General features: G+C 39.5%; 4 protein-coding genes across 8 annotated transcripts in view; 3 read left to right on the top strand and 1 right to left on the bottom strand.

Annotated features, from left to right (window-relative positions):
• Positions 1 to 4633, top strand: part of LOC103977551 (uncharacterized) — a 5441-nt gene extending 808 nt beyond the window's left edge. Inside the window, exons 3-7 of one of the 3 annotated variants that reach the window (XM_009393214.3) lie at positions 2407 to 2523; positions 2732 to 2766; positions 3301 to 3401; positions 3595 to 3709; positions 4384 to 4633. In XM_009393214.3, the coding sequence (XP_009391489.2) occupies positions 2407 to 2523; positions 2732 to 2766; positions 3301 to 3401; positions 3595 to 3681 (340 nt within the window). In that variant the 3' untranslated portion in view covers positions 3682 to 3709; positions 4384 to 4633. Of the gene's footprint in view, positions 1 to 2406; positions 2524 to 2731; positions 2767 to 3300; positions 3402 to 3594; positions 3911 to 3986; positions 4277 to 4383 lie in introns of those variants that run through there. The other 2 variants (XM_009393290.3, XM_009393137.3) reach the window with 2 other exon arrangements.
• Positions 4634 to 4936: 303 nt separating this feature from the next.
• LOC135635161 (F-box/kelch-repeat protein At1g23390-like) lies at positions 4937 to 6443 on the bottom strand. The gene has a single exon (XM_065146047.1). It carries the CDS (start codon positions 6316 to 6318, stop codon positions 5158 to 5160), a length of 1161 nt encoding a protein of 386 aa, XP_065002119.1. The 5' UTR covers positions 6319 to 6443; the 3' UTR covers positions 4937 to 5157.
• Positions 6444 to 23275: 16832 nt separating this feature from the next.
• Positions 23276 to 61347, top strand: LOC103977852 (mechanosensitive ion channel protein 1, mitochondrial). 2 transcript variants are annotated; one of them, XM_009393608.3, is made up of 9 exons: positions 23276 to 23436; positions 30588 to 30861; positions 30949 to 31498; positions 51109 to 51380; positions 52908 to 53008; positions 57183 to 57290; positions 59283 to 59501; positions 60251 to 60390; positions 61047 to 61347. In XM_009393608.3, exons 2-8 carry the CDS (start codon positions 30663 to 30665, stop codon positions 60362 to 60364), a joined length of 1563 nt encoding a protein of 520 aa, XP_009391883.2. In that variant the 5' UTR covers positions 23276 to 23436; positions 30588 to 30662; the 3' UTR covers positions 60365 to 60390; positions 61047 to 61347. The 2 variants fall into 2 exon arrangements, with proteins under 2 accessions (XP_009391883.2, XP_009391806.2); XM_009393531.3 differs by having other exon boundaries at positions 30588 to 31498.
• Positions 61348 to 61871: 524 nt separating this feature from the next.
• Positions 61872 to 69352, top strand: LOC135636698 (uncharacterized). 2 transcript variants are annotated; one of them, XM_065148607.1, is made up of 5 exons: positions 61872 to 62150; positions 64255 to 64335; positions 64440 to 64771; positions 64865 to 67500; positions 67614 to 69352. In XM_065148607.1, exons 3-5 carry the CDS (start codon positions 64550 to 64552, stop codon positions 68752 to 68754), a joined length of 3999 nt encoding a protein of 1332 aa, XP_065004679.1. In that variant the 5' UTR covers positions 61872 to 62150; positions 64255 to 64335; positions 64440 to 64549; the 3' UTR covers positions 68755 to 69352. The 2 variants fall into 2 exon arrangements, with proteins under 2 accessions (XP_065004679.1, XP_065004680.1); XM_065148608.1 differs by having other exon boundaries at positions 61872 to 63609.
• Positions 69353 to 72089: the final 2737 nt, after the last annotated feature.

Here is a 72089-nt window from a genome sequence, read left to right as displayed (position 1 = left end):
AAAAATCATTTTGCCTCTGTACCCTAGTTGCTTCTCTGCTTGTGCCTAGCAGCCTGGCCCGCCAACCCTCGCCTATCCGTCGGCCCTCGTGCAAAGAAGTAGGGGGAGGGGAGGGGGGCAATCAGCATTGCCAGCCTACACAGGGAGGCATAGGCGACCAGGAGAGGGGACGGGGGTAGCCGGCATTGCCTTCCAATCCGCGCACAAAGGCACAGGCAGCTAGGGGAGGGAGGGGGGCGGCCGGCGAGGGTCGTGGTCAACCACGATATGTGGGCAAGGGCCAGCGGATGAGGCTGCCAAGCGTGGGTGGAGGGAGGCGGCCGGCGGGGCGGAGGCATGGTGGAGGGCGGTGACTGATAGGGGCAAAGTGGTCATTTATGATAAAAGGGGTGCTCGGTGGGCAAACCCAAAGTTAGGGGTTTTTTTCGAAAATTCGCCCTTTGTTCTAAATTATTAAGTATTATTTGGTGAGAAATCATTGAACATTTGCTTTTTGAAAGGATTATTAAGATTGACTCAATTGCAGTGGATTCAGGGCGAATTTATGAAGTCGCATTGTGTTGTTATTTTTGGTACTCAATGGGACAAATATCTACAATATTGCTTCATTGTTAGATGACTGGGATGTTTCCATGGGTTCCCTTCTTAGGTGGGTAGAAAGCCAAATTCTTAAGAGTATGAAAAGTCCCACAGGTGGGCATAAATTTTAGTTAAGTCTGTTATGTTGTTGAATGCTTGGACTTGGTTATGGGTTATTACAAATGTTTCTACCTTTGATGTCCCAAATGCTATTAATAGATGCTATGGAGAAGTTTTCTCATAGTGTATATGTTCTTTTTTTATAATTTCCATGAAGATATGGCTACAGTTTACTAGTATTATTTTCTGAAAATATTATTTCATTATGTTTATCAATCTGTACAATGAACCTTAAAATGGATTAGATACCACCCAATGATGTCTCATCCAATGTAATTTAGAAAGAAAAGTTCTTTCATTTTGTATATGATTTCTTAGCTTCACTACAAGCTCTTGATGCTTGATGATATTTTGCTAAAAGGTTATCCATTGTAAGGGACATTAAACTTTGGAGCAAGATCTTCAATCAGTTGCCAACTCCTTGAAACCTTATCCCTATAGTTTTCAAACAAGAATCAATTTACTGAGCATGCCAGGTGCGTAAAGGACAAGCAAGGGCTTCCACACTTTGTTAGTCAGCAGAACTGTTGTGAAGCTGGGTAACACAAGCTTGATTGAGGTTTTGGAAAAGAGAGGTGTAATAAAAATCTGATAGTGGATTTAATTGTCATTGCTCAAGCGATATGTGGTGATAGTTTCATGTATGGTACAATGGGCATTTGTTTCTGAATTTGTACCACGATAGTTACACCAACTCACGCCATATATGCCTTACTTATGGGTATACTGGAGCTACCCACTTTGATCAAGCTAACCACATGTATGTTGTCAGATACTTAAAGGTCATTTAAATGCTAAGTTCTTATAGCTTAACATTTTGTCTTGAAAAGGGCTGAAGATTGTTCTTACATTTTGTCATGAAAAGTGATGAAGACAATAATGGGTTGTTTAAGCAAAAAAAGGTTGTATTGTTGTCACTGTCTTACTCAGCCTCCTTACAGAACTGTCGTCAACTTTTAGAATGACTAAAAGATTTTTTTTCATGAATGAGAACTTTCCTTTCTTATGGCTGATGAGAACTCATAAGCTGATTCTTAACCTTATTCACTGGTAATGTATTTCTTATATACCTTGTATATGCAAAGGTTTCTCCTCAAATAATTTGAAATGATCCAGTATGGCATGACATTGACATCCATACAACCAGTTTGTTTAGTATCAGTCTCACTATCTGAGCCTGGCCCCACCCAAAACAATCAGTTCTCTCACCTACGCAAGCAGAGCTGTCTAAAGTTAAATTTTGACGGACATGCCTTTTTTAAATACACATATTTAGCCATGGAATTTGCAAATGCTTGACTATATAAGCAAAAAATGAAATACTTTAATTTAGAAAGGTGTTCTACCCAATGCATTGTCAAATATTCTGTTTATGACTAATGCGAACAAAGACAATGTTACCTTCTAAAGATTAGTGAATCATGCCTTCCAGAGATGTTCATAGAAACAATGACTTGTGTTTTTCTGTTATGCTTTAAATTTGTAGCTTCTGTATCTGCTAGAATTCTCTTTGAAGTAAATGTATTAGAAAGTGATTCTTGTTTAGTCCCTTGCTTAAATATTTTTTGTGATTTTGATAGAATCGTGAGCATTGCCTTCTTTAGTTCCTAATCTAGGCATGTAGGTGAGCTGCAGCAGGGGCTATTTCTATAATTGATTGATCTGATTATTCGATTATGATATTATCATTTTAATTTTAATTTGTAGGTATGGCGATACAGGATTTACTGTCAATGGTGTCAAGTATGAAGGCAGCTTGCTTGTTGTGGAAAATAAGCTCATGACATGGGTTCCAAAAACATTTTCTGAGATAACCCCTGAAAGGTATGCACAAAATTTGCTTATAACTTGATCGTGTGCAGTTATTAATTGTGAAACTCTTGGGTTTTGAGTGAGAATGTATGATGGACTTATACACTTGTTAGTCGTGTGCTTTAGCTTTGTTTGTTTATGTATATGAACCTGCAAAGTTCTTACATGTGACGTCGCTTACTAACACAATTTTTTTTTTTTTTTTTTGTACCAAGTGCAGTTTATCTGTATTCAAGATTCTGAGGCCAGTTCCAGGTATATGTTTTACAGGCACTTTGTTGTGTTCTTCACTTCTTCTCACATATAGGCTTTCACAGTTGCAAAATTTATGTGAATCTTTTTTTATCTGCTGTATATCTGGCCTGGTATTGTTTTTTTTTTCTTTTTTCTTTTAAACCAAGAGACTGAGTGCAATTCTGTATTCTTATTCGATACACTTTAAGAGTTGAGCTAGATACATAGTTTTCTGTGTTGATGCAACTTTTGTTGAAGCATGTGTGTCTATAAGAAAAATCTGGACTTTGTATTTTTCCCATGATATCTTAACAATTGATGGAGCTATGTCTTATTATGAATGAACAGGTTGAGATTTTTAATTGATAAGTATTATTAAATCTCGATATATCTTATGGAACTTGTCAAAATTTAATACTTGTTTTCTGCATAATGTCTGACCTATCATCTTTGTTCTTGAGTTTTATTCTTTCCCTGCCAATTTTTACTTTTTTTGTTGCCTTATATTTTGATCTATTTTGATTGCTTATCATCTAAGTTTTATCTGCTTTTCAGAGATTCTGATTCTTGGCTGTGGAAGGCACATTCAGCCAGTAAGCCCTCAACTGCGACAATTCATTCGTTCTACTGGAATGAAACTGGAAGCAATTGACTCGGTATTCTTTGATACTCTATTTAGTTATTTTGTGTACTAATAGATTAAAAGATTGCTCTATTTTTCTTGTTGCACTAAAATAATCATCTGTACCCTTTATCTATATTAAATCCCTCTTATCTATATTTGAGTCTGCATCTGGTGCTTTAAGCAGGTGTGGTTCATCTATGTAATATCCCCTTTTTTTATGACAGAGGAATGCTGCTTCAACTTACAATATATTAAGCGAAGAAGGAAGGCCAGTGGCTGCTGCCCTTCTCCCATATGGAGTTGCTTCGTAAATATTCCATGAACTACATAATCATACATGTAAGTTCACTTCTCTTGTTGTCGATGCTAGTTATCTTTTCCTACCTTAGGCGAAGATAGTGGAGATATATTCAAACAACCAGATTGAAATTTTACTCTGCCATGTAATAAATCATGTAACCTGTTGCCTACTGCTTAAAATTCTATGCACTAATCACCTGTAACCTATCATGTGAAAAAACAACCCGATGGATTCATTCACTGGTTGCTGAGTCTCACAGTTCCTTCTTTTTTCAAATGTTAAAGACCATAATTCACATGGTGCTCTAAAAATCAGGCCAAGAAGCTCTCTGTAGGTAAGATAGCATTTGGGACAAGTCTCCTCAAATTGGTGATGCATCACTGTGCTTTATGAATTATGAAGAAATCCTCCTTCCAGAAGAATTTGAAATGGCCAGCTTTCCTGCTTTGACTTCGCTCTCTCTGGTTTTTTTTATTGCAGCACCTTACGTAGTGTCTTGCTAGCTTGTCCAAATAACACATACTCAAATATAGGATCATTTTGTAGCTTTAGACACACCAGCTCGATGAGTACCAATCTACAGTCAGCATGGACTTTTGGTTTCTCGCTACGTTCTTGGATTTTTTTATTCATTTTTTTTATTCCTGCCGACGCTTGGACAGTTCTTTTCCACGTTCTTCGATGCTAACTGTGTTGAACATACTTTTCCCAGCTGGAGGCGAGGAATTTGGAGTGTCAGAGAGTGTTTGGTCTTATTACTCGGACGATGGAAACTTAGTATCTTAGTATCTATTATTTTCTTGTTGTCGCTCGTCCATACAAAGATGTACTTGACGATAAGGACGATATCACGTAGGAGAACTATTCGGATTCATATATTTTGGTTTCCGGTGGGTTAAGAATGCCGTCTACCATTGCCTTCAACACCCCATTATTATTATTATCCCCCGTCATTTTGGCTCTCTCTCCTGTGTCTTCCGCATTCTGCTCTAAGAGTTGTTTCTTTAAATCCTCTGTCGGCTGATATTGATACGTGAGAATAGAGGTTAGAGTCGAATCAGCGGACTATTAACTACAACTCATCTTTTCGTTGATTTTTAGTTTTAATAACAATAGTGGACGGAAAGATTTGATTGCTAAGAATCTAACATCACTTACTTTTACTTTTCTTCGTTGATTCTCGTTCTTTTTATTTTTAGTGGTTTGTAATTATTGATCTCGTTTGACTCATCAGTTACACAACATTCACCCGCGTGAGGATTGGATTGGTTCAGACTTGGCCCAGATTCTCCATTACAGAAGAAGATAGAGAGAGCATATTCATCAAAGTTTCAAATGCACTGCACTGCACTGCACTGCACCCCACCTCCTGTAGCAGAGGAAAGGACGAGACAGCCTCTGGCTCTCAATCCATGCCTAACCTGCAGCGGTGCACACAACCCAGAAATTGGATGACCTCCGATCGCCAAACTTGGAGGCCGAACCATCAATTTGCAGCCGTCTTTAGATCATCCATGCTCACTTCCGAGCACCCAAACACCACCCTGTGCATCGGCCGCGCCTCCACGCACGTTGGCCGCAGAATCCTCTCCCACCTGCACCCTCCTCCCTCCTCGAACTCGCACAGGAAGAACTCCCCCAGGTACGACGGGTTGTAGACGTACGCATAGTCCCCCTCGCTCAAGAACCCTATCGACCATAAGCCCCATCCCGCGTCGTCCACCAGCCCCTCCACCATCTCCCTCGGCATCCTCCCCACCTCCTCCTCCACCTGCAGCGTCTCCTCATCCACCGCCCACAGCCGCACGCTCTCGGCCCTCCATCCCGCCCCCGTCCCGCTCCCGCCCGCCCCCGCCAGCAGTAGGCGCCCGTTCCCGAACCCCATGGCCGCGTGGCGCACGGTCGGATCCGGGATGCTCACCCGGCGCGTCGGCCCCCACCGCTTGGCGGCCGGGTCGAACCAGCTCGCGGTGAAGGGAAACCACTTGTCCATCACATACAACCTCTTCCCGTTCGCCGCCGCTGAGAACGCGGACGACCACCCGAAGGCCTCCGGCATCGGCTCGCTGGCCTCCCACCCGCCACTGCAGGCGTCGTGCACGTCGACGGAGTTCGCGTCGTCCTCGAACTCGCTCGTGCCGCCCGCCACCACGACGTGGGGCCCCACGAGGGCCACCACCGGGTCCGTCCGCCAGTAGCGCGGCGCCTCCAACTCGCGCCACACGGTGCTGAAGGGATCTCTGGCGAGGGCCAACCCGGATGGCGAGAGGGCGTAGAGGCGTGTGCCGCCGCGCTGGGAGCAGGCGTAGGTGGAGACCTGCGGCGCGGGGGAGTGGGGCCCCGCCGGAAAGCTGCACCAGGGCACGCGGGTTATGGAGCGCCACGCGCGGGAGAGGGGATCGAAGGCGTGGGTGGTGGCGGTCCCCCGGCGTCCCTGGAGGTAGAGGACGAGCCACGGCGGGGGACGGCGGGGGGAGTGGCGGACGGAGGAGACGACGGCGGCCCGCCACGCCTTGGAGACGCGGGAGGCGGGCAGGAGGTCGAGGGCGGAGACACGGGAGATGACGGCATCGAGAACGTCGCCATGGAGAGTGCCTTCCACCTCCTCCTCTCCTCCTTGTTGCTGATGTTTGCCGTGCATTCCCATTCCCAAATGACAACTCTCTCTCTCTCTCTCTCTCTCTCTCACTCTCACATGGAGACATTTATAGAATGCTCTGAAATCGAAGTCGACGCCGTGGCCAAAATGACAGTGAGGATGCGCGACCCGCAGTGCATTCTTTAGTGCTCGTTACGGGCTGCTTCTAGAACATTTCTGTACCCTTCTTTCGTACATGCCCCCTGATTGGCGAAACGGATGGGCCCCTTCTTGATTCCCCGGGAACACCTCAGGAACGTGGAAAGGCTCGATTCACGAGGACGAGAAGCACTGTTCCTCCAACTCCGTTGTCGTGGCTTGCACTTCGATCATACGAGGCGGCTAATGAACGGGCGAGAGAGAGAGAGAGAGAGAGTTCGGTGGCAATGGATCTACTAGCTGGCGTAGCGCTATGGAACAAGAGGGGGATAAGTCACGAGCGGCACACTGCGGAACATCATGGTACTCGTGCCGTCTATCGTGGGAAAAATCGTCGTCCGATGCATTGTTCCAGCGGGACCGTGAAAGAAGAGCCTCCCCTTAAAGTGGCGCCGCACGTCACTGATGACGTGACGCACACGGAGGAGGGGAGGCGGTGGCATTAAAGACTGTGCTCGTCGCTGATCGGCTGTGTTTGTGAACTTCGATGCCGTCGCAATTACTCATGTTTCATTCGGACGAAACCATCTTCATACAATGCCAACACGAAGGTCTCTAGATATTCACAAGTCAACGTATGATGTGGATTACCATACTTTTCCGCCATCCCTTCCATTATGCCATCGTGTGATTGGCTACCGTTGTCGGCCCTCCTTTTGTCAACGCGAGCCAAGGCTGAAAGGTACGCGTTGGTCCCATCAACCCTCATTGTAGGAGAAGTATTCGCGCGTGACTCGGTCCGATGGACTGAGACAATGCATGCGTGTCTCTGATTTCTCCATGGTTAAGCATGACCGCTGATGAGGAACATGCGGTCATAGACGACGACTGCAGAATCGGGTCCGATGTGGTCCGATCAAACCAAGTTCGACCCCCATTTTGACCGGTAGATGGAATTCCAGATAAAACCCTCACCTGGTAGGGATACGACACGCGCATCTGCACATGCAGAACAGTGTGTTGGGATTAGTTAAAGGGCGGAAATGTAAATTACTAGAATAAGGTGGGGGATGTTTCGGTTGGCGGGATATTGAATTGAGAAACCCACGTGCCGTGAACAGAATAAAGGTGCAACCATTACATAAAATTGACCCGCCGCGTGGCATGGGCGGTCAAGTGTCGAGTTGGTCATGTTATATAAATATATATATGTATATATATGTATATATATATATAGGTAATGGTTAATTTTATGTAATGGTTGCACCCTTTTTTCGGTTCATGAAAATATGGTAGTATAAGCATAATAGAGAAAATTTTACGTCAATACCACCGAGCAGTGCCATTTACATATTATAAATAGTATATTATTTGACCATTTGCTAGATATCCCTGTATAGCTTTAACCCATGAATTATTATGATCAATTATAGATAGATGGGATAAAAATGATAAGTTTATAGCGAATGAAGTGGAGATATTATTTTTGGTGTTAGATGTTTCTCTTATTCTAAATACGCTTAGTATCGAAGAAATAATTGATCAAAACGCATATTAATCTAAAGGATTTTTTATAAAGAAATAGTTTTCAATGGATTAACCAATCCATAGAGATTTGAAAAAGTGGATGATACTATTGCGTCTAGCTAAAAATAATTAATCAATTGATGGATTTTTATCAACTATACTTATTGTATGTGTTTACATATAGGTTTATTCGTTTTATTCATTTCAAAACATGTGAGTTTCAAAATGTATATTTAAAGGTAAGAGAGACATAGCAAACTTATATGTTCTTAGTTCTCATACTCCTCAACTAACGTCAGACTAAATAATTTTATCAAAATAAAAAATTATCCTAATAATTATTTTTTATTATTTATAGATCATTAAAGATTTAGTACTTTAGTCATGTGAGGAATGACTAAATTAATACAGTTCACTAACTTCTGAGTTACCAATTATGAAGGTACTTATGAGATACATGATGACGAGGCACCACTATGTGTTTTTGATCGTGCACACAATTTAGTCCTTTATTTTAGATAACTAGTTAATATTTTAGTTTTTAATTATGCAGTAAAAAAAGCAATTAAAGTATGTGAACCCCAATAACCAGAATACAAAAACTGTGATATATATGTTAAGATAATTAAGAATCTTATGGCCTCTATATTGGTTGTAGTAATGAACTACGTGGATCCGGTACCCAAGGAGTTTGGAAGCCTTCTAGGAGAAGATACAAATATATGATCTATGAACCAACAATCATACATAGTTCTTCGGAAATAAGGAGTTATAGGAAGAAAAGAAAGATGTTACGCTACTATCGTAACAATATGATAACGAAGACAAGGATGCATGTTATGAACTTCAAAAAAAAAAAAAAGGAGCCAGATGAGATTTTTATTATCGAAGGTAAGTCCAAAAGTTAAAGACGAAAATTGATTAAATTAAATTTATTTGATCTCGTAGAGTATTGAGAGAGACAATAATCATTTGCGAATATGTTGTGGTGAGTTATATGTGGTTGCAATTGAAAGTTTTTTTTTTTTTTAATTTCATAGCATTTGGATGCTCTGATTTTGATGTTCAACCAAAATTAGGGTATCAAATATTAAGAGTTGATTTTTTCGGGTCAACGTTTTATTATAGCTTAAGAACATATTTAAAAGCTCAAATGTCAAAATATATTACATAAAGGCATCAAGTGATAATGAGAAAAAAAAATGAAGAAAATAGAAAAATCATAAATCGTTTAGATTCTAAATATATAAGAAAAATATTGAAATTTTTTCTTTACATCGTAAAATTTATTATAGAGGTCTCTCTTATTACAATCGAAAGCTTTTCTGAAAATTTTATGACATTTGGATTATTTCTTGATATCAAAACTATGATTTTAAAGGCCAACCAAAATCATGATATCTTATTTTTTTGGACTAACTTTTTATTATAATTTTGGGACATACTTAGAGGTTCATATGTCAAAAATATTATATAAGGTCATCATTTTTCTTAGTTAGCTTCATGACCATATAATAGACGTTAAACATATATTTATTAAGTATAAGCAAGGTGACCAAAGTATTTTATTTCTTTAATGTTATTGTTTATGAACTGAAATAATTTGGAGAGACGACATATAGATTGCTTCTTTCAGTTGATAGATATACACAATATGGTAGACGACGATGTTATATATATATATATATATATATATATATATATATATATATATATATATATATATATATATATATATATATATATATAATGTTCTAATTTATAAGACGCGTGTCATATTTTCACTTGAAGAATCTTGTATCTGTTGAATCTCGGATTTTGATGATGAAGTCAATTGTCATTTGTTATCTAATCTATGTGTTGAGATAAGTGTGCAGGATTAACTACGATGAGAGTAAGACAAGCAGCAGGAGTTGCGCCGGAGTCAAGATCATGATCACGTTGGGAGTTCGAGAGTTCGACGGAAGTTCGGACGGTCGTCGGAGGTTCAGAGAGAACAGATCCGAGAAGTCCAGAAGCTTGCCAAGCGAAGCTCGTCGGAACTCGCCAAGTGGATCGTCGCAAAGTCCAGGAGTATGCCGGATGTCCGCAGAAGGATCACCGAGGGTCATCGGTTGATCGACGGAAGTTGGCCGGAAACTCGCCGGAAGAAGCGATTGACGCATCGGAGCAAAGCTGCAGAAGTTGTCTTAGAGATAATCGTAGTTAGCACGATGATTAAGCATGAAAATGGGAGGTGATCCCATTAGCTTAATCTTGGGGCAATTGGGCCCCTGAAAAGATTCAAAGTGGGTCGAATGGAGTGAACCATTCGGACCCTGATTGCACCAGGAGGTGCAACCGCCCCAGCCAGGAGGTGCAACCGCCTGGGCTGTGGGGTTGAGAGGTGCAACCGCCCCAGCCAGGAGGTGCAACCGCCTGGGCTGTGGGGTTGAGAGGTGCAACCGCCCCAGCCAGGAGGTGCAACCGCCTGGGCTGTGGGGCTGGGAGGTGCAACCGCTCCAGCCAAGAGGTTGCACCGCCAGAGCTCAAGTTCCGAGCTCTGCCAGGCGATGCAACCACCAAGCTCAGTCTTCGAGCTTTGGCAGAGTGGTGCATCAGCCTGAGCTCAGTCTCGAGCTTTGCCAGGTGATGCATTCACCAAGCTCAGTCTTCGAGCTCTGGCAGAATGATGCATCAGCTTGAGCTCAGTTTGGAGCTCTGCCAAGTGATGCAACCACCGAGCTCAGATTTCGAGCTCTGCCAGGTGATGCAACCACCAAGCTCAGTCTTCGAGCTCTGCCAGGTGATGCAACCATCGAGCTCAGTCTTCGAGCTCTGGCAGAGAGAAGCAATCGGCAGAGCTCAGTCTTCGAGCTCTGCCAGGCGGTGCCACCTCTCCAGTCGAGAGGTGCAACCGCCTGATCCCAGAATTCTGGGATTTGATCGATTTGATCGTTTTGAGCTCGAATTTTGAATTGGGTTGGGGCCTATAAATACCCCACCCATTCAGCACTGAAAAGATACAGACCAATACCGAAATTGTGATCTTTTCTGTGATTCTAAAGAGCTCAAAAGTGTTGTAAAGCCCTTAAGTCTCCTCCTTCTGTTCTTCAAGTTTCCAATTGTAAAGTGAGGAGAGAAAGGTCTGTAAAGGTTGTCTCCTAAGCCTGTCAAAAGGAGAGAAATTGTAAGAGGGAAGTTTGGCCTTCGCCCATTGAAGGAAGGCAGCTAGTTGACGTCGGCAACCTCATCGGTGGAGGAAGCCAAAAGTGGAGTAGGTCAAGGCTGACCGAACCACTCTAAATCTCTGGTTTGCGTTTAATTTCGAGCACTTTATCATTACTGCAAACCTCCCTCATCACTACTGCTCTCTGCGCTTTCACGAACAAGTTCTAAGTGCTGTTCTTCCAAATCTGGATTCAGACGTAAACTCGTATTTTCATACATTACAGTTTACGTTTACGTTTGATTCTGCAGAACTGTTTTCCGTGCTTTTACGAACGAGCTTCTTTGCAGTTTACGCTTACATTTTAATCCTATTTATAAACTGCAATCTGTCCTCTACGATTTTACGAACAAGTTTCAACATTTAGACGTAAAACTGCATTCAGACGTAAATCGGCTTTCTTCGCTCAATCATCAGATTTCAGTTCACGTTTACGTCTTGATTTCAACTGCATACTGCCTTCTGCGAATATACAAACGAGTTTTAAAGTTTAGACGTAAATCTGCGTCTAGACGTAAAACTGCGTTTAGACGTAAATCTGCGTTTAGACGTAAAACTGCGTTTAGACGTAAATCTGCGTTTAGACGTAAAACTGCGTTTAAACGTAAAACTGCGTTTAGACGTAAAACTGCGTTTAGACGTAAATCTGCGTTTAGACGTAAAACTGCATTTAGACGTAAATCTGAATCTAGACGCAAAACTGCGCTTAGTCGCAAAACTGCGCTTAGACGCAAAACTGCGCTTAGACGCAAAACTGCGCTTAAACGCAATCTGCGCTTAGACGCAAACTGCACTTAGATACAAACTGAGAATTTGCTTTTGCATCATATTAGTTTTTGAACGAACGCAGCTTTTGGTTTTTAAATTATTATAAGATTTCCGCTGCACTAATTCACCCCCCCCCCTCTTAGTGCTCTTGATCCTAACAATTGGTATCAGAGCTCGGTTAACTCTCTAAAGGATTAAAACCCAAGAGAGATGGCATACGCCGGAAACCAAGAGGGGCATTCGATTACACGTCCACCCATGTTCAGTGGAACGGACTACACTTACTGGAAGACCCGAATGAGGATCTTTCTTATTTCTATGGATTTTGAACTATGGAACCTTGTTGAAAATGGTTTTTCAAAATCTTCTCTTCCAATGATCGATTGGAACGATTTGGAAAAGAAGGCTTTCGCTCTTAATGCAAAGGCAATGAATGCCTTATTTTGCGCACTTGATAAAAACGAGTTTAATCGTGTTTCAACTTGCGAAACTGCTTTTGATATTTGGCACACACTTGAAGTGACCCACGAGGGCACAAGTAGAGTGAAAGAGTCAAAAATCAATCTGTTGCTGCATTCTTTTGAACTTTTTCGAATGAAACCGAGTGAAACCATTGGCGACATGTTTACCCGTTTCACGGATGTCGTCAACGGTTTAAAAGGTCTCGGAAAGAGCTTTTCGGATTTTGAGCTTGTTAATAAGATACTAAGATCCCTTCCTAAGAGTTGGGATCCTAAAGTCACCGCCATTCAAGAGGCAAAAGATCTGCGAAATTTCCCTCTTGAAGAACTAATCGGGTCATTAATGACCTACGAAATGACTTGCAAAGCTCATGAAGAGCAAGAAGACATCCTTCCAAAGAACAGGAAGGATATGGCACTTAAAACTTCTGAATGCCACTTGAGAGAAAACTCAAGTGATGAGGACTGTGATGATGACTTGGCACTTTTGACAAGGAAGTTTAAGAAATTCTTCAAAAGAAACAAGTTTAAAAACGATGTGAAAAATAAACTTGAACCTAAGAAGGACCAAGTGATCTGCTATGAATGTAAAAAGCCGGGACATTACAAAAGTGATTGTCCCCAAGTCAAGAAAAGAACAAAGAAGAAGGCGCTCCAAGCAACATGGGATGATTCGAGCGCATCCGAGGAAGAAGAATCCAACACCGAGCAAGTTGCTCATTACGCCTTTATGGCCATCGAAGAGGAGGTAACGGATTTATTAGATGCTGATTTATCTTTCGATGAATTATTAAATGCCTTCCATGATTTATTTGATGAATGCAAAGTTATAAATAGAAAATACAAGTTGCTAAAAAGGGTACATGATAATCTTACTTGTGAGTTTGATAAGTTAAAAGTCGAACATCATGATAGTTTAAACTCATGTATCAAATGTCATGATTTAGAAACTATACAAAAAGAAAACTTGCTGCTTAAGGACACCTTGAAGAAATTCGAGGTTGGCAGCAAGTCATTAAACATGATCCTTACAAACAAGGGTCATGCTCCCAAAAGAAGTGGGATTGGATTTGTGAGGAGTCCTCACCAAAATCCAACTACCTTTGTAAAAGGCCTCATCTTACACGTTCAACACCAAACCAAGTGCAACTTTTGTTGCAAATCTGGACACAAGACACATTGTTGTCCAGTCAAGAAAATAAGTCCAAACAAATTAATTTGGGTTCCTAAAGGAACCATGATAAACTCTATGCAACATGATAGAAAATGTAGATCTATTTATGAGGCACCCAAAAGCAAATGGGTACCTAAACCTCATCCTTTCTTGTAGAAAACTAAACAATCGCAAGCTAGGAGCAAGAAATGGTATCTTGATAGTGGATGCTCAAGGCACATGACCGGAGATCCATCTCAATTCTCTAAGCTCTCTAGCATAGACGAAGGATATGTCACCTTCGGAGACAACAACAAGGGTAAAATCATTGGCAAAGGAACCATAGGTAACAAATCCAACCTCTCTATTGAAGATGTTTTACTAGTTGATGGTTTAAAACATAACCTCTTGAGCATTAGTCAATTATGTGATAAAGGATATATTATAAGATTTGAATCTAATGCCTGCATCATTGAAAAACCACACAAAAATATATCTATGATTGCATTAAAACAAAACAACGTATACACTATTGACATCAATGACTTATGTGATGAAATGTGCTTTGCCGTTATGAATGAGGATGCTTGGTTATGGCATAGAAGATTAGGTCATGCTAGCATGAAACTAATCAATCAAGTATCATCTAGAGAACTTGTAAGAGGAATTCCTCATATCAAGTTCATCAAAGATAATGTATGTGATGCTTGCCAATTAGGTAAGCAAATTAGGGGTAGCTTCAAAGCTAAGAATCAAATAAGCACCTCTAGACCCCTACAATTGATCCATATGGACTTGTTCGGACCAATCTCTACATCGAGTCTAGGAGGTAGCAAATACGCCTTTGTCATTATTGATGACTACAGCAGATATACATGGACCTACTTCTTAAAACAAAAAAATGAATGCTTTAGACATTTTACCAAGTTTTGTAAACTTGTTCAAAATGAGAAGGAATCTATGATTTCATCAATTAGGAGTGATCACGGTGGAGAATTTCAAAACCATGACTTCCAAGAATTCTGTGAACTCAACGGATACAACCATAACTTCTCTACTCCAAGAAATCCTCAACAAAATGGGGTAGTAGAAAGAAAAAATCGAAATTTGCAAGAAATGGCAAGAACCATGTTGAATGAACATAGCCTACCCAAATATTTTTGGGTCGAAGCTGTAAACACTGCATGTTATATTTTAAATAGAGTCCTAGTAAGACCCTTACTCACCAAAACTCCTTATGAGTTATGGAATAACAAAAAACCCAATGTCTCATATTTTAAAGTCTTTGGGTGTAAGTGTTTTATCTTGAATGAAAAGGATAACTTAGGAAAATTCGATGCTAAATCTGATGAAGGAATCTTTCTTGGTTATTCTTCGGTTTCTAAAGCTTTTCGCATCTTCAATAAAAGAACCTTAATTATTGAAGAATCCATCCATGTTGTTTTCAATGAGATTTCAGAAATTAAGAAAAATGATCTTGATGATGATATTAATTTTGATTCCTTGAATTTAAACGAACCCCGTCTCCAACTAGCAACTTGGTTGCATCCACTTCCAAAACATCCTTACCCAAGGATTGGAAGTATATAGATGCTCATCCTAAGGAGCTAATCCTAGGAGACACATCAAAGGGGGTTCAAACACGATCTTCTTTTAAAAACTTTTGTGCCAACGCCGCTTTTCTCTCCCAAATTGAACCCAAATGTGTTGATGAAGCCATGAAAGATGATTCATGGATTATCGCAATGCAAGATGAATTAAATCAATTTGAGAGAAATGAGGTGTGGACGCTTGTTCCTAGGCCAAATGACCATTTAGTAATTGGTACTAAATGGGTCTTTAGAAACAAGCAAGATGAAAATGGTATCGTGGTTAGAAACAAGGCTAGATTAGTGGCCAAAGGTTTCAACCAAGAAGAAGGTATCGATTACGAAGAAACCTTCGCACCTGTGGCTCGATTGGAAGCCATAAGGATGCTCCTTGCCTACGCTAGTTGCAATAATTTTAAGTTATTTCAAATGGATGTTAAAAGCGCTTTTCTAAATGGTTTCATTTCCGAAGAAGTTTATGTTGAACAACCTCCTGGATTTGAAAACAATGGCTACCCTAATCATGTGTTTAGATTGACTAAAGCTCTCTATGGTTTAAAACAAGCTCCAAGGGCTTGGTATGAGAGACTTAGCTCTTTTCTCATTAAAAATAATTTCATTAAAGGCAAGGTTGATACTACATTATTTATCAAGAATTTTGAAGATAATTTTCTCATTGTTCAGATTTATGTTGATGATATTATCTTTGGTTCTACAAATGAATCTCTTTGTGAATCCTTTTCGAAAACTATGAGTCATGAATTCGAAATGAGTCTAATGGGAGAGTTAACATTCTTCTTAGGTCTACAAATCAAACAACTAAGCAATGGCATCTTTATTAGTCAAACCAAATATGCTGTGAGTTTGCTAAAGAAGTTCAAAATGAATAATTCAAAAGCCATTGACACTCCTATGAGCACCTCCACTAAGTTAGAAATTGATGAGAATGGAGAAAGCTTCGATCAAAAAACCTATAGGGGTATGATAGGAAGTTTACTTTACCTCACTGCCACTAGACCAGACATTATGTTCAGTGTAGGACTTTGTGCTAGATTTCAATCAGACCCTAAGATATCTCATCTCAAAGCTGTCAAAAGAATACTCAGATATCTTAATGGAACTACCAATCTAGGATTATGGTACCCAAAATCAGAAAATTTTGAATTAACAGCTTATGCTGATGCGGACTTCGCTGGCTGTAAACTAGACAGAAAAAGCACATCAGGATCATGTCAATTTTTAGGACATGCCCTTGTATCCTGGTCATCTAAGAAACAAAACTCGGTTGCCCTATCAACAACCGAAGCTGAATACATTGCAGCAAGTGCATGCTGTGCACAAGTTGTATGGATGAAAAACACTTTAGAAGATTACAAAGTGAATCTTAAAGATATTCCCATTAAATGTGATAACACGAGTGCAATATGCTTAACTAAAAATCCTATACAACACTCAAGAACAAAACACATTGATATTAGACATCACTTTATACGTGATCATGTCACTAATCATGACGTGACCATAGAGTTTATTGATACCAAACATCAACTGGCTGATATTTTCACAAAACCCCTATGTGAAGAACAATTTGATTACATAAGAAGAGAATTAGGTATGTCGATGTGTCCAAATACTTAAACGTGATCAAATAACATGTTGCAAATTATCTGACAAATATTTTTAACCAAATGCATGAAAACTCTTTGGAAAATGAATTTCCTCCGTCAAGCAAAAACAATAAAGAGATATATGTCATATATGCTATCATGCTTTTTGTTGATGACAAAGGGGGAGAAAAATATGAATTGATAAACACTATGTCATAGCTGAACTGCCATAATCATATCTATGTCATAGCTGAATTGATAAACACTATGTCATAGCTGAACTGCCATAATCATATCTACGTCATAGTTGCAAATACTTGAGTGATGCTATAAACAATGTTATGCCATCCTTGCATCACCAAGAGATATGTGAACATGTGCTATAGTTTGCATCATATCTTGATTTGATATTCTATAGAAAATGCAAACTTGCTAGAAAATCTCAAATGTGAGCATCATGTAAAAAGTCCTTCGTTGCTTTATATGATTACATGATGAATGGTTACAAACACAAACTTGATGATGTATGTCATGCCTTGACATAATTCGTGAAGAGATACATCATGATAGGCATCATGATGGGAGCATTGATAAGTTTAACTGATCTAACTTATCAATACGTCACTTGAATTCTTAGGTCTTGAATTCAAGGTTGACTTATCTCAACTATGGCATATAGATAGGGGGAGTTAAGGATAACTCCTTTATCAATTGATTGTCATCATCAAAAAGGGGGAGATTGTTGAATCTCGGATTTTGATGATGAAGTCAATTGTCATTTGTTATCTAATCTATGTGTTGAGATAAGTGTGCAGGATTAACTACGATGAGAGTAAGACAAGCAGCAGGAGTTGCGCCGGAGTCAAGATCATGATCACGTTGGGAGTTCGAGAGTTCGACGGAAGTTCGGACGGTCGTCGGAGGTTCAGAGAGAACAGATCCGAGAAGTCCAGAAGCTTGCCAAGCGAAGCTCGTCGGAACTCGCCAAGTGGATCGTCGCAAAGTCCAGGAGTATGCCGGATGTCCGCAGAAGGATCACCGAGGGTCATCGGTTGATCGACGGAAGTTGGCCGGAAACTCGCCGGAAGAAGCGATTGACGCATCGGAGCAAAGCTGCAGAAGTTGTCTTAGAGATAATCGTAGTTAGCACGATGATTAAGCATGAAAATGGGAGGTGATCCCATTAGCTTAATCTTGGGGCAATTGGGCCCCTGAAAAGATTCAAAGTGGGTCGAATGGAGTGAACCATTCGGACCCTGATTGCACCAGGAGGTGCAACCGCCCCAGCCAGGAGGTGCAACCGCCTGGGCTGTGGGGTTGAGAGGTGCAACCGCCCCAGCCAGGAGGTGCAACCGCCTGGGCTGTGGGGTTGAGAGGTGCAACCGCCCCAGCCAGGAGGTGCAACCGCCTGGGCTGTGGGGCTGGGAGGTGCAACCGCCCCAGCCAGGAGGTGCAACCGCCAGGGTTGCAAGGCTGGGAGGTGCAACCGCTCCAGCCAAGAGGTTGCACCGCCAGAGCTCAAGTTCCGAGCTCTGCCAGGCGATGCAACCACCAAGCTCAGTCTTCGAGCTTTGGCAGAGTGGTGCATCAGCCTGAGCTCAGTCTCGAGCTTTGCCAGGTGATGCATTCACCAAGCTCAGTCTTCGAGCTCTGGCAGAATGATGCATCAGCTTGAGCTCAGTTTGGAGCTCTGCCAAGTGATGCAACCACCGAGCTCAGATTTCGAGCTCTGCCAGGTGATGCAACCACCAAGCTCAGTCTTCGAGCTCTGCCAGGTGATGCAACCATCGAGCTCAGTCTTCGAGCTCTGGCAGAGAGAAGCAATCGGCAGAGCTCAGTCTTCGAGCTCTGCCAGGCGGTGCCACCTCTCCAGTCGAGAGGTGCAACCGCCTGATCCCAGAATTCTGGGATTTGATCGATTTGATCGTTTTGAGCTCGAATTTTGAATTGGGTTGGGGCCTATAAATACCCCACCCATTCAGCACTGAAAAGATACAGACCAATACCGAAATTGTGATCTTTTCTGTGATTCTAAAGAGCTCAAAAGTGTTGTAAAGCCCTTAAGTCTCCTCCTTCTGTTCTTCAAGTTTCCAATTGTAAAGTGAGGAGAGAAAGGTCTGTAAAGGTTGTCTCCTAAGCCTGTCAAAAGGAGAGAAATTGTAAGAGGGAAGTTTGGCCTTCGCCCATTGAAGGAAGGCAGCTAGTTGACGTCGGCAACCTCATCGGTGGAGGAAGCCAAAAGTGGAGTAGGTCAAGGCTGACCGAACCACTCTAAATCTCTGGTTTGCGTTTAATTTCGAGCACTTTATCATTACTGCAAACCTCCCTCATCACTACTGCTCTCTGCGCTTTCACGAACAAGTTCTAAGTGCTGTTCTTCCAAATCTGGATTCAGACGTAAACTCGTATTTTCATACATTACAGTTTACGTTTACGTTTGATTCTGCAGAACTGTTTTCCGTGCTTTTACGAACGAGCTTCTTTGCAGTTTACGCTTACATTTTAATCCTATTTATAAACTGCAATCTGTCCTCTACGATTTTACGAACAAGTTTCAACATTTAGACGTAAAACTGCATTCAGACGTAAATCGGCTTTCTTCGCTCAATCATCAGATTTCAGTTCACGTTTACGTCTTGATTTCAACTGCATACTGCCTTCTGCGAATATACAAACGAGTTTTAAAGTTTAGACGTAAATCTGCGTCTAGACGTAAAACTGCGTTTAGACGTAAATCTGCGTTTAGACGTAAAACTGCGTTTAGACGTAAATCTGCGTTTAGACGTAAAACTGCGTTTAAACGTAAAACTGCGTTTAGACGTAAAACTGCGTTTAGACGTAAATCTGCGTTTAGACGTAAAACTGCATTTAGACGTAAATCTGAATCTAGACGCAAAACTGCGCTTAGTCGCAAAACTGCGCTTAGACGCAAAACTACGCTTAGACGCAAAACTGCGCTTAAACGCAATCTGCGCTTAGACGCAAACTGCACTTAGATACAAACTGAGAATTTGCTTTTGCATCATATTAGTTTTTGAACGAACGCAGCTTTTGGTTTTTAAATTATTATAAGATTTCCGCTGCACTAATTCACCCCCCCCCTCTTAGTGCTCTTGATCCTAACAGTATCGTGAATAGTAATGTATTAAAGATTTGAGATGCATTTATATTCAAGATTCGAATTATTTTTTATTTATTAAATAATTTTGAGGTCAGTAATACTTGTGGCATTATTTTAATAATATTATAAAGTACATGAGTCCCAATTAGATGGCATAGAAAGACTTATGAGATTGGACCAATGAAATATACTTTTTAACCAACATTAGCATATTTTTGTTAATCTGCATGAAGAGTCGAGAGTATTACAATTCAATGTCCAACCTCAAAACTAAAATAAGAAAATATTATAAAGCGATAACTCTTCAACATATTGCTTGTATTCCGGTTATTTCGATTAATATTTTTTTAATTGTTTTTTTAATATTTCAGGTTGAGTCATTTGATTTGATTATTGTTAAATAAGGTTATTTATTTTAAAAATATTAATTTTATAAGTAGTAGCACATTAATTAAATTTGTTAAAGGACTCACACTGTACATTCCTAAATATAACTTTTATGAAAAGTTTAATCACTATGCTTATGCATGCTGTCTTAAGAAATATAATTATCTTAAATTAATTTAGATTTCTAAAAAAATATAAATAATTTAAAGTCAAACGGATAAGCAAGATAGATTTAAGAATAACCTAAAGTTAAATGGTACCTAAAATAAAATTTTCTTTTTTATAGATATATCTTCGAACAAAAGTTAAAAATAAAAAATGATATCTTGATACTGAATGCTCATGACATATAATCGGAGATCCTACAAACTTCTTACTGGTTGAGATTGATGATATGTTATCTTTAGAGGCAACAATAAAGAAAAAATTATTGATATTGAAAATATTGATAATAAATCAAATCTTTTGATTAAAAATATACTTTGTTAGATAATTTAAAATACAACATAATAGGTATTAGCCAACTTTGTAATAAGGGATATAATGTCAAATTTAAATTTTATACTTGCATTATAGAAATATCAAATAAGAATAAATCTATGATAACTTTAATAAGTGATAATGTTTATAATGTTTATACTATTAATCTTAATGATTTATGTGATGTAACTTATTTTTTAGTTTTGAATGACGATGCATGGCTTTGACATAGGAGATTGAAATATACTAATATGAAATTAGTTTCATAAATTAGAATTAAATAATTTATAAAGGAATGCCTAAAATCAAATTTATTAAAGATAAAATTTATAATACAAGCCAATTAGGAAAATATATAAGGAGTAAATTTAAATCCAAAAACCAAGTATATTTAGATCATTATAACTAATTCACATGGATTTATTTGGACCACATCATAAGTATATGAGGTAGTAAGTATGCTTTTATAATTATTGATCACTATAATAGATATACTTTGACATATTTATTGACACGTAAAAATAATTATTTTAAATATTTTACTAAGTTTTATAAATAAGTTCAAAATAAAAAGTATTTTATAATTTCCTCTATTTATAGTGATCATGGTGGTGAATTTTAAAATTATAATTTTTTAAGAATTTTATGAATTGAATGGGTATGATCATCATTTTTTCACTTCAAGAAATCCGTAATAAAACAGAGTTATTAAGATAAAGAATAAGAAATTACAAGAGATAGAAAGGATTATACTTAATGATCATAGCCTACTCAAATATTTTTGAGCCAAAACCATTAACATAACATGCTATATCATAAACAAAATTCTTATATGATCTCATGCATTTAAAACTCCTTATGAATAGTAAAAAGTTGAACAATAAAAAAACCAACATCTTATATTTTAACATTTTTAGTTATAAATATCTTATTTTAAATGACAAAGGTGTTTTTGATACAAAAATTGATAAAGGTATTTTTCTCATATATTCGTAAGCTTATCGAGTTTTTAATGATATATCATTAGTTATTCAATAATCCATTCATGTTATTTTTTATGAATATCTTGAAGCTAAAAATAATAATTTGAATGGTGATTTTAAATTTGATAAATTAAATTTAAACGAGGATTCTCTCTTTAAAGCAACTTAGATGCATATACTTTTATGTATATAAATAGATATCCTGAGGAACTAATTATTAGAGATATATTAAAAGTTTATATAGATACTATTTTTTTAATCTCAATTTGATTCTAAATATAATATTTTTAAAATGACTTATGGGTCTAGAGAATTTGAACTAAACAAAGTTTGGACATTTGTTCGACCCGTGACTATCTTATAATTGATACTAAATGGATATTTAAGAATAAGTAAGATGAACAAGATATCGTAGTTTGAAGCAATACTAAATTAGTAGTAAAATATTTCGACAAAAAAAAGAATATAGATTATGAATAAACATTCACTCCTGATTAGATCGAAGCCATAAGGATACTTCTTACCTATTTATATTTTTTTAAAAATAATTATTTTAAATAGATATCAAAAATAGTTTTTTAATGATTTTACTTTCAGAAAAAATTATGTTTAATGATCACCGAAATTGATATTTTTAAAATTATATTTATAAATTATCTAAGGCTCTTTTTGAATTAAATAATTTTGTTTAGTTAAATAAGCTCCTGCATATAAATTATATTTTAGGGTTTAGGATATAGGGTTTGATGATTATAAGATAAAATAATTTATTACTGATGTTATATATCGTAAGAGAAGCAATTATCGAGGGGGAAGTATATGTTGAAAGCATTACCACATTAGCATGCTCAAGGAGTACATTAATGTAGCAGAACATTTGTTAGTTGCACAGATCCAAGTGGCAATCACCGAATGATTTGTTCCTTCTAATTATTTTTGAGTTCATTTGTCATTATTCTTCACGTATATAATTTTTTGCAATCGTCAATGTTGTTCATAATGCTTCTTATGGTTCAGTACTTAATAGCATCAACCCTTCTTATGTGCTACGTACAAACAGTCTTAGGTGACTTGCAATCTATTTGGTACTGATCATTTACTCGTTCTAATATATGTACTTTGAGAGCTTTCTCTGGATTGAAGCATCACTCTCATCAGATTTAAATCTACAGAACGATTAACCATGTGGATTAAGTGAAAAACAAATTAATATTTAATCTTTCTATTTTTATTGATTTTAATATATGAATTGATTTTATAAATATTTAATATAAATAATTTTGTTTTGGTATTTATTTATGCTACAGACATGTCATGATCGCACCAACTCTTGCAATTCTTCGTAGATGGAAGACCACCGGAGGACTTATCGAGATGAGCTTTTGACACGGAAGAGTTCGTCGTCGTCTATGGGAGGGATTAATCGTAATTGGAGTAATTAGCAGCTTCATTGGAAACTATTGTTATCGTTAGTGGTATTGGAGATATATATATGATTAGATTTAGATAAAATGCTTTCCCCCTAAATTATTATTAATTTTATGTCAGTAATACGGGTCGAGCGTAAAGGAATTGGGTTTATTGATTCTGTTTCGGTCGAACCAGATCTTGGTAAACCTAACAGCGCGGGGTCGGCATTTCCTCCCCATCGCCGAACCACGGCGTCTTCCTCTCCATCGGCGTTCGACGGTGACATCTTCCTCCGATGAGGGGTTTTCGTGCGATCTCCGGCGGACTCTTCTCGGTAACACACGCTCTTTCTCTCCTCGTTCTCCTCCGTCGTCTCCCCCCTCCCCGGACCCCAACAACACCCCAATGCCTCCTCCTCCACACACCGCCGCCTGAACCCCGACTGCCTCCCCCCAGACAGCATTATCCGCTGCCTTTCCACCTCCATCTCTCTCTCTCTCTCTCTCTCTCTCTCTCTAGCACCCTCCCCCACCCCGGACCCCGATATACTGTTTTGGAACAGTGTCTATCAGCTCCCCTTCCCAGATCCCTCGTCCCTCTTTCCCCCTTCATCGCAAACCCCGGCCAAACCTTCAACCCCCCGTCGTCGCAGCCCCACCTCCCCTGATCCATCCTCCCTCTTCCCCCCTTCATCGCAAAACCCCACCAAACCATCACCCCCCACCTCCCCTGAACCATCCTCCCTCTTCCCCCCTTCGTCGCAGTTTCCCCCCTCCTTCCCGGACAGCATCCTGCCCCTCCCTCTTTCCCGCCCTCTTCCCACCTTTGTAGCGGGCGCCCCCTTCGTTTCCCCTTCCGGACTACAGCTCCTCCCTCCGCCCTCTCCCCCCCTTTCCCCGACATTATCGTCCCCCTCCCTTCCCCTCCCAGACCACAACTCATCCTCCCTCCTCCCCTCCCTCTTCCCCCTTTCATCGCTGGTCCTGCCCCTCCTCGTCGCAGGTCCCCCGTTCCCCGATAACATGCTCCTCCTCCCTGCACCCAGACCACAACCCCCTCTTCTTCCTCCTCCCTCCTGTGCTAGAATTTTGAATTGTCACTTTTGATGTTAATTTTTTACTATAATTTTGAATAATGTTAATTTTGATGTTAATCTTCTTTCGTTTTGTCATTTTATTGTTAGATTCGGATAACTTAGCACTTTAATGTTTTGTAGATGATTAAATGAATGTAATTTGATATTTAGTGGTGATAATTTGAATATGAAATTTTGTGGAACTCATATTTTGTATAAATTTTATTTTAACAATCTTAATTATATTTTTTTATCATTTTTACATTGGCGAGCATCTCACATTGCTCGGGCAAGTGCCTAACATCTCATATGTTTTGGAACCTTGAAGCTTTTGGCAACACTTTGGTCCTTGTTTCCTAAGAAGCATGGACATGGACACGACAGCATGTCATTTTTTAAAAAATTAGGACACTGACAAGGTGAGGAGACATGTATATGTATATATATATATATTCAATTAACATGAGTTTTATAGTATTTATATTTAAATTTTATAAAATATCATACGTGTTGAAATAATTAAAATTATTTAAGTTTAAGTATCCAAAATAAAAGTTGAGTACGTCAAATAATTGATATAGTTGATATATGTTTCCTTGCGACGATTTTCAGATTTCTTTTCTTGCGAAGCATATGGCCCTCACATGAGGGCCACACAAGCACAGTACCGCATGCGAGTGTCTGGCATGTGTGTGTATGTATCCAAGTTTTTGACACGTGTTAGACATGGACATGTCCACCAAAATCACATGTTGATGCTTATTAGGTTGTTTCTGCTGTTTACTGTGTTTTTACCTGTGATTTACCACTTGATGATCACTCTAAGATCTTGACCTAGGCCTGGTTCTGCTGGCTATGTCATCTTTATCATATTTATGGCCCTTTGAACACTAAGGGCAGTTTATATTTACTTGGTCAATGAGATTGAACATTGGTATCATTATTTGTTCTTGAAGAGCCTGTTTTGTGAGATTGTACACTGGGTTAAAGAATTTCTTCTGGACTCTTAGTTCGTGTTGCTCCTGCCAGTGGATTGTTTCTCCAACATTTCTTCATCCTGTTGGGTCAGGCCTTGTTTTCGTATGGTTCTGTTCATATTGCTCTAAAGGATCCCTGCAGCATATATACTGTCAGACCATGCATGCTGGAATTATTTTTCGTTTGTTGAATGAATGGGATTAATTTAAAGTGGGGAATCACCAGATTTTGTGCATTGTCATCTTGGAGATTGGTTTTCTTGATCTGAAAATTTTGACCACTTTTTTTTTTTTAATCTTGGAAATTCATGACCTAAATGTTTGTGTTAGTGGAAGCAATTGGCTTGTTTATGAAATTGATATTTTAGTGGAAGATGGTGATTGACAATTGATTTTGAAGCAGAATAAGCACTGTGCATAGACAAGCAGAGATTGGCTATATTAGAAGAATATAATCCTTGTTTTTTTCTTTCATGTGCATTATCCCCAAAGGTCAAGGCAAGACTAATGTTAGATTTTTTTTTTCTCTTTGTACTTGCCACATTGCTTGAAGATTTTAGTTTGGAGCACAAGTAAAATTTTTGTAGATATTAACTGATTTTGAGATACAATAGGAGGTACATAAATGCCCATAAGGCTTTTTAATCATGATATGCAAGTAGTCCATCATCAACTTTGACATTTTTGTGGATCTTCTCCTGGGTTAGAATATTGTTTAATTTCTTTCACATTAATATTGTATTGAAATCTTCTTTTTGATTTTTTCTTTGGCCCTCTAGAGGTTGTATACGGTTGCTCTGGACTTAAGTCAGTCATGATATCTTTGGGCCAGAAAGATGATGAGGGAGCAAATTACCCGGCACTCAAGCAACACCTAGTCAGCCTTATATTTTGCTTAGTAAGGTTTTGATTGTCTGATGTGGATGCTGATTAGAATCCAATGGAAGTCCTCTCTGTGTCTGTCTCAGAGTGATGTGGTATCAGGAAAAGGGAATTTCGACCTGAAATGCAAGATTGTGTCGGGGATGATTATGTAATGGATCTGCCAATGTATTTGGTCTCTTTGTGTGAGTTATCCCTATTGCCTCAATTTTTTGGAGTGTTATTTCGGTGGTTGTGTCTAATTGAATTTGATTCGATCCTTGACATTCTGCAATGATTACATGATGCCTTGTGTATGTGGCCCATTTAGAGAGCACTCCATGTAGCAGCCAACCAAACCACCAGGGACTCAAAAAGATAGCAATCTTTTTGAATCATGTTCGACCAATGAGGTGCTGCCAGGTCATCCATCGATATGAATCATCTGACAAACGAATGGTCCACCAGGGGCAGCCCAAAGTTCACTTAGAGAACTTAGAAAACCCTTCTGAAGGTCAAAGATGACTTCCAACTCTTCTTCCTCATCCTTCGGTTGGGACTTAGACGAGTCATCGGGCTGGTCACCACCATTGGTGTCGGTTAGGTAGACTACCTCCTTTGAAGGGGTCAATGTCGCTACTATGAGGGAGGATGTCCATTCGGAGGCGAATCCCTTGGGTAGTGGAGTCCCGTAGTCCTTGACGAGATCATTTAACTTCTAGTTGTGCATTAGCACTAGAGTAGTAGCACACGTTAGAGAAGCCTTCCACATCTCGGTCGAATTAGAGTTGATTGTTGCTCTGCCTAATGATTGGCTCTATACACAGAATTATTATCTCTGCAGATACACAAACACACTGTAGGCAGGACTCTGATTCCCCCTCTATTCTTTCTTTGTTGAAACCTTCTAGGTTTCGAAGTTTTGTCTTGCCCAGGTGGCATCGAATTCTTAGCGCTATCTTATTACCTTCACTAGAAGTGTTGGAGGCTTAGTATTACCCCGATGTTGACCCTACCGCATTTGTACTATAACGTTTGCTTTAGAGATATAGCTTACTTTCTTTCTACCTAAATCAATTGTAAAGTTAAAGGGGCACAAAGTTCCAATAAGGGCTAGAAAGGTAGGTTCTTTTATGTAGCTTTGAGGAAGGGTGGCCTTTTATCTTGTATTAGGCCACCCAAAGTTTGCCAATGCCCCCCTGAGGTTGCTGGGGGCTAAGAAGGAGCAATTTCATTGGATTGCCCTTGACTTATTCGAGTCCACTACCATCTTCAAATGAGTGAGCAATGGATTATGGATGCAGAACTCAATCTTGTGTCTCACTTCTTCCTCCTTTTTTGTTTTAGTTTTGGCTTTGATTTCAACCCTTTTCTTATATGCTGTGGACATGGACTTCACGCAAATATGTTCAAGGCAATTGATAAAGCAAGGCAAGCTGGTGAAGCAGTCGTGGACCCCCCGAGTCAATCTTCCCATAGGGATGAGCAGGGCAACTCGAGTGCAGAGGAGAGATCGTCGGTGGAGATCTGAGCATCCTTGGTTCGTGTAGGGCATTGGTGCTAAATTTAATGAACAAGCACTGAGGAGATCCTCCGTGATTGCTACCCAACCAAGATCATGGATGGATAAGTCGTCCTCCTCGAAGCGATTTGAAGACTCGGCTCCCCCTTCCTTATAAGGGGGGAGACTTCTCGAGTTACTAAGGCTTCCCGATTTGGGGGGCCTCGATAGGAGCGATAACAATTACCATAACAACAACAATAGCAATAGAAGGTAGGGTCTTCAGTGGCCTTGGACCAATTAATCAATCCACTGCCCATGATTTACAAATCTGCCCCATCAAGCGGACTTTGCATCTTTGTAAATCGACATCCATATGGCTCGAAGGGGAAGGACCCGGTGAAGATGTGGAGGGAATGTCAGATGGAGTTGTGGCGAAGTCGATACCTGAAGGGGCCTCTACTGAGTCCATAGGCGAGGAGATGATAGTTGCAAAGCCCAAAGCCCCACTTGCTAATGTGGAAGTTCTTGCTGTCAAACTTCCTTTGGCATATGAGACCATTATGATTGTTGACGATGCTGTCAAACCTCCTTTGGCATTTATGATTGTTGACCATTATGAAGTAGTATAGGTGTTGAGTTGCTTGCCTTTTGTAAATTTTTTCTTTCTCTATTTTTTTGATTTTGTTATCGGGAGATCCTAATTTTATTTTATAATGAACTCTCAAGTGTAATGAAAAGTACAACATTTATTAGGCTTTGAGTATAAATTTCTTTGCCAAGTCTGAATCCTTGTTATGAATAATAATTTTTAAGATGAACTATATTCTAAGTCTTAGGGATATGTGAACCCTCTAAAGTTTGAAGTCGATAAATCCATGGTCAGCTGTCTTTTGAAATGCAATAAGGGTCTTCCTAGTTCGATGCAAGTTTTCCTCGAGAGTGAGAACACGAGTTAGAAGAAGTGTTATACTCGGGACCTCACAAGTTGACATTTCAACAAATAATTGATAGGCAATGCAAAATAGAAAGCTAGACTTCGCAAGCTTTAAATGGTCGTGCAACATAAGTAGTGCAAACCTGAAATGGCCACAAATGGCAATTAAAATGGGGGCTACCAAGCCTGCTGCAAGCCCTGTACATGTCGCCTAAGACATGTACAAAATCGAACGACACAAACATACAGAAACATTACATCATATTACATCGAACACCTTGTCTACTGACTTCTCTGTAACAAGGCGATGAGGTGTTGACAACCATCAATATATTATGATCCCCATATCATATGTTAAACCTGATCATTGTCTAAGGGAATGCTCGATCAATACACATCATCAACAATAGCCTCCGATGATTTCAGTGACCCTTTACATTTGGACAACATCCTATGATTTGTCAAAACTATGCGCTAAGTATGAGTGGTTATGGAATCTGACTATAAAAGACCTCATAGTACATCGACTTACATTATATTAAAAATATTTAATACAAACTATTACCCATCATATGTGGGCTACTCTCACTTTTGTGTTGGAGGAACCTTGTTGGGTACATTTTCGATCTTGGTTTTGCAAGTCAATCAATTAATTCCTCAATCATCCTAGACACCAATAGTACACGTTTCTAATTGATCCAACATTATTCTTGTGACGAATGCGATCTGAAGCCAAGGAAGCTTTATTGCATTAATCAATGGAATAGACAACCAAACTAGACATTAAGAATTAAGTTTAAGTTGCTATGTTAGTAGGTCTATTAGGTCGCACCTTGACAACATAGTTATCAACCTAATCTAAATTTTATAAAGAATTAAAGTTTCCAAATTTAGATCCAACTCTAATGCATAAATCAAATTTTAAATTTGACCTCCGACATGCAAAACAAGACATTCTTCATGTAGTTAACAAATGTTAGTCCCATTGTCATTGTTACGCTTAATTATCTCTTGTAGATCTCAATACGTTGGTGATAATAGCACTAAGATACCATCACATCAAAGTCACTGAGAGACACCACATCACCTTATGTAGTGAAAGCCTTATTAGAGTACTAACCCAATAACTTGGTTATTGATGCATAAGCTTAGAAGCTTTCAAATCCAAAACGAGTTTGGATCTTAATCTACATCCAATAATATGTATGCCTAAATCTAACAGAAAACATGGGGGCTTACAGGCTTCACAATCCGACTCTTCAATGGATCCATTTAATCCGATCCGACCCGGCCTGGCCTGTCTTATTCCTATATAGAGCCCTACATAGCACAAATTGGGTTGAACCCCTGCAAGGTCTGATCATCATGTCAAGTGGCCTTCCGTGACTTAAAGAACGACGAACCACAAACCCAAGTAAAGAATCCGTCTTAAGAATCTCCACCAGGAAGGTCGGAGCCCATGAATTCGGTGTCCCAAGTTCCCTTCTACCCTTTTCCTCTCTTACATTCTTTCCACTTTCTTCTTGATTTCTTGAATTTTTGGATCGTCAAATGAATGGAAATAATGATGAGAGTTTAATGAAACATTTATTAGAATCTAATAGCATTGATCTTTTGGATCTTGATTGCACGAAGCCAACAAGATCTAATTTCCCTTTTTTTTTGGGGGTTTCAAGGCAAAGAAGGATCTCAATAAGTCACCTAATTTGGCATATATCCTTATATCTCGTTCTGAATAACCAATGTTGTAAATAAATCCAATTGGATTAGTTAAAGATTTTTACATCTTTCTTTTGGAATTATTTTTATTGATTATGTCTTATAATTTTTGATATCCTACAAAATTTTAATTTCTTTCTTGTTCTTGTTTAATTTTACAACAAATTAGAAGTGTTGGAAACTAATCTTAAGGAGTAAATGTAATTTAGTGGATACTAGTGAACTCATAATCAGTGTTTAAGGCACTTTGCTCTGGTTTCATTAGATTATCCTCTAAAATGCATATTCATTATTGCGTGATAAGCAATCTTCCTTTTTGAATATTAAAACATGCTAGCCTTTTGTTTTTTGATGGTAGGTTCTTTACCTTGGATTTGTAAATCCTATTTATAATAATTTATATATTATTTTGCAGAGTCAATATCTTGGAGCATGTTGTATGGGCAGAAGTTTCATTCTTGGTGATAAGTGATTCTGAATATATATAACAATGGCTGGATTTAGAACAACATTTACTAGGTCGTTCTACAATGCCATAGATTCTTGCTTCAAGGCAAGATCTCTTGGGTCATTCATCTCTCCACTTGAAATTTCAAGGCTAACCTTGTGCAGTGTTTCTTTAGTATCACGTGACCTTACACCTGACAAATACGGTGTACAAGACTCGCCTCGGCAACATAGAAAAACAAGTAAGGGCAAATTGTTTACTTTCTTCCCTTTTGCTGAAACTTGGAGTTGCAGAACTGATGGCAGAACGTATTCAACTACACTTCCAGTTAGCAACCAATCAATCACAAATTTGTTAAGCTTTGGACATACTTTATCTCCATGGTGCTTAAATGCAAAATACAACTATCGAACATATTCTTCCCATTCTGGAGGCAAACAAGATGGTGTCCAAAGTGCTCTTGAAAATATTGCAAGTACAGAAGCATCAAAGGATGGAAATACTGGTGCTGTGGGGAATGACTGGGTAGCTATACTTGACCGTGCTCGTGAGGCTGTTGTGGATGCGGCTATTAGCACAGAAAAGAAAGTTAAAGACTCGTATGATAATGTGACTCCATATTTGCAAGAGTTATATGATTCACATCAATATCTGGAGAAGGTGATTGTTCCAATCACTGGGACTGTGTCTGCTACATTGTTGGCTTGGTTTGTCATGCCCAAAATATTCAGGAAACTGCACAGGTATGCAACGCAGAGTCCTGTTGCTTTGTTATCGGGGAATTCAACCAAAGAACGAGTTCCTTATGATAAAAGTCTATGGAGTGCTCTAGAAGACCCTGCGAGATACCTTATTACATTTGTGGCATTTTCTCAACTGTGAGTTTCTTTTGTTGTAGTTAAAACTAATGACTGCTTCAATATATTTGTCATCATTCTCATTTTTGCAGTTTTTGTATGCTAATCGTCTTTTTATTTAGTTTTTCATTTCAATTTAGGAACTTAACTATCTTTTGCACACATATCAGCTTATTTTTAAGTGGTCTCAAACATTAAAACATGCAACTTCTGCTTGTATTACATCTCAAATGTTTGGTTCCATTTGGTACTGGTCTGCTTACTGTTTAATATAGGATCCACATAGTGAATTTGTCAAGTTATACAACCTATATTGGAGTCTTGGACTTACTGGGTGAAATCACTTCTTTCGTGTCCCAGTTGGCTTTCAGATCAGTATATGCGGTATCGTAAATTTTTATCTGTAACATGTTTTCTGCTGAGCTCTTATCCATAAGTGCTGTTATCGTGTCACATCACTGGAACAGACCCTTGTTACAAACATTGAGAAACTTAGATGAGGGGACATTTAAGTTATATATATTAGCAAAGATAAACCACTATGAACCAATGATTGAAAATTCGTACCATACCAGAGTTTCGAGCTTTGCTCGGTACGGTACAGTACGGTGTACCGAGCGGTATGCCTAATTTAGGTGTAAAATCTTCTGAAAATACTTGAAAAATAGAAAAAAAAGTTAGGATAGGGTTTTCAAGTTAGAAATAAATATAGTAATAGTTTAAGTTTAGCAAAATCAATGTAAATTAGGTAAGAATAGTATCACATATCTTTTTCGGGATTTGAGGAATAGCTTTGTGCAAGGTTCGTATTTCGGTCCATTACGGATTGTCCTATAAATATTAAAATATCTACAGAAAAATCATTTGAATTTTTAGATTATTTTATTACAATAAAAAATTAAAATTCAAATGAATTAAATAATCACATATGTAGATATACCTGATTGCTAATTCTATCACCAAAATGAATGACGGACCTTCACGGGTGGTGGATCAGGGTCGTCGATCTTATACATCTGCATATCAATATGATATGTTTGTTGGACCTAATCATGAAATTGATCTCACGACATAATGTATTGCAGTGATTTAAAAAGGCGCTCGGGCGAGGCGAGGCGAGGCCTGAGCCCCTCGCTAATCTCCCAGGCGGCGCGCTTCAAACAGGCGCCGCTTGGGCGCTCGCCCGAGCTCACGCACTAGGCGCTTCGGGCAAGCGCCTGGGTTAACCAAGGCGACCGAACCAAGATTTTAGGTTTGGTTCGGTCTTGGTTCGGTCTCCGATGGTTTGTTGGTTCAATCGAACCCAGTGATTTAAAAAGCGCTAGGCGCCAAGGTCCAAAAACGCCCGCGGCGCTAGGCGCTCGCTCGAGCGAAGCGAGGTGCTAAAATATAAAAATATAAAATATAATTAATAAATATAATTATTTAAAATTTTAAATAAAAAATATAAAAATATATAATATTATTAATAAATATAATCACATTAACAATATAAACCTGCTGACGGAGAAACGAGGAAGCAGCGGCGAGCGGCGACGGCGGCAGCGGGAAAGGGAAAGGGAGCGGAAGGCGCGAGCAGCGGGAGGCCTCGAGGGAGGCGTGAGCAGCGAGAGGGCTCGCGGGAGGCGCGAGCAGCGACAGCGGCGAGCAGCAGCAGTGGGAGCAGTGGCAACGAGCGACGAGATCAGGATCGGGATCGAGAGCGGCAGCGGCAGCAGGTTAGTGTTGGGTTAGGGTTAGGGTTGGGGTTATATCGGTTTAGTTGGTTCGATTGAACCAACTAACAACCGAACCAGACCTAAAATTCTGGTTCGGTCGCCTTGGTTTACCCAGGCGCTCGCCCGAAGCGCCCAACGCCTGGGCTCGGGCGAGCGCCCAGGCGGCGCCAGTTTGAAGCGCGCCGCCTGGGACATTAGCGAGGCGCTCGGGCCTCGCCTCGCCTCGCCCGAGCGCCTAGGCGAGCGCCCGAGCGCCTTTTGCAATCACTGATCGAACCAACTAAAATCGATATAAGTGAGAACCCAACCATAACCCTCGCTGCTGTCGCTCTCGATCCCGATCTCGCTGCTCACCGTTGTCGCTGCTCGCAAACGCTTCTGTTGTCGTCGCTCGCCGCTGTCGCTGCTTGCAAACGCTGCCTCTGTCGTCGCTCGCGCCTCTCGCTACTCGTCGCTCCTGCTCCCGCTGCCACTGCTTGCCGCTGTCGCTGCTCACAAACGTTGCCCCTGTCGTCGCTCGCGCCTCCCGCTGCTCGTCGCTCTTGCTCCCGCTCCCGCTGCTCGCCGCTGTCGCTGCTCGTAAACGTTGCCTCTGTCGCCGCTCGCGCCTCCCGCTGCTCGCCGTTGTCGTTGCTCGCAAACGCTGCCACCGTCGCCGCTCGCGCCTCCCGTTGCTCGCAGCTTTTGCTCCTGAGTACAGGGAAAGTTTCTTGCTCAAGTAAGGCTCTGGTGTTTTCGACCGATGCCCTGCAAGAGCTTAGTTCTAGCGAATATATAGAAGAAGAGGATAGAACCGGGTACTCATTGGGCCCCATCGCATTCTTATCCTCTCCTCTAATATTGCTAGACTTCTTGCAGAAGGAAGGAATATTCCTTCAAGCCATTATTACTAGCACTATGAGCGGCTCCCCGAGGCTCAGCTCTTTTTCTTAGTGACTAAGGAGGCTAAAAAGTCTATGCTTGGTCCACTAGGTCTGTCTTTTTCTGGCGGCTAAGAAAAGCTTTTGCGCTGGCTGTCTTCAGAGGCTGAAGTTTGTTGTCCTCTGCGTTACGTCCTTTACTAGGGATAAGGCATCTTCCAGCTGTTGCTGCTGTTGGATGATGACCGGTAACCAATCCCTGTACCAATTGTCCCTTCCTCCACTTCTTTTCTTGTATTCTTTTGTTTTGATTGAGTGGATGTTGATGAATTGCTGGAGCGCACTGACCGCTTGTCTGGAGGCTTCTTTCTGGATCGCTCCAAGTCTTCTTTCTGATAATCCCATTTTGTTGAATGAAAGTCCTCCACGTGTTCCGGCTGTGATCTTATCCAATTCTTGTTGGTACTGTAGGAGGAGGTCACTTGATTTATCATCTGACTCAGGTGAGCCAATACCCGAGCATTGGGCTTGGCCTGTACTTCCTGGGTGGCTTCTAGGATCAGAAACAGAGATTCGCTTGGCCATCCTGCAACCAAAATATTGATTAGTCTAGATAATGAATCAGCCAGGACATTACTTTCTCCTTCAATGTGTTCAAATTTGACGTCCACGCCGCTCCCCGTTATATAATCTACGAAGGCCATCCACCTGACTCTGGAAGGTTTGTTCTGAGATGACTTGTTGAAGAAGCTTATTATGGCCTGACAATCCGTTCTTATAATAATCTCCCTTTTGTCTAGGAAGTATATCTTCAGAGCTTCTAGAGTCTTCATAACGGCGTGCATTTCGGCATCAATGGTGGATTTGATCGGGCTGAACTTGCCACTGGCATATGCACATATTTTTTTCAGTGCTTTTGGGATCATACTTCTGTTTCTTCCACTTACAGATCCCTCCCCATCCTTCCATACATCCATCTGTCTCTAAGATTATGAAGCAATTTTCAGGGGGGACTTCCAAATCCGGAAGGTTTTGCACTAGGCCTTTGATCTTTCTGATCAACTTCCAATCTTGCTCATTCATTCGTTTTTCTCCCGTTGGGCTTGTTTTTGAATATAACGGGCTTAGGAGTCTGCCCAAATTGGGTATATAATTTCTGGCGTAGTTTAGAATACCCAGCCATGACCTAAGGCCTTTCTTTGTGGTCAAGTCTTCTTCTTTGTATTCTGCAATCTTCTTGATAATGTGGGGCTGGAGCTTTATTTTCGAATTTCCCAAAATTGCTCCGAGGAATTCAATTTCTCTTACCGCTATCTTCATTTTTGTTGGACTCAAAATGAGTCCATTCTCCTGGCATATCTCCAACATTTTAGCGAGATGTTGTCCATGCTCCCTTTCATTTTCTGAAAAGACTAAGATGTCATCTATATATACTGCAATGAAATCTTCAGTGCCTTTGAAACAGTTGTCCATTTTCCTTTGAAATACCGCAGGAGCATTTTTAAGGCCGAATGGCATTGCCAACCATTCATATAATCCCTCAGGGACCCAGAATGCAGTCCATTCAATAGATTCCGGGTGCATAGCGACTTGGTGAAATCCAGATTTCAAATCAAATTTTGAATAAATTTTGCTGTTGCTAACCTTTTTGAGAATCGTGTTGATACCCGGAAGGCTGTATTGGTCTTTTTCAGTGATATCATTGAGTCTCTTGTAATTGAAGACCATCCTTTCTTTTCCTTTTCTTTCTATTCCTGTTATGGGGTCCACCGTTGTTCCTGAATTGACAATTATTGCAGTTGTTCGGTGCTTACTTTTGCTAGGTCTGATGACCCCAATCTCCAGTAATGCCTTTACGTGCTTAGAAAAAGCTTCTTTCGCTTGCGGTGTTAGATGCTTCAGGGGTTTGTCTTCTACTGTGAAATCCTGATTTTTGATTTCCAATTTGCACATTATCTTGTTTTTCTTCCAGTGTTTGAGGGGATCTTCCCCAACATATCCCTGAGCCTTCAATTGGTCTAGTAGGCTTCCGAATTTAGCCCTTATAATTTCATGACTTTGTTGGGCTTCTGCTGAATATAACACTGATTCTTGTATTTGTATGTAATCATCTTCTTCTAAATCCAATTCCTCTATTGCTGGGGCTGCTGAGATGTAAGGTAGAGTGTTAATAGTCGTCAGATTCTTATAGAATGTAACAGTGTTACCTTCTATCCTTACTCCTCCTTGCATGGCTCTTATGAAATTGCAGCCTATTATCATCTGGATGTCATCACCGAGCTTCATCGGGAACGCATAGGTGTATGGGATTCTGAAGCTGTTATTTCCAATGGTCATTTTTCCTCCCCTTAATTTTTTATTGGCGGTAGTTTTGGAGGTAATCCCACTGAAGTGAACTACATAGGGATTTTCTTCTAGCGCCAGCTTTGGTACAGCCTTTTCATCTATGCAACAGGTTGTGGCTCCTGTGTCCAGTATTGCATTTATTTCAAAAGGAGGAATATTTAAAATTTCCATTTGTACCTTGAGGTTGAAGAGCATGTTCTTGGACTTCCTTGATCCTCCTGTTTCTCTTGTCTCCATAGAGAGGATCTTTTGAGTTTCGTCTTCTAAGAGGACAAAGGCCTCTTCATCTTCTTCATTTTCTTCAGCTTTTCTTTTTCCGAGCTTTTGTATTTCTCTTAGTAGATCTACCTTTTCCAGTCGTAGTTGATCTACCTCTAGTATTTCTTTTTCCAATTTTCCATATTTCTCTTGTAGTTCTGAAAGCTCCTTTTTCAGCTGAAGATTCTCTTGTGCTGTTATTATAGCTTGAATATTTATTTCCTCAAGCTCTTTGGACTTTTGCTGTTCAAACTCGACTGCTAGCTTGAGTCTTCTTATCTCTGCTTCACAGTGATTAATAAAGTCTTGCTGAGTTTGAAGCAGGTTCTTTGGTTCATACCTTGGTGGTTCTTCCATCATGATGGGTGTTCTTTTGTCAAAATAGTAGATACTGCACATTCCGCATGACGTTATCTTGCATAGGGGACAATGTCTCCTATGCCTCCTTTGTGATTTTCTTTTGCAGCACTTGCATTCTTCCAGTGTTGGTGGTAGTTCAGTATTGATTTCCCATATATGCCTGCATTCCGCTTGTTCCTGGGAAACTTGTATTCTTGCCCTGTAGCCTGTATCTGGTCCAATCCACCATGTCCTACTATCTTCTATTAAAGCAAAGATTTTATGAGTAAAGGAGTGAATACCATGTTGTAGGTCTTCAATGTCCTCTCCTTCCGAAATTGAGTATATAGCATCGCTTTGATTTTCTCCTTCTTGAACAGATAATATCTCATAGTCTTCAGGGATATTAATTTGTTCAAACATGGCTACTCTCTTAATGTTCTTTCTGTCATTAGGACATTCCCTTGCAAAGTGTCCTTCTTCGCCACAGAGATAGCATTTGCACTTCTTATTTCTTAGTAAATGCTTCCTCTTTTCAATCCTTGCATGGGAAGAATGGGGCTTTCCTTTGTATGTAGTTGATCTTCTCACCCCGTATTTCCTTTCCGGTTTATTATAATATCCCGGGATAGGGATTTCACTGCAGAAAGATAGGTCTTTCAGTGCTCGTCTGAAGGCGGCATCTTTGCATTCTGCCTCCAGATATTTGTAGGAAAATAAAATCCTTGGGATTACTCCTATAGTGTTCCCTCTATACTTGGTTTCGAATGCTTCTTTAATTCTTTTTCCCAATTCTCCTGGCATCTTGGACCATAATTTTTCAGATAATTCAGGTCCTAAGAACATTCTTCCTGTTTTGGATGCCAATCGCATATAATCATTTAAGAACTGAATGATATATTTGAGGTTAGTGCATGACAACCTTTCAAGATCACGGTAGGCTTCTTCCTGAGCCGTGGTAGATCCCTGGAACGGATCTTCTAATATAAAAATTGTTCTTAATTGGGAAAGAATATTTTGCGTACCTCCCGTTCCATCTGCATTGGCTATGAGTAATTGATACTCCTCTGGGTATGCCATTCTCCATTGGATCCATGCCAATTTCTCAGCCTCCCCGAGAAGATTTTCTATGAACTCCATTTTTGCTAGGGGATCTGTGAATCCTTGTAAAGATACTAAATTTTTTGTTATAGATTCCCATCTCATAAATACCTCGTCAAACATACCCAATTGGGAAGGGATTATGAAGATTGCTCCCTGTTGCTGAAAAGCTGAGGGAAGGTTCCAGGCTTCAGAAAAGCTTTTGGCTTTGAACCTTGGTCGTCTCGAGCCTCCTTCGTATTCAGGTCGTTGACTTGTAGATTCAATATTTACCGCTGGAGGGTAGTTTACTGGCCCCATTGTTGAGTCTGCTGGTGGCCTGTAATTTGAGATGGCGGATGATGAGTATACCTGATGTGACAGTTTTGCTAGTTGTGGGTATTCCATAACTAGGTCCTCTTCTAGCCCTGCCGCAATTAATTCCTTCTGAGGTTTTTGTGGATACGGCATTTCTACTTCCTTATTTGAAGTGTAGATGTTTTGGAAGTAAAAGTTTAGATCCTTTTGCAGTTCTTCTGCCTCGTTTTCTTCATCACTGGAAAGTTGAATGTTGACGGCTATTGTGTGACTTCGTATCTCTTCTTCGTCACTGAACGTTTCATCATCAGCATTGTTGTACTGGATCCTACTGGATGTTGATGCAGCTTTGTAATTTTCAAAACTGATCGAAATTCTCCCATCGATCAGGTTTCGGCTCCTGAGCTCAACAGGTTGCATGGGAATCGAGACCTGCGTAGGCCTGATCATCCAGTCTCTTCCTCGAATTTCTGTTGTGGAGTACCTCCTACCTGGCAAAGCTCTTACGCCATGGCTTGTTAGGTAGTCCACCACCCCTGAAATTTCATATGCAAAGGCGACATTCGGGGTATTTGAAAGTCGCCCTACCAATCCCCTGGTGATTAATAAATTGGCCTCTCCATTCTGCCATGTATCATAACCATGGGTTAGTATTGAGAGTTGTATGTTACGGTAGAAATCTCCTACCGTCATCATGGTGTCTGGTACCACGTAGACTAATTGACTCCCTCTAGTCAGGTCTACTTCCATAGTTGCAATGATGGACCTGTCGTCAGCCCATCTGTTGTCGCGGAACACCAATAGTGCTAGTGTTCCTTCTTCTTGTCGGTGGAGTGTCTGGATCCTTGCTTGAAGGATCCCTAGATGAATGTATCTCATCCCACTCCGGATCAGTTGGTCAAAACTTCGTTCTTGTATAAAAGCCCTGTCTTCCTGGTTATTTGTGACCAACATGGCTTCTTCAGACCTGTGTGTGTAGACCCTATGATGTACATCATCTCTTCTTGAATGATATAGCACCTCAGCAGGCGCTATTGTAGCCCTTTCCCTCATAGATAATTGTAGTTGTGCTTGAGGGTCTATCTGTTGCTCCAGAATTTGTATATTTGGGTTCGTATTTCTGGAGATAAGCTGCCCGAGTCGCCTTCTGGCGTTGAATATTCTCCTCTGGTTCCTCCGGTAATTCCTGATTTGGTCTTCCACGAGAGGAGTTGATGTAGACACCTCTTGAGTTCTGGTAGTCATTTCCTTGCTTCTTGGAAAATTTTTATGGGGTCTTTGAAGACCAGAATTTTTCCTTTTGCCTCTTTAGGTCTTTCCGAAGGACCCAAGTTGAGGTTTGCTAGTCTGGAGATGAGTTCGTCCGGTACTACTTGGGATTGTATGGGTTTTGATTGTTGCAACTCCCGTATTGTCTGTAGTTCCGTTCGTATTCCTTTTATGTCCTCAGCTATCTGTATTAAAAGTTGTATTTGCACGTTGTGCTGTTTAATTACAGCTGTCTGGTGGCTGAGAGTTCCCGGACAATCACTGGTTTTAAGAAAACCGAGTGACGGGGGATCAATGGATTCAGTGGCCTTAAGAGCTTCTTTGTAGGATTCGGTACTCCTTGAGGATATGTGGCTCATCCAAAAATTTGCTTTTCTATTTTGGATAGTAAGATTTCAATCCTTTGGAGTTTTTGATCGAGGTTTCGTGAAAGCCGTAAGGCTTCTTCTTCAGTAAGCCTGGATTGCTTAGTTATTTCAAACAACAGTTTCTGAACTTCAGTTTGGGTGAGAGGCTTATTTTCAACAAATAAGGAGGTCAATGTTTTTACTGAGGATTCAAGCCTTTTAATCCTATGCTCAAGGTTTTGGTTTTCTTCAAGCAGGAGCTTAAAGTTTCTTAGATTTACTCTACTTGAGAGACAAGTTCGGTCGTAAATAACTGAAATATTGTGGGCAAGTTCCTTTTGGGTAGGTTTTGAAGTCTCGGCTAGATTTAAGTAATCAAGATGGGAGGTATGAGAGTCGGTATACCACTTTTGAATAGATTCTTCCCAAAGCTTAGACATATACTAGATATGCATGAGCTTAATCCTACTTACTTTCTTAACTTTAGAGGGCTTGCGTCAAAGGTCTTACTGCGGTTCTCTGACCTAATTGCCTTCCTCGGGCTCCTCACAAGTTCAGATTGCAAGAGAAATCAATTTCATCTGACTCAGGTGAGCCAATACCCGAGCATTGGGCTTGGCCTGTACTTCCTGGGTGGCTTCTAGGATCAGAAACAGAGATTCGCTTGGCCATCCTGCAACCAAAATATTGATTAGTCTAGATAATGAATCAGCCAGGACATTACTTTCTCCTTCAATGTGTTCAAATTTGACGTCCACGCCGCTCCCCGTTATATAATCTACGAAGGCCATCCACCTGACTCTGGAAGGTTTGTTCTGAGATGACTTGTTGAAGAAGCTTATTATGGCCTGACAATCCGTTCTTATAATAATCTCCCTTTTGTCTAGGAAGTATATCTTCAGAGCTTCTAGAGTCTTCATAACGATGAATGAAAACAATTGGTACAGGGATTGGTTACCGGTCATCATCCAACAGCAGCAACAGCTGGAAGATGCCTTATCCCTAGTAAAGGACGTAACGCAGAGGACAACAAACTTCAGCCTCTGAAGACAGCCAGCGCAAAAGCTTTTCTTAGCCGCCAGAAAAAGACAGACCTAGTGGACCAAGCATAGACTTTTTAGCCTCCTTAGTCACTAAGAAAAAGAGCTGAGCCTCGGGGAGCCGCTCATAGTGCTAGTAATAATGGCTTGAAGGAATATTCCTTCCTTCTGCAAGAAGTCTAGCAATATTAGAGGAGAGGATAAGAATGCGATGGGGCCCAATGAGTACCCGGTTCTATCCTCTTCTTCTATATATTCGCTAGAACTAAGCTCTTGCAGGGCATCGGTCGAAAACACCAGAGCCTTACTTGAGCAAGAAACTTTCCCTGTACTCACCTTTGTGCCCAAACTTTTGTAAGCAATTTAAGCTTTCTCTAGTTTCTTTGTGCCCAAACTTTTCATTCTCTGCTTTCATTCATTGTTAGTTCCGCTTTTCATTCTACATTCATCGTTCCGCTGTTTTCATTCACTTTCATTCTGGTATCAGAGCTTCTATTGTTTTGATATAGTCTCTTACTTTGCTTATGATATTAATGCTATATATACATGAAATTGATTTCTCTTGCAATCTGAACTTGTGAGGAGCCCGAGGAAGGCAATTAGGTCAGAGAACCGCAGTAAGACCTTTGACGCAAGCCCTCTAAAGTTAAGAAAGTAAGTAGGATTAAGCTCATGCATATCTAGTATATGTCTAAGCTTTGGGAAGAATCTATTCAAAAGTGGTATACCGACTCTCATACCTCCCATCTTGATTACTTAAATCTAGCCGAGACTTCAAAACCTACCCAAAAGGAACTTGCCCACAATATTTCAGTTATTTACGACCGAACTTGTCTCTCAAGTAGAGTAAATCTAAGAAACTTTAAGCTCCTGCTTGAAGAAAACCAAAACCTTGAGCATAGGATTAAAAGGCTTGAATCCTCAGTAAAAACATTGACCTCCTTATTTGTTGAAAATAAGCCTCTCACCCAAACTGAAGTTCAGAAACTGTTGTTTGAAATAACTAAGCAATCCAGGCTTACTGAAGAAGAAGCCTTACGGCTTTCACGAAACCTCGATCAAAAACTCCAAAGGATTGAAATCTTACTATCCAAAATAGAAAAGCAAATTTTTGGATGAGCCACATATCCTCAAGGAGTACCGAATCCTACAAAGAAGCTCTTAAGGCCACTGAATCCATTGATCCCCCGTCACTCGGTTTTCTTAAAACCAGTGATTGTCCGGGAACTCTCAGCCACCAGACAGCTGTAATTAAACAGCACAACGTGCAAATACAACTTTTAATACAGATAGCTGAGGACATAAAAGGAATACGAACGGAACTACAGACAATACGGGAGTTGCAACAATCAAAACCCATACAATCCCAAGTAGTACCGGACGAACTCATCTCCAGACTAGCAAACCTCAACTTGGGTCCTTCGGAAAGACCTAAAGAGGCAAAAGGAAAAATTCTGGTCTTCAAAGACCCCATAAAAATTTTCCAAGAAGCAAGGAAATGACTACCAGAACTCAAGAGGTGTCTACATCAACTCCTCTCGTGGAAGACCAAATCAGGAATTACCGGAGGAACCAGAGGAGAATATTCAACGCCAGAAGGCGACTCGGGCAGCTTATCTCCAGAAATACGAACCCAAATATACAAATTCTGGAGCAACAGATAGACCCTCAAGCACAACTACAATTATCTATGAGGGAAAGGGCTACAATAGCGCCTGCTGAGGTGCTATATCATTCAAGAAGAGATGATGTACATCATAGGGTCTACACACACAGGTCTGAAGAAGCCATGTTGGTCACAAATAACCAGGAAGACAGGGCTTTTATACAAGAACGAAGTTTTGACCAACTGATCCGGAGTGGGATGAGATACATTCATCTAGGGATCCTTCAAGCAAGGATCCAGACACTCCACCGACAAGAAGAAGGAACACTAGCACTATTGGTGTTCCGCGACAACAGATGGGCTGACGACAGGTCCATCATTGCAACTATGGAAGTAGACCTGACTAGAGGGAGTCAATTAGTCTACGTGGTACCAGACACCATGATGACGGTAGGAGATTTCTACCGTAACATACAACTCTCAATACTAACCCATGGTTATGATACATGGCAGAATGGAGAGGCCAATTTATTAATCACCAGGGGATTGGTAGGGCGACTTTCAAATACCCCGAATGTCGCCTTTGCATATGAAATTTCAGGGGTGGTGGACTACCTAACAAGCCATGGCGTAAGAGCTTTGCCAGGTAGGAGGTACTCCACAACAGAAATTCGAGGAAGAGACTGGATGATCAGGCCTACGCAGGTCTCGATTCCCATGCAACCTGTTGAGCTCAGGAGCCGAAACCTGATCGATGGGAGAATTTCGATCAGTTTTGAAAATTACAAAGCTGCATCAACATCCAGTAGGATCCAGTACAACAATGCTGATGATGAAACGTTCAGTGACGAAGAAGAGATACGAAGTCACACAATAGCCGTCAACATTCAACTTTCCAGTGATGAAGAAAACGAGGCAGAAGAACTGCAAAAGGATCTAAACTTTTACTTCCAAAACATCTACACTTCAAATAAGGAAGTAGAAATGCCGTATCCACAAAAACCTCAGAAGGAATTAATTGCGGCAGGGCTAGAAGAGGACCTAGTTATGGAATACCCACAACTAGCAAAACTGTCACATCAGGTATACTCATCATCCGCCATCTCAAATTACAGGCCACCAGCAGACTCAACAATGGGGCCAGTAAACTACCCTCCAGCGGTAAATATTGAATCTACAAGTCAACGACCTGAATACGAAGGAGGCTCGAGACGACCAAGGTTCAAAGCCAAAAGCTTTTCTGAAGCCTGGAACCTTCCCTCAGCTTTTCAGCAACAGGGAGCAATCTTCATAATCCCTTCCCAATTGGGTATGTTTGACGAGGTATTTATGAGATGGGAATCTATAACAAAAAATTTAGTATCTTTACAAGGATTCACAGATCCCCTAGCAAAAATGGAGTTCATAGAAAATCTTCTCGGGGAGGCTGAGAAATTGGCATGGATCCAATGGAGAATGGCATACCCAGAGGAGTATCAATTACTCATAGCCAATGCAGATGGAACGGGAGGTACGCAAAATATTCTTTCCCAATTAAGAACAATTTTTATATTAGAAGATCCGTTCCAGGGATCTACCACGGCTCAGGAAGAAGCCTACCGTGATCTTGAAAGGTTGTCATGCACTAACCTCAAATATATCATTCAGTTCTTAAATGATTATATGCGATTGGCATCCAAAACAGGAAGAATGTTCTTAGGACCTGAATTATCTGAAAAATTATGGTCCAAGATGCCAGGAGAATTGGGAAAAAGAATTAAAGAAGCATTCGAAACCAAGTATAGAGGGAACACTATAGGAGTAATCCCAAGGATTTTATTTTCCTACAAATATCTGGAGGCAGAATGCAAAGATGCCGCCTTCAGACGAGCACTGAAAGACCTATCTTTCTGCAGTGAAATCCCTATCCCGGGATATTATAATAAACCGGAAAGGAAATACGGGGTGAGAAGATCAACTACATACAAAGGAAAGCCCCATTCTTCCCATGCAAGGATTGAAAAGAGGAAGCATTTACTAAGAAATAAGAAGTGCAAATGCTATCTCTGTGGCGAAGAAGGACACTTTGCAAGGGAATGTCCTAATGACAGAAAGAACATTAAGAGAGTAGCCATGTTTGAACAAATTAATATCCCTGAAGACTATGAGATATTATCTGTTCAAGAAGGAGAAAATCAAAGCGATGCTATATACTCAATTTCGGAAGGAGAGGACATTGAAGACCTACAACATGGTATTCACTCCTTTACTCATAAAATCTTTGCTTTAATAGAAGATAGTAGGACATGGTGGATTGGACCAGATACAGGCTACAGGGCAAGAATACAAGTTTCCCAGGAACAAGCGGAATGCAGGCATATATGGGAAATCAATACTGAACTACCACCAACACTGGAAGAATGCAAGTGCTGCAAAAGAAAATCACAAAGGAGGCATAGGAGACATTGTCCCCTATGCTCGCCGCTGTCGCTGCCGTTGTCGCCGCTCGCGCCTCCCACTTCTCGCGCCTCCCACTGCTCGCCGCTCGCCACTGCTCGCCGCTCGCCACTGCCGCTATCGTCGCTCGCCACTGTCGCTGTTGTCGTTGCCGCTTCCTCTTTTCTCAGTCAGCAGGCTCAGCACCCCTTTACACTTCCTTTTAACAGTATACATATACTGTATACTGTTAATATTATTAAGTTTATTTAAAATAATTAATTTTTAATACTGTTAATAGATTAATAATATATTATTTTGATTTTAATACTATTAATTTTTATTTATTTGAAATTATTGCTAGGTTTCTTAATACTGTTAAGTTTATATCTTAGATTTTCTTAATTTAATAGCATATTTTTATTTAAAATTTTAAATAATTATATTTATTAATTATATTATATATTTTTATATTTTAGCGCCTCGCTTCGCTCGGGCGAGCGCCTAGCGCCTCGGGCGTTTTTGGACCTTGGAGCCTTTTGGCGCCTAGCGCTTTTTAAATCATTGATTTATTGATACATTGTATGCCATTAGTGCATCAATGTGGTGATGATCGTAAGTTGATCGTCATGAATTATATTTGTCCAAGGCAACTCCTAAGGCATGTATTGGTGAATGTTTGAGCTTCTACTTTCGCTACCGATCTGTTGCTCCATATCGTACTGTTGCACAGAGAAGTATGACTATCATCGAATTATTGTTGGCTATATGATTCTCCATAATACGATGACTGTGAATACGATAAGCTTCGTTCTGTGTCTACATCATGTAGGCTCTATCGCATCTGCTCAAATTCATCCACTGCCTTCCTCTTCTTCTTCCCCTTCCGCGCATAAACTTAACCAGTACCTTATCGAGTTTCGTGATCTGAATCTTGGGTGGCATGTGTAAAATATTGTTCCTCGGTCCATGCACCACCCTCAAGTTGTGTAGACGAGACCAATGACTATTCGACGTCGTCACCATCATCCGTCGAGGCACTGCTGTCCATGTTGCTGTCATGTCTCTGGACCGAGCGAGTTGATGATTGCGATTGTGAAGGTGTCTCATCGCTCGACTCGATTCTTTCCAACGATGTGACTGATGTTACTGTCTACCCCTTTGCCTTTGGACGCTGGGCAGACGATTATGATTGTTGGGTGTCTGTAGTTCCTCGAGCAGTTTGACTCGATGTTGTTTGACTCCTGCCATATTGTGATCGAGGGGGATTTTCCACTTGTTGGGATTGTGCTTCCTCTTCTTCCATTGCCTCGGTGATAAATGCGAAGGACGTTGAGGATCTCCCACCTAATTAAGTAGAGGAGCGTCTTGGTTCTCTGCCGCTTCGACCCACTCTAACATCGGCTCTGAATCTTCGTTGTAGAATTTGAGGTCGATGAGATCAATATCTGGTTCCTCTAGCTCCTTATCCAGCTCAACACATCGTAATCTTAGCCGCATGTTATAATGAACATATACCAGTTTATTTAACTATCTATAAGAGAGTTTGTTGCGGACCTTTCTGTGAATCAATGTAAACGTTGACCAATTACGTTCGCAACCACTGGATGTCGTCATCTTTGAAAGTACACGAACAACAACCTTCGTTAAATGTGGTGCATTCCCTCTAAATTGTAGCCACCACTCGACTACAAAAGGATATAAATAAGATTTTATTAGCATAATAAATAACTAATATAAAATATAATTGATAATCAATATGTGTAACTTTTCCTCACCAGGATCCATAATGTAACGACACGATACAGCTACAACGTCGGAGGATGAACCAACTGTTTCTCGGAATAATCAATTATTCATAAGAGCATCGGTTGCATCAGCAGAGTTTAACAAAAGTTGATATATAACATTTCGTAGTGTCATTAATAAATCATTTTGTGTTCCGAGATCATATCGATATTGAATTATCGGGTTTAGATAATACGCTGCAAGATATAATTTTGTTAGTATGCTTTTTTATTATATAAAAAATAATAAATTAAATTATTCTGAATATAAATTTACCTACATTATGGATATCTTGATCTATATGAACTTCAGTCTGACGATCAATGATCTGTACGTATTCGTCGGTCTTAAAATCATCTTTGAATACTTTCTTGATCTTATCTCTTGCTGAAATCAGCATATATTTACGATACGACATCTATGGACGCTTGTTCATATCGACCTTACGGAGAACAATATAAAGTGGTTTCACACTTTTTATAATTTTAACCATGGTCTCCCAAAATCTAGAGGAAAGAATGAGCTTTTCTATCTTCTTTCCATCGCTTATTCTCGAATATATGGAATCATACCACTCTTGTGAGGTGACCATTGCCTTCAAGCCATGTCTTTTTTGCTGTAATGATTTTAGTGCGCTAAAATTGGTAGCAAATTGAGTGACTCCAGGTCGGAGTATCTCATTGTTTACATACTTTTGCATTAAAGAGTAGATCCAATGATGATTATATAAAAACTTTGTAATTGATTGTGCTCGAGCTACACAATTTTTGATCGCGTCCAGCTCATCAATATCCTTTAACATTAGATCTATGCAATGAGCTGCACATGGAGTCCAAAATAATGTTTCTATTTTTCCTATCAATTGCAAATCGACCTTCTTGAAATTCTCTCCATTGTCGGTTATTATTTGGACAATATACTGTGGTCCAATCTCCTTTACGACGGTGTCCATCAAGCTCTAAATGTAGTTTGCATCTTGGATATTTTCAGAAGCATTAATTGATTTATGAAACACTACCTTTCTGTTTCAATAAACAAGAAAGTTGATGATACTTATTCTTGTTGGTCCTGTTCAACTGTCATACATCAGTGTCACCCCATATTCGTCCCATTGCCTCTTGAAGGTTTTGATCCAATCCTTCAGTTCTGCCACCTCCTTATCTAAGTACATGTCGTGAATCTCTCTCGGTGTTGGAGGTTCGATCCTTATGCTAGATTTTTAAATAGATGAGACCATGCTCTGATAATATGGACCTTGGGCTGTGTTGGTTGGAATCCTGTGAAAGTTGAATCATTTTGAAATTGCCTTCCCAATATCCCGCTTCTTTTCTTTTGTATATGCATCATCAATCCGTGTCTGTTTCACTGTTTATGGGGGATAGGCTTGATCAATATCAATAATATCTGGTGTGGACCTCCTGCCAAGACCTCTCATGAAACCACGGAGTCCACCATGCCTCATGCTACTAGTTTGGCCTAACTGAGGAGGAGCAGTTGGTTGCCTTATGTTGGCTGACCTCTGGATTCCACTACCACAGTACCACTGCCATGCTCCAATTGTGAGTCGGGTCGTTGATGCCTCATTGCTTCATCGATTATATACTGATGCTCCAATGATGCACGAATCATAGCTATGAGATCCGGGTCAACTTTATCGCTGCGACCCTCATACTGATCATAAACTAGTTCTTGTGTAGTTCTACAGTATTTTTCCTCAACTTCTTGTCTTCTTTTTTAATGTATCTTTCTTTGCTTGTTGTAGCTTACTTTAAAATAATTTACAGATCTTCGATGGAACCTTCTTGCATTTTATAACATCGGGATACTCATCGGCCAAATGCATGTTCACCCGAGTTATTCCTCCACCCTTGTCAATGTAGTCACAATAAATACATTACCAATGATGACTGTTCCCATCTATCTTTTGGGCATGAACCCAAGCATCATCATGTAACTGTTCCTTTACTGTCTTGACCATACCAAATTTAAATCAAATAAACTATAAAGTATACACATGTTGAATTGACCTAATATCGATCAAAAACCACTAATCACAGTATTAAATAATTTTATTAAAATATAACTAATCTTATTTTACTATCATAAATATGTGAAACACATAAAAAAATATTAAATACGTTATTTTGATCCAATATACATCAAATTATGATAAAATCATAAGGAAATACACTAGTCACACGATTAACATAGTTAATTATCCATTAATTACTTCTCTTTCAACACTATAAACATGTCAAACACCCTAATGAATATTAAAGACATTGAATTGACCTAAAATCGATTAAATTTTGATTAAATTATCATTAAAATAATTAATTACAACATTGAATAACTTTAATAAAACCTAACTAAACTTATTTTACCATCATAAATATGTGAAACATATAAAAGAAACATTAAACACATAATTTTGATCCAATATACATCAAATTATGATGAAATCATCAATAAATAAACTAATCATACGATTAACATAATTAATTACTTCTCTTTCAACACTATAAACATGTCAAATATCTTAATATGTATTAAAGAAATTGAATTGATCCAAAATCGATCATATTTTGATTAAATCATCATTAAAATCACTAATTACAATATTAAATAACTTTAATAAAACTTAATTAAACCTATTTTACCATCATAAATATCTTCAAATATTTAATATGCATGAAATATAAATATTTGATATATTAAGTGTCTAATTTCGAATTAATCAATTTTAAACACACTAAATATAATATTAAAGATCTTAATTACTCTCTAATTAAAGAAAGAGAATACATACCTCTTGATTAAAAAGTTTTTCCTCTTAATCCTTCCAAATTAACCTCGATTCAATTCACAAATCATTACTTTGTAGAGTTTAGGAGAGTGCAAATGTGAGAAAAAATGAGTTTGAGATAGTTTAAGAGAGTGAGAGTGAAATGGAGTGAAATAGGAGGGAGGATGGGTTTAAAAACCCATGAGAAAGGACTCCAACGGTTAACGGTTAATTTGACCGTTGGAACATTGTTACAGGTCGGTAACGGTCCTGTACTAGGCGGTAACAATCGAAATTTTGATCATTACCGCCCGATATAGCCCCGTATCATCCGATACGAGACGATATCCAGCATTCCGCTCGGTAGCGGGCGGTTCGCGTGCCGGTTTGCTGGCGGACTGGTACGTACCGCCCATACCAGGTGGTAATATTCGAAATTAAAAACGTTGCTATGAACATTTATAGTCAAGAAAAGACAATATTCTGTTCTGAGTTTGTGTAGTTATGAACCATATGCAAGAACCTGATATGCATGAGAAGAAAACTCAGGGATGAGATGGACTTATTAATGCAAAGGAACAGAGATCAAGAATATTGTGCTAAATGCTATTTTAATTATGGTAATAGGGGAGCTAAGAGTTAGAAGAAAAAGACACAAGGAAATTTAATATTGAAGTTGCATGATCACAGTTTGTATAGGAGCGAGGAATTTACAACTCAGAAAAGTACAGAATTTATTCTGAACTCATTAGTAGAAAGCATATAAGATAATAGAGGAGCATACATGTTTATACATAATTTGAACACATGTGAAATAATGGTGCTGACATGATGAGGTTCGGAGCCATGTTACGGGAAGAAAAATTAAGCATGAGTCAGAAAAATTAATTGGATCACCATTTTAAGAGAAGCAATTATTAAAGGGTAAGTATATGTGGTAAGCATTACCACATTTAATCTTAGAACTTAGTGTAACTTTGTAAAACGGGAAGCCAAGGGCTAAGATGGATAAAAGAGTACATTAATGCAGTAGAACATTTGTTGGTTGCACAGATGCAAGTGGCAATTACCAAATGATTCATTCCTTCTCATTATTCATGAGTTCATTTGTCATTTTTCACATAATTTTTTGTTCTTGTCAAGGTTGTTCATAATGCTTCCTACTATTCGGCCCTTCTTATGTGCTAGGTACAAGCAGTCAATGTAACTTCTTAGGTGGCTTATAACCTATTTGTTTCTGTCCTTTTACTCCTGATATATGTACTTTGGGAGCTTGCTCTTGATTGAACTGTGACTCTACCATCAGATTTAGACAGAATGATTAACCATGTTGAGAAATAAAAAAATATTATTTAATCTTTCGTCTAATCAGTTTTGTGGAGAACAATTTTATTTTATTTATTTATGAAATGGCTTTGTAGATATTTAGCATAATGATTTTAATTTTTATTCTACGCTACAGAGGTATCATGATTGCACCAACTGCTACAGAATATCTATCACAAGCATGGAGAGGAGCAGTTGTTCTTTCTTTCATCTGGTTTCTTCATAGATGGAAAACCAACTTCTTTGCTAGGGCTTTGACAACCCAGGCCATCGGAGGGCTTGATCGAGACAAGCTGTTAACACTGGAGAAGTTGTCATCCGTGGGATTAATTGTACTAGGAGTAATGGGCTTTGCTGAAGCAGTAGGTGTACCATTGCAATCTATTGTTACTGTTGGTGGCATAGGAGGTATGATTACATTTGGATAAAATGCTTTGCTTTTTCCCCCTAAACCATCAATATTTTGTCATTAGTATCTATATGCCTGTGTCATTGTATTAATGATGTTATTTTAGCTCTTTGTACCTTTTCTTAACATTTTAAAGTCTTACAACTGCTAGAGATGCTAATTTTTCAGTGCCAATATTTTGTGCAGCATGCGTTTAATGAAGAAGTTTTCTAGATCATCTTTATTTCTAGTCTCAATTAGATTATAAGTGGGTCCAGTTTAGGTTGCATACTTGTAGTTAACCTGAATCTGAATCCAAACCCAGGCTGACCTTCCCAAAACACTATCTTTGCGGATTGGTTAGACAAAGAAACTAGTTGGTTCAGATAGCAATCTTTATTTCTAGTCTCAATTAGATTATAAGTGGGTCCAGTTTAGGTTGCATACTTGTAGTTAGCCTGAATCTGAATCCAAACCCAAGCTGACCTTCCCAAAACACTATTTTGCGGATTGGTTAGACAAAGAAACTAGTTGGTTCAGATAACAATCCACTTTTGAATGAATTAAAGTGACACAAGAGTCCACATCTCATCACATAGATGACATGATACACCAGCCGAAATAGTATATGTTGGCACATACTGGCTTCTTACCCTTGATAGAGCTCGGTGCTAGGGAAAGACTTGTGTAGCCAACCTCAGAGTTGGCTTGTTATTGCTTGTTCCTAGTCTTTGACTTCAGTCCCTAATTTTATGTAATAATTTCATGATTGTGCATGTTCTCTACAATTTTTTTTTTGTGATTGGTATGTTATTAATATTAGCAAACTATTTTTTTAAACTAGGTAATTTTAATTAAGGAAATTTCCTGTAGCAGTGTGCAGTAAACTCTCATCTTTTTTGTTCTTTTTTTTTGGCTGGAATTGACACTTGGCAGGCCCTCTTGAAACTGATCATGTTTTAGATGCTTGACTGATTTATTCCATGTCTAATTGCTTTGCAATAGAATCAATTTATATAGCTGAGTTGTTTACTGTTGTATAAAATTAAATGTTTTCTATCATTGGATAATTTATTCTATCAATTTGATCATGAGAAGGTACTTTCTTATAGGTAATGAATGTATATCCATCATAGATGAAACACAACTCAATAAATAAGGAAAATAACCATCTGGTACAAAGTGGTATACCTCTTGTAGGCATGGCTTCTCTGGATTTTTGTGTTTAATTGTAGTAGGTTAAGGTAACTGCTCACAAGTACATATCTTGCTGCCTCCAGAGTATTCACTAGTCTAGCTTCTAAATGGTAACCATGTTACAGAAGTAACTGCTACAAATACACACACTGGCATATACACAACGCAGGCATGTGCGCTCGCACATAACTTTCCTCTTGCTGAATTTATTTATTTTATTATGGTAGACAATCATTTTTATAGAATTCTTTAGGTATCTATTGATAGATGATGTCCTAATTTTTATATATTGTTTATTGTATATCATTCTTTAAACTCTTGGATAAAGATTTAGTTAACTTTTTCAACAGGTGTGGCTACTGCTTTTGCTGCTAGAGACATTCTTGGAAACTTGTTTAGTGGCCTTTCTTTGCAATTATCGAAGCCTTTTGGAGTGGGCGACAATATTAAAGTATTTACATTCTATTAGTTGTTTTGTATATATATTTTCAATCATAGTAGATCATGATTGTTAGTAATGCGAGTAGTGCCATGACATTCACTTTGAGTATCTGGCCCCACCTATAAAATTAATACAGGATAGCATTGAGCCATTGAGGCACAGTTTTGACCTGATCTTTGGAGTACTGCTGTTATAATGATATTGGTAGGATTTTTTGTACTTTCTCTTTTGAACTAGACTTGTATTTGTGTTGATCATAGAAATGGAGAGAGATGTTTGGAGTGCAATGTATCTGCTGGATGCCCCTTGCATTGAAACGAGAAAAAAAAAAAAATCAATTTTAGCAATGTTTTATGCATTTAAAATGTAGGAAATTTGGAACTAATATAAAAATAATTTTGGGTCTAGTTATGAACATTTTGAGGCAGATGCTTAATTTTGCAGGAAATGATAGAAGTCATGTAGTAATCTCTACCTATGCTGCTAATGCTAAATTGAATTTACATGCACATGCCCAGTAACCTTCTCTACCTACTCTGCTAATGCTAAATGCAAGTTACATGCACATGCCCAGTAACCTTTTCTAGCTACTCTGCTAATGCTAAATGCATATGTACATGCACATGTCCAGTAACCTTCTCTTCCTACACTGCTAATGCTAAATGCAATTTAACTGCTTTTATTTTAATATTATTTCATTTCCATTCAAGTATTGATCCTAGATATGAAATGGTCGCTCTCTTTGAACACCTCTATTTCCTTATAACCTCGCCTCAATAAGTATTCCCAAATTTGTCACCTTACATTTGCACTAAAGAAAAATAAACTAGTATCCATCTTTTGTTGTGATAATGTATCTTTATAGAAAATTGTGCTACTGAACTCATGTTGCACAAAGTGTCACCTAACTCCATTTCTCATTGTTTGATAGGTTAAAGGCAACCCTGAAATTAGAACCAGGGTTTGCTGTACCGAGCTGTATTGCTTGGTATTTGTTATTGACCTATATCGATCTGTACTGCTTAGTAATTGTTATTGACTTGTACCAATACCCTGAAATCGGCTTATTTTGAATGGTCAATTTGACCGTTTGAACCATAGGAAAGGATTTTTAAACCTTTTCCTCTACCACAGTTGTCCGCCCAGTGTGCAAAGGCGAAGACAATGGCATCAGTCACATTGTTGGAAAGAAACAAGTTGGGTGATAAGATACCTTATCAATCACATCCAACAACCTGCTCGGTCCAAAGACATGGCAACAACATATACAACAATTCCTCGATCGATAATGGTGGTGACTCTGAGGAGTCCATTGTCCCATCTACACAATTTGAGGGTGGTGCATGGATAGAGGAGAATATTTTACACATGCCATCTAAGATTCAAATTATGGAGCTCAACGAGGTATTGACCAAGTTTATATATGGAAGGGGAAGGAGAAGGGGAATGGGAAAGGGAAGGCAACGGATTATTTTGAATAGATGCGATAGAGATTACGTGACGTAGACACAGAGTGAAGCTCATTGTATTCACAGTCATCGTATTATAGAGAATCTTACGAGCAACAGTAGTACGGTGATAGTTGGTCATACTTTTCCGAGCAGTAGCACGACAATCGATCATATGATACAAAGCATCAAATTAGTGGCGAAAGTAGAAGTTCTAACATTTTCATGCTTTGCACTAATATATGCCACAATCGTCCTTGCCTTAGGAGTTGCCTCGGACACATGGTTCACGACGATCAGACTACAACCATCATCATATTGATGCACTAATGACATACAATGTATTAGTATACTTTGCAGGGTTTGCAATACCATACCGTATCACCCAGTATGGGCAGTATGTATTGGTCCGCTAGTAGATCGGCGTGCGGACCACCCGTTACCTGGCGGTATCAGGCATCTGACCCCGTATCGAGGCGATACAGGGCTGTACAAGGCGGTAACGATCGAAATCGATCGTTACCGAATGGTAACAGTTCTCTAACGGTCAATTTGACCGTTGGAGGCCTCAAGGGTTTTTAAACCCTTTCCTCCTATTTCAATTCATTTCACTCTCACACTCTCTTAAACTCTTTCAAACTCATTTTTTCTCATATTCTCTCTCTTATTCTCATATTTTCACTCTCCAAAACTTAACAAAGCAACGATTTTTGGATTGATTCAAATTTAGGAGGTTAATTTGGGAGGATTAAGAGGAAGAACGATCCATAACGGATCGAAATTGCGAACCTTGTACAAGGTTACTCCTCAAAGCCCGAAAAATATGTGATACTAATTTTCCCTAATTTACATTAGTTTTGCTAAAACTATACTAAATGCATATTTATTGCTAACTTCAAAACCCTATCCTATTTTTTTTATTTTTTAGGTATTTTGGGAGGGTTTTATACAGGGTCTGTCGTACCGTATTGTACCGGCGTTTCGACCCGTGCTCGGTACCGGTACAGTACGGTGTACCGAGCACTGTACCGGGCGGTCCGCGTACCGCAGGCTTGTCGGACCGGTACGTACCGCCCGTACCGGGAGGTACGATCCGGTATGGCAGACCATGGTTTTATGCCTATTTTAGGCATACCGCCCGGTATGCCATATCATATCATACTGAGCAAAGCTCGATACACCGGTACATTGCGAGATTATGAATTTTGATACTTTGTCATGAGATTATTTTTAGGATTGGGTCCGACAAACATATCAAACTGATATACAGTTATATAGGATTGAGGATCTCGATTTATCGCGTGTGGAGTCCGGTCATTCTTTATGGTGGTAGAATCAGGTATATCTGTCGATTAATTACTTGATTCATTTGAGTCTTAAAGTCTGAGTAGTTTAAAAAATAATTTAATAATTCAAATCATTTCTTTGTAGATAATTTAATATTAACGGAAGGAAAGCCCGAAACTTAATACAAAGTTATCCTGCAAAGTCCAAAAAAGATGTCACTATTCTTTTATAATTTATATTATTTTTGCTAAAATTATACTAAATTTATATTTATTTTCAACTTAAAACCCTAATCCAACTTTTTTCTATTTAAAAGAAAATTTTGGAGCTATTTTTGGTAATTTTACCTTACCGTTGGTCTAGGCGTACTGATATACGGTACATTCGTACATCTTGGTATGTATCATACCGACGATTGATCAGTACATCGGTATGGACCGGTAAGAGAAACCTTGATTAGAACTATCTTTTTTTAGATTGAATTACAAGTTTGGAGGAGACATTGTGTTGTCTTCTATCTTTAGATCTAGGGCAAAGTATTAAAGGCATAATAACTCTTTTAGCCATCTTGACTTCTCAAAACTTGGAAGATACTGGTGTACCCTCAAAAGCAACTACTGGTGTATCTTTCACTATAATATTTTCACAATTATGTTATTGTGGTTATAATTTAAACTATCTAATCATGGAAAATTAATCAGAATAATTAGTACTCACTGGAATATAAAAAGTTATTCATTTTTCAGTGGAAATGAAATATATTGTTGGTAAACAAGTATCTGCATCTAGAGAAATTGTAGAGTCAAGCATTGGTCATGAAAGTTTCTTCTGTTGGAATAAAATAATATTGTACAGCAGTTTAAGTTGATATAGCTTCTGCTAGCGAAAAAGCTTCTCCCTGTATCATGGCAGTTGATGGTCATTTATGAGGTCTAGTTTTCAAAGGCCTTTATACCAGGTTTGGGATCCCGAGAAGCTTCTTTTGTGTGGACTGTTGTCAAGGTTTTATAAGCGTGACTCACCTACCTGCCTTTGTCATTGTCATAACATAACATATAACACGTTTTCCTTCTGAATGCTGTTGCACACATTCCTTTTTGTAGCATGTTTTGGCTTGTGTGGATAAGCAGACATGAAAATGTTGGGCATGCCTTATCTTCTGTTAAATGCTTGGCCTTTTCTATATGATGTAAATGATAAAATTCACAAATTGACTGTCAAAACCAGCTTGAGCAATGGAATTACATGTGATCATGATGGTCATTGCCATAAATGATGTTAGTTATTTGAGTCACATGCTTTCTTTCCAGATTTTCATATTCAACTCGACTAGTTCATCAGCTGCAAATAATCTGTTTTCTTTCAGCAAATCAGATGTGAAAGATGTCTTGCTGTCTTTATTTGATTTGAGATTTGTTTTAATGATTTATATTTTTTGAAAAATGTAGGCTGGATCAGTAGAAGGCCAAGTGATGGAAATGGGACTCACCACCACGTCCTTGATAAATTCTGAAAAGTTTCCTGTCATAGTTCCGAACTCGCTATTCTCTAGTCAGGTGTGTATATAATAGATGTTAGGTGCTGACTCATTCACTTATTTATTAAGACGTTGCTACTATGAATTTCCAATATATCTGAAGTTTTTGTCTTATGATTAATTCGAGTTGTATGGAATGAAATACAAGTCGTGACAGTTGACACTGTAATGCCTTTTGTCCTCGTAGTGCAGCTCTTGGTGCAAGACAATACCATGCCTGAATAAGTCAGGCTATGAATTGGACATGACCTGGTTAAGGTTGAGTTAAGATGAATATAGAGCTACTTTTACCATAATAGTCACAAATAAGATTGACCTTGTATGTGCACATGGTACAGTAAAAAATCTTGTTTTTTTTTTTAATATAAGACGTACATAAATAGTCACAGTTCACTGTACTATCTTCCTGGAAGGTGGTTCTTGGGTTTCTTTAAATTCGTATATCAGCCAAGTTTGCTATAAGCTCACAACAAACTTAGACACACTTCAAACGATAAGTACTTTTTAGAAATGTACAGAAACGTGGACTGACTTGCATCAGTAATTATCATGGATATTATAATTAATTGCTACTTAAAATACTTACACCGAAGGCATTGTTTGAGTTAGTGTGGAAAACAAACTAATATTTATCAATTATGTTTACCAACAGAAAATTCCTGGTAAGAAACGGGGATGTATATTTAAATTGAAGCACCAAGGAAACTCCATGTCATAAAGACCCGTAAACATTCTCTGAGCAATACGCCGGATGTATAGTGTCCTGGTAACACATCATTTTCATAATCCATGGGTAGTCCTTTCCTACCAGCCTCACTAGTGAACACATCCATGGTCCTAGGAACTCACTAAATATCAATTGCCTGACCTGACCAAGCAGATCTACTAAGTCAACAATATGGATAGGATGTATGTTTTTTTTCGTTGTGACTTGTCTGGTAGTGATCTTATATACTAATTGACCCATCATCGACTTTAAACTAGTGTATCAGACTTGATCATATAGAAATTTAATCAAATCCAGTGCAACTTGTTGGCACCCCCCCGGGTTGCCAGGAGGTGTCCCAACTATAATCGAGGTCCAGAATTGTTTTTAATTGGATTGGAAAAAAAATATTCTATCAATGCTTCAGTAAGTTTTCATTTTATATTCTAGATTATGCTGGAGAGTTGATTGTTTTAGAAGATTGTAATAGTGAACAATTAAATGGATAATTAATATATATCCAAATTACTGTTGAAAAGCGCAGATGATTAATGTACTTTTTTTAATGTCTGGGAGTATGTCTTTTGTCTTTGCACTGCTGGCCTTTTGCTCAGTTTTCTTTTTTTTTTCTGGTTCCTTTGTCGGTGATGTCAGTTCAAAGATTGATAGATATCTTGATTATCTGACCTAAGATCTATTTTGCAGCCTTGTCAGCAGAATAAGTGTCATCCATAAAAAGCATGCCTCTGCATGTTTTGTTTGCCAGTGTGGTACCTAGCATGCACATATGTACCATTCTGGCATGGCATGTGCTGCATGGACAGTTTATAATTAAGCTTTCTTTAGCATGTGCAGTTTCATCTTATATGGTGGTGGTATTACGTCTATTACTTGACCATTCCATAACCTCTGTTTGATGGTCAGCCATTTTATGGATTGGTTAGACTGTTCACATTTTTCAATATATGTTTTGACAATATCAGCAGCCAATTTCTGTATCTTGATGGTTAGACAGTTGGTGCTGGATTCCAGGCTAATGTTTTGAACATTTCTTTAGTTATTTTGTTGACATTGAAATACCCATCTTCAGTCTGATGTCTGGCAGACTGATGCCATCAAGATATTTTCTTTAGTTAATTGTGCTAGACTGATGCCTGCATAATCATTTTATATGGTTCATTTTTTTTTTTTGAGTTAGGAGAGTTCTATTTAAAAGCTATCCAATCCAGCAACCGGTATTTGTTATGCTAAATTGTGGTCATAGTGTTTGTTATCTTTTTTAACTGACATGAAAATACTTCCCAGGTGATTGTGAACAAATCAAGGGCTCAGTGGCGTGCTAGTCTTACCAAAATACCTATACGTATTGATGATATAGAGAAGATACCCAATATTTCTGAAGAGATAAGTTCGATGCTACGAGCTCATCCAAAAGTTTTCCTAGAGAAGGATGCCCCTTATTGTTACCTCTCTCGGATAGAAACATATGCAGAGCTTACCCTAGGATGCAACCTCAAAAGCATGGTGAGTTTTCTTTTACAAAATTTTACACCCATGGAAATCTTGTAAATGTCCACATCATTGTTGAAATGTTTCGACAAAATTTAGCAACCTTATTCTAGAATGCAATTTGCTAATTCCAAGAGCACGGTGAGCTTTCTTTTAATTACCTGCACCCATGGTATTTTACAAATGCTTACACCCATGGAAAATCATATACGTGTTCACATCATTGTTGAAATGTTTCGATCAATTTTAGCAACCTTTATCTGGAATGCAATTTGCTAATTTTGAGAGCACGGTGAGCTTTCTTTTACTTCACCCTTTGTGACCATATACATGTGCACATCATTTTTGAAATGTTTTGATCAATTTTAGCAACCTTTATCTAAAATGCAATTTGCTAATTTTGAGGGCATGGTGTGCCTTCTTTTACTTAACTTCACCCTTTGTGATCATGTACATGTTCTCATCATTGTTGAAAATTGTTAACAGTAATTGTTTACTGCAAAAATAAATTTGTCATAAACCTTAATAATTTTAAATGTTGGCACAGACTACTTAGAAGTCTGTGGTTCAACAAAGAATGTGAATTTGCTGTCATAACACACCCCATTACACACGCTTGAAGAAATATTAGTACTTATAGAACTGGATATAATCTTTCTGATCAAGGATTACCATTACTTGTCTTTATGCTAGTCCTAGATTGTGAACTAGAAACTTTATATTTATGGCACAAGCTGCATTTGATGTAATTTTGTTGGTTGTAGAGAAAAGATGAGCTATTTGCCACAGAGCAAGATATTCTTTTGCAAGCGGCTAGGATTATCAGGCAACATGGTGCTGAACTTGGAAGTACCCTAAGTGACTGCATGAAATGTTGATTCAAAATCAGTGGATTTTGCTTAAGGTATGATTGTTATTTGTGCTCAACTACGCAAAGCGAGCAATATGGATATTGCTATTTGGAGATGATTCTATCTTGTTTGTTATGCATTTCTTTTTGCTAGTACTTTCTATCTGGAGCATTTAACAAAAAATCTTCTTGTCTCTACACCAATACAAGTGCTAACGACTTCTGAACTTTGTTCTATTATTATTGTGTTGCACAGCACATTACATGGAGTCTTGCTGCGTGCCAATAAGGCTCAAATAGCTTCATGGTGCAGACCATGTCAGGCACTGGCAACCTAATGTGTGTTCTTAGACTAGATAGTTGTTGCCGAGACCACATTTCCCTTGTATATGTAACCAAATAACAACCAGTAAAATAAACAGCCCTGTTGGTGGTCAGATATCTTCAGAGGTAGTGGTAAATTATAGGTATAGGACATGGCAGATATTTTGAGGAGGGTATTTGCCAATTGTTCTTTTCCAATAGTTGGTAATTAATGTGTGCAAGTGTTTGTTATCTAGCTATGCTCAAAGTAAGTCCATGATCATTATTTGACAAATCCGTATGTTAATTTCTGCATCTGAGAGATCATGTTATAATTGTTCAATCCCATCGACTAAGCTCACAGTTAAGATCATTGGTGTGCACTAATGGATGAATTGGATGTGCAGGTCAAACTTTTTCCTTGTTCTGAAAGCTCTCGTCTGTGTTTGAAGAAAGAGATGACTGCATATGCGTGCATGTTAGTCTCTCTGTTCGAGTGTGTGATGACTGATAGATGAGCCTGTTGCCAAGGGGACTACATTATGAGAAATAGGGAGGACCAGTTTAGGGTTTAGGCTGAAAACTGAACTCTTGATCAACTTTGATTGTAATCATCATCTTTATTTGTCAACAAGGTCTTCTGTTGTAATTGCAACTCTAGCGGCGTTTACAAAGCCGTGTTGGCTAATACAATCACATAAGAGGAAACGGCGGATGGGACGATAGGGCAAAAAAAAAGGGGGGGGTTCTTTCTGCGACTTGTAAAGGTTATTCTCACTCATTCCATAACTCTTAACCTTGCAAGTTCGCATGATTATTCCAAACACTGCATACCTTCTGACCGCTAGTAACAGTTTGATTACTGCATCCTGCGCCTCAGGTGACCATTAAACACGATAAAATGAGGTTGACAGGTCTTCCGAATCCAACCACGTACGTTCGGTACTGACGCAGTCGCGTGGGCCCCGCCTGGATTTGAGAAGGCGATACGCGTTGCGTCCGCGGGGTCAACCAAGCGCGTACAAGGACCTTTTGCCACCCGCTCGTGATCCGGTCCGTCTGTCCCGGGTTTGACGGCGGACTTCCGGCTCGTTCCCGCGCGAGCCGAACCCAACCGGGTCGACGTCAGGATGGCCATCTCGGAATTAGGCGCAGGTGGGATGGGCAATTGGGAAGGCGAAGGGGGGTGGGGCTACCGCGGGGCAAGCACAAATAAGTGGCAGAGAACAAAATAATATACGCAACAGTGAGGGGCGGAGAAGAGAGGAGAGAAAGGAGAAAGGCAGCGGAAGGGAGCGTCCAACAACAGCGACACTGATGCGGCAGAGTAGTTGTTGACGTTGGCGTGGGAGACGAGGAATCACCTTCGTTTCTTCCTTCCGGAAGTGTAGGCGACGAACGCCAAGGAAGGAATCCGAACCCATCCGTGTGAACAGGTTGAAGAATAAGGAAGGGGAAAAAGATAGGAAGGAAGGAGAGGGAGGCGGCTGATCTGCAACCCTTAGGTCCAGGTATTGAAACCCTAGCTCATGATTTGTGTATGCTTTCTTTAGATCGTCTTGCAACTCCAATCTGGGGAAGCGCCTGGTGGGGGATAATGACTGAAAGGATCTGTGGGGGTACTCTTGGTTGAATCGTCTTTTTTTGGACGCCGGAGCAGAAGTTTTGGCTGGTTTTCGGAGGTTATGCTCATGGATGCCATGTTCTTGGTACTTGAAGACAGTTTACCGTGGCCTGGATTGTGGATCTGTGCGGGTTTAGACCGAATCCTGTCATGGACACTGCAAAGACTAACCATACTTTGAGGTTTTGGCTTCGGATGGTCGATCTCGGAAGAAACCTGATGGATGTGCTCCCTGCAACCTGCCTCTTGCTGGATCTGCTGCCTGCGTTATAGTCCTCTTCTTTAGGACTGGCCATCCCAGGCATGTGAGCAGCGAAACGTGCTGAAGCTTCTTCTCAGAGTTTTGCAGGGATTTTAGGTGATATTAGGTCGCAGAGGCTCTTGAATCTTGCCCCACCTGTTGTTTGCTCCGATCTACCTGCCGTCTTCTTCTTGTGGGACTTTTAGGTCTTGGGCTTGGCGTTGGATCTACTACCTGCACCGTCATAATCCTACAGCTATTATTATGATTTTTTTTGTCCAGATAAGCAGACTGGCAACAATGCTTCTCGTTGGAGTGCCTGTTCACTGGGATGTTAGATGATGTAGGTTTCACAGGGTTGAAACTTCTCTCAGTATCCTGATTCTTGTACCTCCTGCTGGTTACTATGATATACTCCTATCTACCTCTTGTTTGATCACTCCTGGGTCTTGGATTGCTGTTGCATCGTCATCCCCTTCTTTCTGTGCCGTCGTAGTAAAAAGCGGAGTGACAGGTGTTGTATTTTGTTTTCTTTGACTGGCTGAGAAGGGTGGTGCCTTTGGGTCTGCTGTGACATCATCAGCCTCTTCGTTTGGGCGGTCTTGGTCCTAAGAGGAGGGACATGTTCTGTTTTTTTTATTGGACCAGCTGAGGAAGGTGGCACTTGTGATTCTTCTTGGGATGCCTGGTTACTTGTATTTTAGATGATATTAGGTTTCACAGGGTTGAAGAAAATTTTCGGAGGGTTTTGGTCCTTGTTGTTTTTGCTGTTTCCTGTGTTTTTACCTGTGATTTACCACTTGATGATCACTCTAAGATCTTGGTTTAGTCCTGGTTCTGCTGGCTGTATCATCTTTATCATATTTATGGACTTCTGAGTGCTAAGGGCAGTTTATATTACTTGGTCAGCAAGATTGGTATTGTTATTTGTTCTTCAAGTTCCTGTTTTGTGAGATTGTACACAGGATTAAAAAATTTCTTCCAGACTCTTAATGCTTGTTGCTCCTGCCAGTGGATTGTTTCTCCAAGATTTTCATCCTGTTGGATCAGACCATGCTTTCTTATGGTTCTGTTCATATTGCTCTAAAGGATCTCTGCTGCACATGTACTGTCTGACCACGCATACTGGAATTATTTCTCATTTGTTGAATGAATGGGATTATTTGAAATTGGGGAATCACCTGATTTTGTGTATTGTCATCTTGGAGACTGGTTTTCTTGATCTGAAATTTTTGACCACTTTTTTTTCTAATCTGGAAATTCATGACCTAGATGTTTGTGTTAGTGGCAGCAATTGGTTTGTTTATGAAGTAGATATTTTAGGGGAAGTTGGCGGTTGGCGATTGGCAATTGATTTTCAAGCAGAACAAGCACTGTGCATAGACAAGGAGAGATTGGCCTACATTAGAAGAATAGAATCTTTGTTTTTTCTTTCATGTGCATTATACCCAACTGTCAAGGCAGGACTAATGTTAGATTTTTTTTTATTTGTATTTCTCACATTGCTTGAAGATTTTAGTTTGGAGCACAGTTAAACTCTTTCTGTAGATATTTTGACTGATTTTGAGCTATAATAGGAGGTACATAAATGCCTATAAGGTTTTCTAAGCATGATATACAAGTAGTCCACCATCAACTCTGGCATTTTTGTGGATATTCTCCTGGGTTGGAATATTGTTTAATTTTATCACGTTGATATTGTATTGAGAGATGTGATCTTTAATCGTTGTTTTTTCCTTTGGCTCTCCAGTGGTTGTTTACGGTTGCTGTGGACCTGCAGTCGGTGATGATTTCTTTGGGCTAGAAAGATGATGACGGATCTGAGTCAATGGTTGGCCTTATCTCTTGGATGACTTTAGTTGTGAAAATGTTTTGTTATTTTGAAATGTATTCTCACTGTAAATTATGTCTAAATTTCTGGCTTTTACCTTGCAGATTAATTTGTCAACTTTTTCTGGAGTTTGTGCCTCTAAATCTGAAAACCATCGTCCTGCAGTTGTCATTATAAATGTGCAGTTAATAGTTGTGGAACTTCATCAGGAAACATGCGGAGGAACATAGGGCTTGAACTTTTAGGAGCTATAGATTCTCGCTTGAAGTGGAAGATAACCACCAAGGACAGGAAGAGGGCTGTAAGACGAGCTAGAACTTCATATTCTAGTGGGTTCAGAAAGAACTCTGCAGTCAAAGGTTCCAAAAGGAATGAGGATACCAAGGATCAGTATCTGAAGAGAGCAAGAGATTTCTCTGTCTCCGAGTCTGAGAAGGTTTTGCTTTAGACATCAATGCTATTTTTAGGGTACCCCTTTTATCAAACCTTTTTTTAGTGCATTTTTAATGATTCTGTTTTCTGTTTGCAGGTTGGTGTCAGCGTTCTTGGAGGACGCTTCAGTGACTCCCTTGAGATTGTTCCCATAAAGAAGAGGAGATTTCTGTTAGTTAGTTCTCCATCATCTCCTCTGCAGTCTTCTTATTCAGATGATTCTGATCACTTGATAGAGGGCCAGCCTCCTCCATATCAGAAGACATCAGCATATGACAAAAATCATGACAAAAGAGCTGTTGCTGACTGGACCAGTAATTTGCATGACATAAATGAAGAGGCCAGTGCTGCTGCAGATTTCTCTGGAATTTCAATATTGGCTGCTGCTGCCTGTGATAGCGAAATATTGAGTGACCTCATAAATACTGGAGGCTCAGTTTCAAAGGGACATTCTTGTGAAGTACTTTTCAAAGACACACAAGGAGCTAAATCACATTCCTTGTATGGAGATAAGGAGCAACAACCTCAATCTACTCAAGATTTACATGAAAATTGTGATGTATTTATGGAAAAATGTTCTACATCTATACCTGCTGATGATGAGGAGTACCAGGGTTCAGCAAACGAGAAAAGCTTAATAGACCCATTGCAAAATGCTTCTGATAAGATGAGGTCTTCTGGCTCTGATTCTAGGCTTCACTGGGATCTTAACACTGTAATGGATACATGGAATAGCAAATATGATGAAGTTGTAATCTCTGAGTCTGAGCCACATCCCATTAATCCTGCATGTGAAAGTCATAATCACAATAAAAAGCTGGAAGATTTTGAAGCTCTTCAGCATCAAGTTGAAAACTGTGAGAGCAGATGTTATACTGAATTTGGTGAAAGCGGGGAAAATGTGGTTGGTCTTTCAAAGGATAATTGTGCATTACTTAAGTCAGAGGCTTGGGAAAAACCTGATGTGTGTAATGACAGTTCAGTTGTTGATCATGAGAAAGCAAAACAGTGGTCTCTCCCTCATTCTGATGGTTTGGTTGAAGAACTGGAGGATGCTACCTATATTTCTTTGGTCAACTCTACTGGAGAGACAAAAGTTGTGCCCAATCAAGGGAGCGACATCTGTAGTACCAAAGTTGTTTCTTCTGTAGTTGGAGATGTTCTTGGTTCCTTGAGGGATACTACCATGGTAATTGAATCTGTTAGAGCAAAGGCTGATGCAGACTCCGGCTTGGAGTTGGAAACTGCAACATCATTTTCTCATTTGCCTCTTAGTTTGGATACCAGCTCCGACTTTAATACTCATCCATATAATTCACATTTGAAATTTGGCCAGTCAATCAGTAAATCAATCTTTGATGAAAAGCCAAATGCAGTTGCATCTAATACTGACCATTGCCTGCCTAATGCTGAAGTAGAACATCCTATCCACATAAACACTTCTCAATTTGAGAAGCAAGGACTTCTGAATACTGATTCAGAGAGCAGTTTTCAATGTCCACCCCATGCTGAAAAAACTTCTGATCCTTTGTTTCATAAAAGTACATCTGATGAAATTGAACACTCTGATGACATTGATGTCACAAACGATCTCCATACTGATGGATCCCCCAGAACAGTGGACAGGAGTTCTTGCCTATTAAATGGTCATCAGCTGGGCAGCTTAGAGTCATGTAATCCTGATGCATTGCCTTCTGGAATCACACGTGTTGGTAAATGTGAACAGGCTACAGCACAGCTAAATGTTGACGATGATAAATGTGTTGATCCTGTCGTTCCTGTTTCAGTTTTGGCAGGTATGACAGAGGATGTCAATTTGGTAGATGATGCTGTGGGTACTCAGGAGCCTGGCAAAAGTTACATGGATTATTGTGTAAATTATTCTGGTGAAGCTTCTCTCAATGATTGTGCGCATAATTATGGCTCAGGTGCATCTCTTGCTGATATGGGGGAGGCCAATGGAGTGGAAAAGGTTGACCTTCTGGGAGATGATGACTCTCAATTTGAGGATGGTGAATTTAGAGAATCTGTTCTGCAAAGTTGGGGAGAAGATGGAGCTGAGGAAGGAGAATCTGAACATCTGGATTATGGATCTGACAACAAAGAGAATGTTGCCGTTGAAGCAGTTTCTGGTTTTCCCTATTCTGTTTCTTTCTCTGGTGAAAGCATGACGTGCAAAAACAGGGATGCACCAGTTGTTGCTCATGATGGAGCAACTCCTGTAATGAATAGTGTTTTTGCTGTTTCTGAACCTCCATTGAAGTGCTCATCCAAATCAACTTCTTTGGATGCTGGAGATGGGAAAAGAAGTTTTGTAGATGTTGATAGAAAAGACTGCACAGATCATTTCGCGGTAAACAACTGGAGGAGAAAGCAGAGAAGTGGTAGCTATTCATCAGTACCTGGTTCTCATGGTGAGAACACGATTGGACATAGTGGATTTCAGGAAAAGGGTGATAATGATAGGGAACCTTCATCTAGTGTGAGAATCAAAGCTTCTGGATGGGATAAGTTGCCTGTAGACCATGTGCATACTGGAGATAGCATGATGGATGCTGGGATTGGTTCTGTTAAACAAGGAGGTAAAGCCGGTGCTTTAGATATATTTGATGCTGACAAATTATTGGAAAGATCTGGTTTGTTGTTCAGAAGAGGCTTGTCATCTCAAGTTGAGAGGTTGATGTCCTCGGATGAGTCATGTAGGAGAGATAGGTCTTGTATCAAGGGATGCAGGTAATTTTATAAATATCTTGTTTACTCACTCTGATTTTTTTTAGTTCACTATAGTTGTAAACTGTCTAAGGGATCATATTTCTTAAGTTCTAAATATGCTGTAACGCTTGCAGATCTGACAGTAATGGTGGTCTAAATACAAAAGTTGAAAAGAACAGTGCTGCTCCTAAATCAGCTGACATGGGTGAATCATCTCAGCATACTAAAGGGAGATGCAGAGACGAACATTGGTTTGACTCTCCCAGTTATCGTGGTCCCAAGCATCATGATTCACCTGAGTACTGTGATGCACCTAATTATGCTCGACCAAGCTTAAGGAACGCGGCTGCAGCTGCCGTTGCAAAGGTGGAGAGTAATGGCTTTGTTGTTGCACCTGATGGCACCGTAGTTAAGGCAGGTGGTGTTGGAAATGCTGGCCCTATGCTCAGACGAGCTGCAAATGCTTCGGTGCAAAATAGATGGCGTTCACAAGCTGAGACAGAGCTTGCATATGGTATGCAGAGAAGACTTGGAAATGTAAGGAACATGAGCCCTGACAGGCACTTCAGTAATTCTCGGGGTCGGGCTGGTAAATATGGTCATGAAATGGCTAGGGATCGGTATCACAGGTCTGTGCCTGATGGCAGCATGGACTCATCGCTAACAATGCACCATCTATCTAGTAGAGATAGAAGCTTCTCTCCACACAGAGGACCTCTTCGTCTATCACGTTCTCGCTCCAGATCTCCTTCGAGATCGAGATCGAGATCTCCTCATATGTGGACCTCTCCTAGAAGAAGGGAAATTGGGATGAGTGATACCCATGGGTTTCGCAAGCGCAGTAGGACTCCCAAAATCAGAATGGAGAGAATGAGGTCACCCCATTCACGACCTAGTTCTGAGGACTTTATGGTAAGGTATGGCCCCACATCGAAAACCCTTTCTTCCCCATTGCATTCTTCAAGATGGATTGATGAAAGGAGGGATTCACACAATCATCATAGGAAACATGAGTACAAGCGATCTTCTAGAAGAAGCCCATCTATTAAAGTGTTCAGAAATCCTAGGCTTGACTCGATGGATTCACAAGGAAGATCAAAGCCTGACAACTTCTGCCGTCCTCTGCACTCTAGCAAGATTCCAGAGGTTGCTGTTATGAATAAAAGATATAGATGTACCGGAAGTGATGATAGAAGGGGATATGATGATAGGTATGAATCACTCCAACCTATGAGACGATACAACCCTGATAGCAATGAGAAGCGCTTCAGATAAGATGTTGAGGGTGCCAGGCTCATAAGCACTCGTAAATCCCCAGTGTTTCAGCAAAGTGGGAGCCCTAGGGTTTTTGGTGGGGCCAATTTGAGTAAGTTACCTCAAGAACTAAATGAAAGAAGGGTTATTTTAATTATAACAAGAGTGCAAATCCCCTAAATCTGCTTCAAGTCATTTGCATCAAAGGTTGTGATACTGGCTCTAGGACTGCGGTTCACAATCTTGCTTCAGTCTGCTGGTCATGTTGGATTCAAGAGGATGTGATGAACCCATGAAACTTTTGTCTTCTCAGAGGGAAAGATATCAAGTTTCACAATTCTAGCTTGTAAAGAACATCACGTTGTTAGTCAAAACTTGTGATTTGTGGGCTTAAATCACCTCCCTTTTGCTTTCACTCTATTTATTTCTTTCTCTAATCTGGGCCCATTTTGAGTGGGATGTATTCCCTGTCCGAGGGTCAAAGGAATATGATGAATTAACAAAGTTTGAGTCTGTGTTGGCAATTGGGAAGCATTTAAACCTCACCACAAATAACTTTTGAGCTCCCTTCTTGTATCTGGAAATCAAGCATGCACTTTTCAAGTGTTCTTGTAGTTCAGGGCTCCTTGTAGACTTCTCCTGGATCGCAAAATTGCAGCAAGCAGGATAAGTTTTTTATCCATAGAGCAAAAAGCTACTCAAGGTAATATCTTCCATGAAATTGTTTGGTATGGTCAGCAAAATTCTCTTGACAGTACTGCAAAAAGCAGTTTCAAGGTGATATCTTCGATGAAATTGTTTAATTTGGTGGTTTTACTATGTTACAGAAACTAACTTCATCTAGCATTGAGTTATGTTTCTGATATCAGGAAATCTATGATTCACTGTGGTAGATCATGCACACAGATATTCAAGGGCAATTTTCTTATAGGTACTTCTCAGATCTGGATATCTTTTATGCCTCCAGCAATTTATGTTTCTGTCTCTCAGTTGCAGTAATAAATGAAAACCAGCACTGATCATCAACATGTCATGGTTCTAAATATCTCATTCTACTTGTCACGAGCATTCGATTAACTTAATTCTAGTTATTAAATATCTTTCCTTTTAATCATTTGTATGTGCTTGGTGTTCTAATATGGGCTTAAAAAGCAATTATAACTTGCATAAGTACCTAATTTGTCATTAGTTAATTTGTGCTTTCACTTGCTAGTTCTTTAATCTGCCACAATATCTTGGGTCCATGTTGCAACTTGATGAAGCATTTTAATGGGATAAGTGACATCCTATAATTGTTTATTGGTAAGATTTGGTGTTTATCATTATTCTTGAGGTACTTCATCTTTAACGGTGATATTTGATCTTTCCTTTAGCCTGTCTTAGTCATCTAGTTAGACATCATAACCAATTACTAGTTTACTTTGCATAATTGTGACCATTTTTCTTTTTTATCTAGCCAAGGGTTCATAAGCTGATACTTCACTAAAGCAATGGCATCAATAACAATTTTCTGCTGGCAGGAGAATATCGTAATAGGTTATACTAAAGTTCTTTTAAGAAGCTTCACCTTGGTGTCTATCAATGTCCAAAATGACCACAGACTGCACATCTCCAATGGTAATTGGTGATCTAGATTCTCATGCTTTGAGCAGGTTGCTTCTAACTTTTCCAAAACAATTGTACCAACTTATATAAGTTATGGGAATTAGAACACACAAGGAAGAGTCAAAAGCGCAATTTTAGGTTTTAAATGAGATAGATTGAAGTTCCAAACTTTCATTCATGAAGCTTTTGATAAAATAAAAATGTTCTTTTGGAGTTTAGACATTACATTTATAATAATGTGTTATTGAATTTCATTATGGATGTTACCCTACCTTTAAATTCTATAAATGTACAATACTGAGAGCTGCAGTTGTGTAGCTTGAAGGAGAGCTAGCTGAAGGTTGGATGAAGAAAGTACCTTATAATAGAAAAAGGAAAGAACTAATTACTTGTGTCGCAGGAAATCACAGAGCTAAGATGGATGCTTGCAATATGGAGCAGAAAAGGAGGACGGAGGAAACTGGGGACTGTTGCCCCTTAAATATTTGGCATTATAGTCCCATGATTCTCCAATTGTGTCAACAGTTCTCATTAGAGTCAATTTTGCATAATGAATGAAGGCCAGCCACATCACCATGTGAATAGAAAACATGCCTACTGAGTTTAAAACGGTTTTGGAGTTCTCTTGATTACCTAAATGGATTTTGCAATGCGCCATCTTTGATAGCCACTGCAAACTGTATAATTTGGGTACACTTATGATGTGTTAGAGATGAAATAAATGGTTGTGCTTGATTCTGCATTCCCAGTGACAGACCCAGATATGCTTTATCATAATTTGTTCATTTCTTTTTTTGTTATTTAATTCTTTGTATCAATTAGTTCTCGCGGTTGGGTTGGTGTCTCAAACTTCATAGCCCAACTCATTGTAAATTGGCAACTACAGGTGCAGGAGATGAGTAAATGAGATTGCCCTCCAGGTTTTCGAGTTGGTGGTCTTATATTCTTTTTGCAATTAGTAAGTTGTCATAAATCAGTAACTTGTTCTATATAGCAATTCATGTCATCTAAGTGACTCTTAAATGCCACATCATGATCTGTTATGTGTGTATGCTTTGATCATTAACCTTGTCACAGCTAAGGTAAATGAAGTAGAATATAAGTACAAATTATTTACTAGTGTTTTTTTTTATTTTTGGGTTCGAATGGCCTTTGATCTGATCGAAGGTAATTCTTGTCCATGATGAAGCTTTTTATTTACCTCTTATTTTAATCTTATTCCACTGTCTACGTGATGACTTTTGAGTGACCGCAGGGCGCAGCCTTCGATATATAGTGATTGCATTAGCTTGTCGGTCGTGGAAAACCGAGTAACTCGCTACATCGCAAACCTGTCGCGTCGATTCATCGACTTGCGGTTCAGTGACGCGTCGGCTTTTCTCGGACCGCCACCGAGTCTGCTCGAACCGGCATTGTACCCACATGGCCCAATGGGAGCAATGCTTTCTCAAGTACCAGTCTTCGTATTGGAGATGGAAGCTGGACCTGTCAGCCCAGATAGACATCACTAGGTCAAATGAACACCCACCCCTTAGGGCGGTATCGTAATTGTATTGATAACCGGGGGTGGTCGGGAGGAGGAAGGGGACTACCGCAAAAACTAGGAACTGGTGTCTGGCCTCAAGCACAAGAACAAGCCGGCAACAATAATGTACGCGGCGGAGGAGAGAGAAGGGAAGGGATCGTCGAAAAGAAGGCGGCCGATCATCGCAACCCTTGATGCCCAGGTATCGAAACCTAGCTCATGATTT

The sequence above is a fragment of the Musa acuminata genome, chromosome BXJ3-4, assembly GCF_036884655.1.
Source record: "Musa acuminata AAA Group cultivar baxijiao chromosome BXJ3-4, Cavendish_Baxijiao_AAA, whole genome shotgun sequence".
Taxonomy (NCBI): Eukaryota; Viridiplantae; Streptophyta; class Magnoliopsida; order Zingiberales; family Musaceae; genus Musa; species Musa acuminata.
Note: the sequence above shows the minus strand (reverse complement) of the source record. Positions and strands in the feature narration are given on the sequence as shown.

What these genes read in the sequence shown, in the direction of transcription:
- LOC135635161 (XM_065146047.1), bottom strand. Translation starts at nt 6,318, where the DNA reads ATGGGAATGCACGGCAAACATCAGCAACAAGGAGGAGAGGAGGAGGTG.
- LOC103977852 (XM_009393531.3), top strand. Translation starts at nt 30,663, where the DNA reads ATGGCTGGATTTAGAACAACATTTACTAGGTCGTTCTACAATGCCATA. An exon ending in TACTGTTGGTGGCATAGGAG is followed by an intron (nt 51,381 to 52,907) that starts GTATGATTACAT and finishes CTTTTTCAACAG; the next exon opens with GTGTGGCTACTGCTTTTGCT. An exon ending in ACTCGCTATTCTCTAGTCAG is followed by an intron (nt 57,291 to 59,282) that starts GTGTGTATATAA and finishes AATACTTCCCAG; the next exon opens with GTGATTGTGAACAAATCAAG.
- LOC135636698 (XM_065148607.1), top strand. Translation starts at nt 64,550, where the DNA reads ATGCGGAGGAACATAGGGCTTGAACTTTTAGGAGCTATAGATTCTCGC. An exon ending in CTGTCTCCGAGTCTGAGAAG is followed by an intron (nt 64,772 to 64,864) that starts GTTTTGCTTTAG and finishes TTCTGTTTGCAG; the next exon opens with GTTGGTGTCAGCGTTCTTGG. An exon ending in TCTTGTATCAAGGGATGCAG is followed by an intron (nt 67,501 to 67,613) that starts GTAATTTTATAA and finishes TAACGCTTGCAG; the next exon opens with ATCTGACAGTAATGGTGGTC.